General features: G+C 40.5%; 1 long non-coding RNA gene and 1 other non-coding gene across 2 annotated transcripts; one reads left to right on the top strand and one right to left on the bottom strand.

Annotated features, from left to right (window-relative positions):
* Positions 1-12,426: 12,426 nt before the first annotated feature.
* LOC131478024 (uncharacterized) lies at positions 12,427-59,247 on the bottom strand. The gene is made up of 3 exons (XR_009244250.1): positions 59,148-59,247; positions 57,095-57,173; positions 12,427-12,645 (listed from the first exon to the last, which is right to left on the bottom strand). It is a non-coding gene; the product is annotated as an uncharacterized LOC131478024 (long non-coding RNA).
* LOC118759829 (U6 spliceosomal RNA) lies at positions 51,810-51,916 on the top strand. Its single transcript, XR_004996413.1, has one exon. It is a non-coding gene; the product is annotated as a U6 spliceosomal RNA (small nuclear RNA).
* Positions 59,248-72,089: the final 12,842 nt, after the last annotated feature.

Here is a 72,089-nt window from a genome sequence, read left to right as displayed (position 1 = left end):
AGATTACTCCTGTTCTGTGACAGGCCCAGAGTATTCACCAACCAGCTTAGATGGAACAATTCATTAGCAGATGCTCTTGACCTCATACTATCAAATGGGAAGTTTTTGCTCAGTCTAAGTTGGTAGTGTGAATGTTCTCTTTTCCTGTTTTATTTTAAATGAACACGAAGTAGAATAACCTGTCTTTTTACTGTTCCATCAGCCCCTCTTCAGGATAAAAATAAGAACCCAAGGTCCGGCATTTCCCCTCACCTTCAGCAAATGCCACCATTAGAGACATGGCTGTGGCTGTGCAAAGTATATTTTCACATAAAATTCAGTATAAACATAAAAATTCAGTGTGAAATCACAGTGGAAGGAAACTGACAAGTATTAACGTAAGGATGCTAGAATCAAGAATGAAAAACATGTTCTTAAGTCTTACTGCTTTGAGTGAACTTAGAAAGGGCTTGTTCTTGCATTTCATATACGGTAGCTGCATCTGGACGATTAGCGAACCATGGATATTGAGTTGCAGCCGTTGAGATGAAGTCTTTGGGGGCATGGCTCACTCTTGCTTTTCTCTTGTCACCCTTTCTTCCTTTCCTCTTTTTTTTTTTCTTTTTGATTTCTGCTTTTAGCAAGGCACAGACAGAAAGCATAAGATTGCCCATCCACAGGTTTACTCATTAGATTTCCATAATGGCTAGAGCTGTGTTGGGTCAAACGTAGGGACAAGGACGTCAATCCAGATCTTCTATATGGAGGACAGAAGGATCACTTGATCTGTCATTTATGCTTCCCAGGGTCTGCATTAACAAGAACTTGAAGTTAGGAACGAGGAAATGGGACACAGGCACTCCTATGTGGATTGTGGATATCCTACTTGTCAGGGTAAATGCCCACAGCCTATTATTTTTCTTTTGACATTATCTTGGTGAAAAATTTCTATGATGCTCATCAGGTTGGAAATCCAACTTTTAACTGGATCATTAATATTTGTTTACCTAAAAGTTGTATTTGAAGTGTAGAAGTATCTAATGAAACAAAATGTAAAATAAAGCTAAATGGGCTCTAGATCTCTCTTAAAATTTTAAAGATGCATTTTAGAGATCTATTTATTTTTATTTAAAAGGTGGATTCAAAAAAAGGTTTTTATTTTTATTGGAAAGTCAAATTTACAGAGAGAAGGAGAAGCAGAAAGAAAGATCTTTTCTCCACTGGTTCACTCCCCTAGGGGCCACAACGGCTGGAGCTGAGTCTGTCTGAAGTCAGGAGCCAGGAGCTTCCTCTGAGTCTCCCACATGGGTGCAGGGTCCCAAGGCTTTGGGCAGTCGTCCAGGCCACAATCAGGGAGCTGGATGGGAAATGGATCAGTCAGGATATGAACCAACACTCATATGGGACTCCAGCATGTGCAAGGTGAGGTCTTTAGTCACTAGGCTATTGCACCGGCCCTAAACAGTAGATTTTACAGAGAGAGAAAATACAGATAGGTCCTCCATCCACTGGTTTACTCTCCAAATGGCGAGAGCTGAGCTGATGCAAACCTGGGAGCCAGTGGCTTATTCCTAGTCTCCCATATGGATGCAGGGGCCAAAGGATTCGAGTAATCCTCTATTGCTTTCCCAAGCCATAAACAGAGAGCTGGATTGAAAGTGGAGCGGCCAGGACACAAAGTGGCACCCATATTGAATGTCACCATTAACAGATCAAAGTTTAGCCTGCTATTACCACCATACTGACCTTTGAAAAAGTTATGTTACAACTTGGGCTTTTACAAAGAATGCACCAGTGCTGACTGAGGTTCAAAGAATTACTTATACTCGTTTTCCTTGACAGGTTTACCACACCCACAAGACACACTGAAGACATTACACAGTTAGACACGCAAAGAGATCCTTTCTCCCAATGTCTGGGAGGGATGTCGCACCCATGTTTGTGTGCCCCATCCTTTGTCATGGCCTGCCACTGCTCCTCCTGCTCCCCCAGGGAGTGGGGGAGTTGCCTGCCAGTCTGAGACAGATCCAGTTCCACAGGTCTCTTGCTGCTTCAGGGCAGACATCCCAGTTCTCGAGCTTTCTCTACCTCCTAGTCTGCAGTTGAACAGGATTTGAACTTTAAATCCAATTTAAGCAACCATAATTCTCCGCATATGATGAAAGCCTGGGGATTTCTTTGGCTCTATAAGATGTGTACTGTATCTGTTATCTGCAAGCTTTACATACTGTAGGGATGCCTTTATAAGCTGGCATTGCTTCTGAAGGAAGGAGAGGGTGCCTCTTCACCAGAGTACGCTTAAAGCAAACTCTCCCACTGGTGAAAGTCATCATGACACCATAGTTCTTCTCTGTTACACCCCAACTGTTTCTGTCAAGGACATCAGCAGTTAAAATAGCCATTTGTTCCTTCAGAGAGTTTGTTCCTTCTCCCGTTCATATAGCCCGTGTTTGTAATTTACACGTTCTCATGGAAGAGATCTGCTAGGAGGCAAACGGTAAGCAGTGGTACAGAGTTTACTCTTGACTAGAGATTATGATGCTGTCAACTATAGCAGGTACCAAGGAACCACTTGGGCATTGCACTGAATTCTGAATACTCGTTCAAGGTTTCAGTTTCGTCTATACTATCACAGACCCCGGGCAGAGGAGCACGATGGGCGCACACATATTTGTTGAGTGCTTACTGCATGCCAAATTATTCTTCTGCTGTACATATTTTAATTCTTAAAGTTTTCTGATTATTTTCATTGGGATAATAAAGGAATATTCGTTGTAGTGCTGCCTTAAAGAGCCTCGCTTCTGAGATTATTGTATCATCGCTTTACAAGTGAGGTAATAGTAAGGACTATATAGTTACTGAATGGTGAATTTAGAATTGGGGATCCTGGGCAGTCAAACCCAAGCATCAGGCCTTCATGAAGAGCCAGATTTAGCCCAATTTGGAAAACTCTGTAGTGGAGGCATCAGTACCCTTCTTCAACATCAGCAACATCAGGCAAAAAATTCACCCATTTTCTACTTCATGACATTTTGCTTATTAACCAGTTCATAAGCATGAAGCTACTTCAAAGAATCTCACAGAAAAAACAGAATGAAAAGAAACTTTTCAGGTGCGGGACAACTGCTCAATTGGCTAATTCCCTGCAAGCTCTGGAGCCTAAATGGGTTCCAGTTCCTGTTCTAGCTGTTCTATTTTCCACACATCTCCCTGCTTATGGCTGGGGAAAGCAGTAGAGGATGGCCCAAAGCCTTGGGACTTTGCACCCTTGTCAGACTCCTGGAAGAAGCTCCTGGATTAGAAAGCAGAAGGCTCATGGTGAATACTTGCTTGGAGTTCTTGTCCCTTATTTCAGGGCTAGCATGTGGAGAGTGAGTCTGAGCTCCTGGTAACATCCTGAAACCCTAAATGCTTGAGCCACCTGCATTTCTCCTGTTAGCAAGGACTTGTGTGCACCAGCAGGGGGTAGCAAACCTTTGCTTTTGTCCCTCTCTTGAATAAAAGGATCTCAGGAAATTGCGATGCTCATAAGTGCTCAGCTTTCTCCAAGCCAGGTTTTTTGGATCTACGTTGCTAAGAAATTCACTGCCATCAAAAAACACCCTCAATTAGCACTGCTTTCAGAGGAAACTAGGTTTTGGTAGAAATAATTTGATGTGAATTAAAGTGAGCCCATCTGCTTTACTGACTGTTTTCCTTTTAAGTTCTGCAGGCCAATAAATGTGGTCACCTGAGGAGATGACCTTGAGGAGAAGCAGTTCTGGGGACAGCACCCTGGAAAGTACTGCTTCTGAAAAAGTGCCCCATCCCTACCCCTACTCCGGAGCTGGTTTTGCAGTGAAGGTAACTTGGGGATAGAGAGGGACTGTACATCAAAGTGGTCTAGGACAGCCTACAGTCTTACAGCCCAACATGTTTCTAGCATCCAAGCTACCTTCTGAGTGCTCTAAGGATGCTAGGGACCATAGAGTGCCTGTGAAAAGGGGCTCCTAAGGGACTTTTGAAGCAATTGCCTTGGTGGGTGCTGAGCACTTGAGAGGTGAATAGGAAGAGGTCCTAATACATCAGGGGAGATTCCTCAACAGAAAGCTGGATGGTTTGATGGCAAATTCCTGAAGGAAATGGTACCTGTGCCCAGTCTTTCCACAAGCTTCATGGGTTCCATTTTCCCTTCTCCTGAAGAAACATGAGTCCTGTGGTCCAAGTGTAAATGGATGAGCTCTCTCATGGGGGAGTTAGCCATCAAGTGGGTTTTAGGCAAGGATTCTGGGGAGCCTGCTTAGACCCACAAGGAACATTCCTGAAGTAAGATGCCAGAGGACGCCAGCAGTGGGTAGAGATGTGAATGTCCCTGTGTGTGTGTGTGTCCAGGGCAGATGGCAGATGAGAAGGATCATGGGGGCAGGGACCTATTTTTGCAGGAACTTGAGCTTAGGTGCAAGAACCTGAGATGCATGGTCATATCTGCAGGCTGGTTTCACTCTGCTACCTATCCTTTGCATGAGAGTGAACAGATAACTTCTCAGTGTCCTGGTTTCCAAAATGGGTTTCTGTCCCCTTTTTTACTGTACATTCTCGTGCAGCAAATATTGCATAAACTCTACTTATCATTGTAAGTGCTGACTCCAAAGGAAACGGAAATGAATGGTGTTGAACGCGATTTTCTTCTGTGTATGTGAAATCGAAAGGTCTTTATATCATTTATAATAATTTAGGTGAAGGCATATTATCATCCTTAATGATTTCCATAATTAGTATTAAGGAGAAAGAGTTCTTAAGCTAGGAATCGGAGCCAGGGCTCCGGCGCTGCCATTGGCTGATATCGTACCTTCCCGAAGCTCCCAGGCTTCCTCAGACTTTGCTCTTTTTCCTGCAGCTGACTGCCTGTGTTCCTGTTGTCACGAACGCCTGTGGTTGCTCCTGCCCGGCCTCTTCTCTGTGCAGTGAGGTGTTGCGTTTCTTCCATCAGTTGCTTGAGTATATTAGTGCCTGGGCCTTGAGAGGCTAAAACAAGAGGAGGCTCAATTCCTCCACGGTCCAATTAATTTCTTGGTGTTCCAGAACTGTCTGCTGACCTCAGCCATGAAGGTACTGCAAGTGCAAGCAAAGGCTACTCCACAAACAAGACATCTTCAGTCATGTCGTCATGAGTACTGGAGGTACACAGAATGACAAAACAAAGGGAGTGCCCTGATCCTGAAGAGGGACCAAGCCAGTGGTCCATGTGGGAAAGCCGGGTTCCCTCTCCCACGGACCACCTTCTTTGTGGCCTCCACCTCCTGCTCCTCTCTGTCTCCTGCCTAGTAATCTGCTAAACTAACTGATGTGGAAAGATGATGAAATGTTACCATCTAGAACTGGCTCAAAATAATTCTGCCTTAAATGGCAAGGCACTGCCCAATACGAAACAGAACACCTCAGAGATAAAGCTGGCAACCATGTAAGAAGTCTCTGCTTTAAAACTGGGCAGGCGGGGAAAGGATGAGGCCTGGGTTGATTGGCCAGTTGCTGGAAAACAGGTTATAAATCAGGGTCTGAATCTGAGCTGCCGGCGGTTCCCGGTGGTGGCCTTGAAGCAGCACCAGAACTTTCTATGTACACTATTTCAACATGGCCAGAGGTTATTGATCCCTGTAGTTCAGCGCTGCGGGTTGAGCTGGGCTCCTCAAGAAGTCCCTGTACCATGATGCTTTCTGACAAATGCTGTTTTGTCCTAAAAGATATAGCTCCCTCTGAATATAGCATTATTTCCCTCATTAATGAGGAAGGTTAAAACAACACCAATCTAACAAAATAGTAAATCCAAACCAACCGGAGAGACTTCCTTCCTCCAGTGTTAATAAAGTCAAACACCTGTGTGTGTTTACAGATACTTCGGACCCCAGATGCTGATGGAAGAAAGTGGAGCAACCTTCACCACTGAGGTAATATTTGATTCTTATTTGGGTCAGGATGGGACCTTTATAAGTCCTCAGCTGTGACAGGACTGCAGTGATGGCTTGACTCACTGAGTCGCAAAACTGGTCCCTCCATCGCGATTTTGTTCTGAACCACATAGTAATGACAGAAAGAAAGGCGGCAGTGCTGTAGTCTAAAGGCTGAAGTCCTTGTCTTACACGTGTCGGGATCCCCTATGGGTGCTGCTTCTAATCCCGGCAGCTCCACTTCCATCCAGCTCACTGCTTGTGGCCTGGGAAAGCAGTCGAGGACGGCCCAAAACCTTGGGACCCTGCACCCGCATGGGAGACTGGGAAAAAGCTCCTGGCTTCTTGCTTCAGATCTGTTCAGCTCTGGCCATTGTGGCCACTTGGGGTGAACAAGCAAATGGAAGATCTTTCTGTCTCTTCATCCCTCCTTCTCTCTGTAAATGTGCCTTTCCGATGAAAACAAATGTTAAAAAAATAATAGGTCATTTCATGGAAATATACTACTAGTCATATCTGCATTTTAAGCTTTTCAAATAACCACTTAATAAAAAGCAAATTAAGTTTATTGTAGTTTGCTTTAATTCATCATATCCAAAATAATAACATTTCAATATATAAAACTTTGAGGTAATTGGTAGCCTTCTTTTCCATACTATGCCTTTGAAATCTAAGTTTCATATTAGCAGAGCATCCCAGACCAGCCTACAGAGCTGAGCAAGTGTTCAGTAATCTTTACTGTAGGTAGTTCTTGTATTGTGTAAACTGAGAACACTTTCAGAATTCACTAGAAAAAGAAAAGTAAAGCTAAGTGTACTTGGTGCAATTTTTAAAAACCCATGCATGGCTTTTCCTGCTGCACATTTTCCATGAGCATGGAGACGAGCCCTTGGGCGGCTCTGGACAGTCTCTCCCTCGATTTGAAAGAGCTAGAACCAGTATATTTTTCAAACAAATCAGTAGCCTCTTATCTTACAATCGACTAAACATCTCTCTCTCTTACAAGATTCTTCCCTTTGCGAATTCTTTTGTCTTTAAATTGTTATCTCTTGACTTTCCCATTGCCCTGTCTTAGTGCTGAGTCTCTAAGTACCTTCTCCACCTTTCTTTTTTACGCTAATATGAAACTTCTTCCTACCTCTACCTTCTCTGTTATCTACCTTGTCTGAACCAGCGATTCATTATTCTTACGGCATATATTTCATCATGACACACTCTTCTTGGCCTTAATACTTGCAGGATATAAATGCAGAAATGAAAGTTGAAAAAGAGTTTGTTTAGCATTCATTAATATGAATGAGTATTGATATAATGTGTCATGGTTTGACAAAGTAGATTCCTATAGTGCATGTGAAATCACACTGCAGTGAAGTGCCTATAAGGCTCCTTTTACAGATAACAAAAAACAGTCTGTGAGTATTCTAAGATGGCTAAGGCAGCCGGAGCAGAGCTACTGTCCATCCAGGTGTTATTCCAAGCTGCTCCCCAACACAGTCCTGGCATCACTGAGTGCTGCCCTCAGTGCCACAGAGTAGCAAGCTTCTCATTGCTCACCTCTAGGCAGAACTGCTGTAAGAACAGTTTATTTTACACTGGGAGTGGATTTTTAGAGTTCTGTGTCACTCAGAGTTCAAACTTCACAGCCTGGTTCTCAATGTCTCCCACGTGCTGGCTCCAACTTCCACTCCTTCTCCAGCTACATTGCATCATCTGTGCTCTGATCCACACCCTGTTATTTAATAGCTGGCTATCCCCTTCACACTGACTTACTTTGATTTTCTTTACATTAGCCTTCCTTGTCTAAATAAGGTACTACTCAGGCTCCTCTAATCTTCGGTCAAATACCACCAATTGTGTTTTTCTTCCGTGTTCACAGCAGCCCACAGTATGAATGGTAGGAATCTCTTCCAAATCCTTCTAGTGACAGAAGCCTTGAGTAGAGTCTTGAGAAGCTAGTAATATTCCTTGCCACGAGATACTTTCTTTGAAAAGATTTCCATATGTAGTTTTTAAAGACAGTTACACACAGACACACACACACACAAACACACACACACATCATCTTCTATTCCTTGCTTCTCCCTCCAAATGGCTGCAATGACTACGGCTGGGCCAGGTGAAAAATCAGGAGCTGGAGACCAGCGACCCAAGCGCTTGGGTCATCTTACAGTGCTTTTCCAGGTACAATATCAGGGACTTGCATGGGAAGTAGAACAGTTGGAGCTCGAACCCGTGGAGCTGTGGGATGCCTGTGACATCGACAGCAGCTTAATCCACTGCACCACAAAGCTGGCCCCACCACTAGATACTCCTGTTAAAGTTTCCATATTTGTTCTCTAAAGAACATCACTTGCAATGACTTGGACTGCTGTTTTGCTGTGGAGCAGAGCAGGTCACTTCCATGAACTGCAAGCACTGGCAAACAGGATATGAGATATAATTTAAATCCTGAGGGGCCTGGCATGATAGCCTAGTAGCTAAACTCCTGGCCTTACACGTGCCAGAATCTCACATTGGTGCTGGTTCTAATCCCAGTGGCCCTGTTTCCCATCCAGCTCCTTGCTTGTGGCCTGGGAAAGCAGTGGAGGACGGCCCAAATCCTTGGGACCCCTGTCCATGTGAGAGACCCAGAAGAGGCTCCTGGCTCCTGGCTTTGGATGAGCTCAGTTCCGGCCGTTGCAGCCACTTGGGGAGTGAACCAGTGGACTGAGGATCTTCCTCTCTGTCTCTCTTCCTCTCTGCATATCTGACTTTGTAATAAAAATAAAATACATCTTTTAAAAAAATAATTAAAATCTTGAGAAGCCAGACACCTCAGTAAGAAAGGAAATGTGCGTTTGTTGGAAAATCTCAGCAGGTGGCCAGGAAATTAGCAGTTTGCAACAGGTAACACAGCAACTGCTCAGCCATGTAATAATTAGTTAGAAACCTCCAATGGGACAATCTTTCTTTCACAGGGCTGCCCAGATGAGCATCCAACAGAGGGTCCTAGTCCATTTCAGTGACCTTTAAAAACCAAAGACACTTCCTGGAACCACTTCTTTAGTGAGGCACCCCACCTCCCAGATACCTCCCAGGAAGTGTTTTTATTTTCCTTGTTTCTTACACTTTGCAAATAGAAACTTCTAATTCCTTGCTTTTTATTTCCATATGAAGCTGAGAAAGGAGCCCCCCGCCTCCCCACCCCGAGTTTTGCAGCTAACAAGCAGGACAGTTAGAAATGGTTTGCCCTGTGTTTCAGAGAAAGTGCATCAATGGTGGAGTCCGTTATACCTGAGCACACAACTGGTTCACTCAACACCCAGTGCCTCTGAAAATAGCCAAGTCTTCGTTTTTTTCTTTTTTCCTTCTTTTCAGAGGGAAATGTGAACCACTGACACAGGAAAGTCAAAGAAAAGTAAACCCACTGAGCAGCTAATTTTACAAGCGTTCTCTTTGCCCTTCTCTTTCAGACAATCAAATTCTGTTAACTTGGTAAACTTTTAGTGTGCACTGAGTGGGAGGATGGCTTGTGAATATAAGAAAAGGAAAAACCACACATTTGGCCTTTAGCGGCTTATGGAATAATTGTTCCTATAGACACTGGAGAAGTCCGGAGGCCACTGGAGGCAAGTGAATGGCCGGTGGTGTTTTTAGAAGAGCTCAGACTGAAGTGGTCAGGAATGTGAAAACTGGATTGTAAGAGAATTGTAGAAGTAACTCATTTATCTTCTGGGTGACTCATTTGGGCTTCGAAGGAGGATCTTGATGGCAGAGAGAAGGGGTCCCAGTCTGGAAGCAGAAAAAAAAAAAGCAGAGCTACTTAATGCTCAGTTTGTCCACCTTGAGGAGTAAGAGCCAAAGGGGGATGTGTGCTCCTCTTGGGGTCTTTCACAAATCTGAAACCCATTTTCCCATGATGTAGAAGTCTCCTCTTGGGGTCTTTCACAAATCTGAAACCCATTTTCCCATGATGTAGAAGCTAGAGAGTTATTATATTTCTTTCTACCTTGGAGCACAAAAACCAACAGTTCACCCGGGGAGGTGTTAGGTGCAATGCACTAACTCTCTGTAATCACTTTCCCTAGTCACAGCCCCATAGTTTGCATTATTTGTAACCTTTATTCCACCTGCTGTGTAATCCTATAGGAAAGATTACTTGGATGAGGGCATCCATGTGGATGGCTGGCATGCAGAATCTTGAATGGTAGGGTGAATGAAGTTAGGATTTTTTTTTTTTTTATCACCAACAGATCCCCTATTCCACCAGCTCAGAAACTCAAAGTTACCCTGGTTTCTAGATGGTGGCAATTTTGCCTCTAACTGGACATATCCCTTGTGGTCCTACAGATATTTTATCCATAGATAAACTCTATGGAACAGAGATTCCACATTTGAATAGAATTGAATCACGTGTTCTGAAAATCCTGAATCAGGGTTATCTCCATGACTCAACCCAATCCAATGTCCCTCAGTTCTCTGCAACACTTCACAGCAAACCACAATTGGGGTCAGATGGCTGAGATTCTAAAGATGGCAAGTAGCTCATTTTCCCCTCAGTCTGTGTGAAAGGCAGGATGCTGTCTAACATCTTTTTGGAAGTTTGTTGTGCCTGGTGCACTGTCTTCTCATACAGGGGAGTTGCAGTGAGCTATGGCCAAGCATTGAGAACGTGAGTTTTAATCCAGATTCTGATAGCACAAAACATGTCCCCTGAGGCAAAACACTCCATATACCTCTCTGCCACTGTGTCCATATGTACTTCCCTCTCAATAAAATGAATTCCTGCCTGTTCATCACAGCTCTGGAATTCTGTAACGCTGAGTAGCTATTTTCACACCTGTTCCAATATTATTCTGGATGCAGCTAATATGAAAATAATGGATATGTGGTACAGCTGTATTAAAAATAAGTGTTTGAAAGATGCAGCTGTATGTAGGACTTCAGTGTATGGGCTTTGGGTCAGCCTGGCTGCCTGGGTTCAGAAGCTGGTGTTGGGACATAGTCTCATCACTGACTAGGTATACAACTACTTCATTTCTTAATCATTGGATTTGCTCATTCAGAAATAAGGACTATAAATGCTATTGGTTTTGCAGAATTTTTGGAGAATAAGTGAATTACTTTGGCACTGTGTCTTGAATAGTCTGGCAGCTAGCGTGTCTAATGATTATTGGCTGTGACAATTGGGATTATGATGATTTTTCCCAGAATTTGAGTCTGTGCAAAGCCTAAGACTGAGAGAGGAGAATCCATTCTTTTAAGGTGTGTTCTGGCATTCATTTCTCAGGTGTACATGCAAGTTCCCTTTCTTTGTGGCAATTAATTTTCTGCTCATAAGTGTTCTCCAATTGATTTGTGCATCTCTCCTCTTTAACAACAAGATGCATATTTCAAACTTCCAGACTTGTGTTAGCACTTATGAGAAGCATCTGAGCCTGGGGGGGTGCTGGCCCATTTCCAGGTCTACTAGTGGAAGACCCTGAATGCTCGATTTTCTCTGTCTATATGTCCAAATTTGCCTTTACCGTTATTCAGCTTAGTTTGTCTTTCTAATGGTTGCTCTTTCTCCACCTATTTATTGATGGGAAGAAACTGGAACATTTACCCTGATCCTACCGTGTCAAGGCACATATTCAGAGCTTTCAAAGTATAGATCCATAGGATTTTTAAGCACTACTTAAAGAGCAGTATTTTACCAGATGTCTCAATAAATCTTCTGCATGGTAAAAACCAGAAAGAGACGGACTGGGGTGAACAAAGGTTTCATTACAGCTCGAAGAACACTTGGGTTATAAAGGAACTTCTCAACATTAATTTTCTTATTTTGACAACAACTATTCAGCCACATTGGATCAGTATTTGGGTTGGGCTATTGGTGGTAAACTGGTGCTGCTGGTGAAATCATTGAGCTCATGGCCAGGAGGTAGGTTGGAGAGAGGCACAGCAATGATCGTATACTGCGAAACAGTTATCCAAGTTTTCAAACCTCAATGTTTTGATATGTTCTGTGGAGAAGACTTCAGCTGGTGACTAGGCAATTTTTAAAGACTGGAGAGTTCTAATTATATAAGATTTAGCAAAAAAAAAAAAAAGAATAATATTACATACATAAAAATGGCAATGTTTTATAGGAATTTAACTCTAGCTCACGTTTCAGACACGAAAACATAAATCCTTCAGTCAGATACATTAATGGGAACCAGGTCCCTTGTTGGGCTAGTTTCTATAACTAAAAACCCTTCATAAAGACTTACACAGAAAACTGTAGCTAGGCTTCATGATTTTGCTATTAGAATTTAATTACATAGTTCATGACGGAATAAACTATTCTGTGTAGGATATATATGTGAAGTTCAAGGCACGTGTGGTTTATTTAACTGCTGCAGCTTTCCTGTTTGGGCTCTGTGTATCAAATCCTGAGATTAAATCTCTTTTCCTTTGTGTGTGTGTGTGTGTGTCTCTGGACTCCATCCTTAGAATTAGCTTCATGGTTCCCATGACAACTAATGTACCTGGAAGCCAGGAGGAAAGAGACTAAACAATGTACTGCTGCCTCTGAAAATCAGGGATTCAGTATGAACCTGAACACAGAGTCATAAAGCGAGAGGGGCAGGAGAGGAACATTAGGCATACAAAGTTGTTATTTAAGACTTCTGTGACCTACCTGCTTCTCTATCACTTCCTGTTTACACAGTTGCTCCAAGATCACAGCTGCTCATCTTCATTCTTCTTACCATCCAGTTTCAACAGGAAGAGCTTTCTTCAATAGGGTGCAATATGTAAGATTTCTCCAATGGCACAGACCTTTGATTACTGTCTTTGTCTGTCAGAACAACTAGAATAGCACAGTGAACACTGGGTATCTTAACAAGTTGGTGAGAAAGGGTTGCAAGATCAAAGTGCCAGGTGATTTGGTTTCTGGCGAGGGCTTTCTTAGGTGCTTTTGATGGCTGTCTTCTTGCTGCGTCTTCACATGGTTGGGCAAGAATCTGTCTTCTTATTTTATGCTGACATTAATCCAATCATAACATGTCTACCCTCCTAATTTCATGTAACCCCAATTACCTTGTACATGTCGCATTTCCAAAGGCCGTAGCTTTGAGCAACAGGGTTTTAACCTATGTATTATGGAAGGAAGGTCACAAACATTTGGTTTACTTCATTCTGTTCCTGGCCTTCCTTTCACCTCACTACATTCATGACCTTCTCACTCCTCATGTGTTCTGTCCCCAAAGCCCTACAACTCTTATTCTGGTATCAATAATGTCTCATCTAAATATTCTCTAAATCAGAGATGGGAGAATATGGGAGAGACTTGAAACAGGATTCATCTTGAGACAAAAAAAATTTTTTTTCTCCAACTATGAAACTTACAGGAGCAGACAAGTATTGTACTTCAGAGAAAATCCTTACCCTTTGCTTCTGATCACCACCTTGTCAGATTCTTCATCCCATCCTTGATACCCTGGCCTGCTTTTTCTAAGAATTCTGTAAATCTTGACATTCTCTCTTAATTAATCTCATGATCTTCCTGCTTCTTGGCTGTCAATCTACACTTGTCCTACTTGTAGTCAGAATGGATCCTGAATACTCTCCCCACTGCCAATTCCCCAGTAGTTGAAGTATCTTCTGTTAAAACTTCTTAGAGTCTACTTTTTCGTTTTTTTCTTTAACAGGTGCATTGCCTGTGACTCAGAAAGGACTGGGTTTCTCTTAGACCACAGTTTTGTACCTTAAAAGCCTCTGTTTTCACTCCTGGTTGATTGAACAGGGATTGATGGGTAAATCCAACTCCTGAGTGGGAGCTCTGGGTGACAGGCAGTCCAGTTAAGCTCTGAAGGAACAGGTATTGATTCTGCCAGAGAAACTTCCTGGGCTAGACGTTTTCTGTGGCTCCTTGTTTTGTTGGTACTCATTCCTTGGCACCTGACTTGGAAAGCTTTATTCTTGATTTCTTGTGAGACGTTTGTGTTCTATTTGATCCTGATGTTTTCACAGGGTTCTAAGGCATCCCAACCTCCTCAATCTCCTCTCTCCTCCACCCTCTGTTCATACCATCAGACCTTTCCTCTTTCACTCTCGCCCTCAGCTCCTGTGACCTAGGAGTTTTCAGCCTCCTGTTCCATGAGGGGCTTTTAAGCAACTCCCTGAGACTGAAAAGGAAAATAGATAACTGGAATGGACTGGATATTTTATCTGCTTAGAGAAGACTTTGATAAGTGTTGGCCTTCCTATTGAGTAGGTCAGCTTAGCTTGTTCTACTTGTCAGAAACACAATGTGGAAAAAGTAGAAAATGGAACAAAGAATGAGAACCATTTCTTACATAAATTGGTAAGCTTTGTATTATTGCTTTAATGCTTGACTCAAGTCTAAATTTCAGACCAATCCTTCAGATGCCTATAGGCCCACACCACCAAGTGGCCCAAGGGCTTTTCCCAGTGCCATTGGTGCCCTGGGTACCTGACCTAAAATCCTGCTGGCCTCAGCTGGGCAGCTGGTGGCGTGGAAACCCTAGGTCATATGCCTAGGTTTCTTTCCATCCTGCCGCCTGCAACTACGCAGAAAGCCAGGTGGCCATTTTGTTGTAAATAGTACAAGTTCATTCTTTTCAATGACTGAGTAGTATCTATTTTCTTCTTTGATAAAGTGTCTAGTAACGACTTGTGGACTATTTGAATATGTTACTGTTGTATTTTAAGAGTATTTATATATGTATTTTTGGCAAATTTTCTTTATTAGATATGTCTTTTGCAAATATTTTCCTCCAGTCTATTGTTCATCTTCTTATTATCTTCACTTCATAATTTCAATGAAGTCATACTGGGCCCAGCACAAGAGCGTAGCAGTTTAAGTCCTCGCCTTGAATGCACTGGGATTCAAGTGTGCCAGTTCCCATCCAGCTAGCTCCCTGCTTGTGGCCTACAAAAGCAGTCGAGTACGGCCCAAAGCTTTGTGACCCTGCACCTATTTGGGAGACCCGGAAAGAGGCTCCTGGCTTCGGATTGGCTCAGCTCCAGCTGTTGCGGCCACTTGGGGAGTGAACCATCAGATGGAAGATCTTCCTCTCTCTCTCTGCTCTCTATACATCTGCCTTTCCAATAAAAATAAATAAATCTTAAAAAAATGAAGTCATATTATCAAATCTGTCTTTCCTGAATCAAGTCTTCTACGTTCTTTAGGAAGGCATCATCCTACACAAAATAATCTAAATTTTGGCTTATGTTATTCTGTAGACATTTTATGGCTTTGCATTTGACAAGTATGTCTTTAACTTGTTCTCAGTTCATATTTGTGGTGGCTCTAGTTCTTTGGTCAGGATTAATTTTTAGGTAAATATAGACGTCCAGTTATTCTAGCGTGATTTTTTAAAAAGACTGTTTTTGCTCCATTGGGATGCCTTTTATCCATTGTCAACGGTTAGTTGATTCTGTGAGTATTTTTGGATCTGTTTCTGGGCTCTTTATTCTGTTCCACTGATCCATTTGTCTGTTGTTTGACGAATACCACATTATCTTGATTACTGTAATTTTGTAATAGGTCTTCAGGTTGAAATGTGAGTCTTTCAACTTTGTTGTTCTGTTTCAATGCTGCTTGCTACTCTTGGTCTTTTTCTTCCCCATATAATCCTCAAGGTTATTTTATAAGTATCTATCACATGATTTTTGAACATTTTTTGATTGCCATTTCATTGATCAAGTTGTAAAGAATTGCTATTTTGGCAATATAAAGTCTTCTTACCAATGAACATGGAATATATCTTTACTTTAACATTTGCTCCTAAATTTTCTTCGTTGTAATTTTGCTCAAATAAAGCCTATGCCTATTTTGTTAGATTTATTGCCAAGTATTTCAGGTTTTGGGTGATAGTGTAAGTGGCATTGTGAATTTAAATCATACATTTATTTATTATCTATAAGGTATTACAATTGCAGATCAGTTACTGGAGTTTTTTTGCTGCCTATTTTGGATTTTCTACAAAGACATTCAGTTCCTCTGCATAAGCAGATATACTGTTGCTGTTATTATTTTGAACAAATTTATCTGTCAGATTAATTCAGGTATAAATTTGACCTTTAGTGTATTGCTTTTCTCTAAAGAACTTTTGAAAATTGTCTTGAAAGGCAAGCACACCACCAACACTTTTCCTTAATTTGTCTAAGAAAGCCTTTATTTTTCTTTTGGGTTTGAAGGCTGGTTTTGTAGAATTCTACACTGGTTTTCCACCACCCCGCCCCCCAGCATTTTTGGTGTTTGCATAATTTCCGAGGGGAAAAAATTGTTATTTTTGTTTCTATCTATAAGTAATCTGCTTCTTCCCTTTGTATTATTGCAGGACTTCTTTGCTTTGTTTTTGACCTTCTGTAGTTTGACCATGATACTCGTAGGTGTGGGTTTTTTTTATAATTTTTTAAAAAAGATTTATTATTTTTAATGGAAAGGCAGATTTTACTGAGAAGAGAGAGAAAGACCTTTTGTCTGCTGACTCACTCCCTAAGTGGCTGCAACTGTTGGAGCTGAGCCAGTTCCAAGCCAGGGACCAGGAACTTCCTCCAGGTCTCCCACGAGGGTGCAGGGTCCTGAGGCTTTGGGCCGTCCCCTGCTGCTTTCCCAAGCCACAATCAGGGAGCAGGTTGGGAAGTAAAGCAGCAGGGATATGAATTGGCACCCGTGTGGGATCCGATGCATGCAAGGCTAGGACTTCAGCTGCTAGGCTGCCGCACCAGGCCCTTTATAATTATTTTTTAAATTGTTCCTGCTTGGCATTCTTGGAGCTTACCCTGGAGAAATTCCCAGTCACCGTTGTTTTGATCATGTCTTCTCTTCCTTCCTTTCTTTCCTTGGTGTTCCTATTGCACATATTCACAAATTACATGGTTGTTTTAATCTGTTCTCTTGGCTTTTCATTCTGGAGGTTTCTACTGATTGTTTTATGTTCCAGGATTATTTTCTCAGCTTTTCACATTATACTAACCCATCAAAGTTATTCTTGGTAGTTTTTGCGGTGTTCTCTTAATTTCTGCCATTAATTTCTGCTTCATTCACTGCTTTGTTTCTGACTACATTGCCAACCTGTTCTGGCATGCTGTCTGCTTTGTTCTTTTTAACTTTAAGCTGGTTTCATAATTCTTACATTGCTGACATCTTAAGGCTTGATCTGTCTGTAACTTGTATGTTTTGCTTGTTAGTTATGTTTTATAATTTTTTTTCTTGATAGCTGGACATGATGTAAGAGGATCTGTCATAGATGGACTTCTGTAATGTGGCAGTCAGGTGTGGGGAGAGGAGGAGTGTTCAGAGCCCAAAGAGTAGAGCTCAGTCTTTAGTGTAACCGTGATTCTTACTGGGAACTTTGTAACTGATTCTCAGACCCTTTCTCCTTGAGGTGGGACAGGATGGTTCTCTTGTTCTATTTCCCTTTCACGTGGTGGAAGACTGGAGATGGCAAAGGGGTCTTTTGGTAGCTTTTTCTGAATATGTTCCTGCTCTTGAATGTTTGATTTCCTAATTATATAGGACCCTTTCCTTGTTTTCTTTTGCTATAATGCAGAACAATTTACCTTTATAGTTTCTGCAAGTGCATTTCTATATGCGTGTCTTTAGAAATCTAGAAAGATGCATAAAAACACAACCAATGATTATCCCCAATGGAAGAAGTTATTCATTTCCTTTATTTGGTTCATGCTGATTCATTTTCTATTTTTTCCATTATATATACAGTGCTTCCCTAAAATGCCAAATAATTAACTTGCTTTAAGTGTTTGCTACTTAATATTTGGGGACCTGGCATGGTAGCCTAGCTGCTGAAGTCCTCTCCTTGAATGCACAGGGATCCCATATGGTTGCCGGTTCTAACCCCAGCTGCCCCGCTTCGCATCTAGTTCCCTGCTTGTTACCTGGGAAAGTAGTCAAGGATGGCCCAAAGCCTTGGAATCTTGCATTTATGTGGGAGATCCAGAAGAGGCTCCTGGCTCCTGGCTCCTGGCTCCTGGCTTCGGAGTGGTGCTGCTCCAGCCGTTGCAGCTGTTTGGAGAGTGAATCTGTGGACTGAGGATCATTGATTGTGTTTTTATGTATCTTTCTAGATTTCTAAAGACACGCATATATGAAAGATCTTCAGAAAACCGATGGAAAATGGAATTCTAAGGTGTGATTTGCTGCAAAGACATTTTTAAAATCCATGCATCATTTTTTCCTAACACACATTTTCTCTGCCATTTTTGAAGTTCCTCATGCACACTCATTATGTAAAGGTGTCACTCCATGCAAACGTTCGTAAAGTGGTTTTTCTATGACCTAATTTTAATACTGATCCTGGTAGAAAACCTCAAGCACATTTCTGTGTATCAGATACAGCTGCAGGAAGGCAGCAGAGACTTAATGTGTCCTGAAAAGAGGCTCAGCCTCTGGTGTTTAACGAAGCCCGCTTGCAGCATTCAGTGACAAAGGAGTTAAGCCTCAGGATGAAAATCGCCGAAGCAAATACCAATTTGGACATGATAGATAAAGGGATGTTACTAGAGGGTCTGCCCTCTCAAAGCTAATTAAATCTTTCCAGAGGTTAATCTGACCAACCAGCCATGATACCTGGAGATGGGAATTTTTCTTTTTCATTGTCTCCAAGCAGCTCTCAAAGGCATGTAATAAGAAAGTGGAGAAAATGAATGATAATTAGAGCTGGGAGAAAGCTGTGTGGTAAGTTTTGTGACAGTGGTGCTATCCCTCTGGAACTTTCTTATCAACTAATAGGCTGTTGCAGTACACACATCAATGAGTCGCATCCTGCAGCCCAAATCCAACTGTGGATGTGGGTTGAAGAGCAAGCACACCGCTCTGGGTGTTTTAGGATCCTAAGTTACACTTACACTTGATGAAAAATAGAAAGAGGGCCTGGCGTGATAGCCTAGCAGCTAAAGCCCTTACCTTGAACATACCAAGATCCCATATGGGCCCAGGTTCCAATGCCGGTGGCCCCGGCTCCCATCCAGCTCTCTATTTGTGGCCTGGGAAAGCAGTCAAGGATGGCCCAAAGCCTTGGGACCTTGCATTCCCCACATGGGAGATCTGGAAGAGGCTCCTGGCTCCTGGATTCAGATCGGCTTAGCTCTGGCCATGCGGCTGCTTGGGGAGTGAATCAGCGGATCTTCCTCTCTCTCTCTCTCCTTCTTTCTGCATACTTGACTTTTCAATAAAAAATAAATACATCTTAAGAAAATAGAAAAGGATTTCCAAAAATTTGTGGAAGTTGCAATTCAAAGGTATCTCTTTCATTGACCTTCTGGTTCACTCTCCAAGTCCTAAGTCAGGCTGAAGCCAGAAATAAGGAGCTCTGTTTTACTCCCTACATAGGTTTCAGGGGGCACCATAAGTTGAGCCATCACCCACTGTCCTCCCACACGCATCAACAGGAAGCTGGGTTGAAAATGCAGTAGCCTTCTGATATGGGATGCTAGCATTGCATCTTAACACTAGCCTCTACATACATGGTTTTTCATTTTTTTTTAAAGATATAGTTCTTTTCATTGGGAAGACAGATATACACATAGAGAAGGAGAAACAGAAAGATCTTCTGTCCACTGCTCTCCAGTGGGTGCGATGGCCAAGCTGAGGTGATCTGAAGTCAGGAGCCAGGAGTTTCTTTCAGTATGTTTCAGTGCGTTTCAGGAGTTTCTTCTGAGTATCCTCGGAATCACAGGATCTTTGTAATAGAGAAGGGATTCTGTTAGAAGCAAAGATCACAACAAAGAAGATACTATCCTGGAGAAAAACATATTAACTAAACCTATTTGTAAGGTGGTCTCTGGTAGTCAGAATGGTACTCAGAGGGCATGGCAGCCTTGTTAGTCTTAGATTTCTAACCGTCACAACTATGTCAGTAAATTTAAATGATGTAAGTCCCCAAGTTTGTGGTAGCTTGATATAAAGGCAACAGGAAAAAAATATTCCTATTATATTTTGCATAGAAATCCTAATTCTTGCCAGAAATAATTTTATTAGATACTTATTTGGGACCAGAAGCATTGTATATAGAAACTTTTAAAAATTCATGAAAAATGAAATTGCATGATAAAAATTAAAATGCTAACTTTATTTTTCAGCATAAGTTCCACCACATTTAAGATATCTTGGTAAACAATACCAGCTATTTAATCTGCCTCTAAAGAGTTGAGGACTCTGAGAATTTAACCATGTCAGTTTTTTTTTTACGTTATTAAGAAAAATAGATGCCTTGAAAACTTTGACTCTCACTCTTTCTCTGTATATATCTGTGTTTTAAAGATTGAAAAGCAAAAAAGCATTAGGAGAAGCCAAATCAGGGCAAGAAGGCAGATGCCCAGTGATCTACATTCCAAACTCTCATTACCTTCTTGAGGTGAAACTTTCTCAGGCATTATTCTGCTAAGGTTTTCTCTAACTTTCTCCAAAATCATCTCACAATAAGCAATTTGGCTGTCCAAAGAGTCAGCCGTTAACCTTCCCCAAGGAAGCGTGTCCCTTACCCTTGATTGGTCTGTTTCATCTTTCAGAGGATGACTGTCACGTCTTAGTCGCCCATTGGGCGGTTGTGCTTTTTCTTCAGCATAACACGAGTGAAGCCCTGTTTTCCTTCTTGTTACGATTCTTCAGAGAAATGTTTGAGGATCTCCATAATGCTTGATTTAAAATTTCCATTGGGGTGCAGCAAGTTTGGCAACCAAAAGGCAAAACATTTGGTCCATTTTAGCTTTCCCATCAGAATTTGGTAGACTGAACCAGTTATATTGCTGCTTATTATTCAGTACCCTTTAAAGAGAACACAGATACGATTAAACTCACAAGTTGATGCTGTCTTCAGCTTCCATTTTGCCTCATCCTTTCTCAAAACAAGTTATCCATTTGTAAACTGCTGAGTTCTCTAGGGTTTACCTAGAAACCCCAGTTCTAGCAAAAAGTTTGCTTAATGGGCATTGTCCTCATAAACTTTTTATAATGTCTTAATGATTTTACCATCCTTCCCCGCAAGCTTCATCATTAATTTGATGTTAATTCATCCCTCAGTTTTAAAAGAATCCTTGCTGTTTCATAGATGCTCTTTTCAAACTAATGTTTTTTTCATTAGTGCCTCAAATTAGATCCTGTTCAGAAATACTATAATAAGTCATAATGAAGTTATTTTGATATAAGAATGTTTGAAGTTCCTGAATAATTTTTCCATACATTTTCACACATTTTCCATGAACCTATGAAAACTCCTGATATCTTTTAATTTCATTTGTCCACAGACTTTATGAAGTCATCTTATATTAATGCATTTAATTATTTCAACAGAAACGAAACAAAACAAATTTCTGAGCTAACAGTAGTAGAAATGAAATTGAACCCAGGTGTCAGGGATTGGAAATTTCCTTCCTTCCTTTTTCTTTCTTTTCATCCTTTCTTCTTTCCTCCCCCCACCTCCTTCATTGGCTGTGATTAATCTTTTTCCCAGATAGTGTAGCTTTCTGTTCCAATGAATTGGATGACTCATTAATGCACGTACAGAAATACGTTGTTTATTCTCATCCAAAAAACTATTCCAATATAAATTAATTAGCTTCCAAGTAAGTAAAATTTCCATTACAATCAAAATGCAAATTAAAAAGTGTACTTCATATATCAACTACACATTGTTTAACATCGAAATATTCTAATCCAATCTGTGGATAAAAAGGGTCTAAGAGTTATAAATTTCAACAAGTAGGTTAAACTAATGTGTTTCCTTGACAATTTGATGAAATAATAAGCCAAAGATATTCCACCATCAGGCTGGTAGAAAAGCAAATTTACTCTGTTTATTATAAGCTTTCTAGCAGGCATTTATTTGAACTAATGAACATCTTAACAGCCAGGACAGAAAACACTTCAAATGCTATGGTCTCAGACCACTGCCAACCAAGGAGCTGATGTTTAACTGGGTATGACTGGCTGTGTGTATTGTTCCTCTTCATTTTCAGTTTCATGTTAAGTCCAGCATTATTTTCCTACACTTTAACCTCTAACTAAAATTCTGTAAGTGCTGTGTTGGGAGAGCATTCCATCTAGAATTTCCAGCAAGCTGAAGATATTATCCATTCATGTATCTGTCAGGAACCAGCAAAGAACAGCTGTCAGGGCAGCTGGAGGGGGCCTGAAACAGCTTACCTTACACCGAGGGTAAGGGCCATGGCAGCTGCTAAATTGCATGCTAGACTTTTTACCAGAGCCGATTTGCTGTGAACGCATTATTATTTTTCAAAGGCAAGCAGGTTTTCCCTCTTCCTGCTTCCTTTTGCTGTATCAGTTACTTATGAAAAACAGCAAGTACAATGCTTGGGAATTAAGTGCTTGGGGAATGATCGTTGTTATTACTTTTTGCTGTGCTATTACAATGAGACTGTTCATGCAGCTTGTAGTCACCAAACGTCCCAGCGACCAGTCGGTTGCATGGCTGGATTGTGAGATTTGTGGGAGGTTATGAGACTAGACAGTTCATGGGTCCGTTAGTGTCTGGCTTTTTGAGTAGTTTAGACAACACATTTTCACGTAGAAATCCTGAAAACGCTCTCGGTGGCAGCATTTCAATGAAGGAGAGATTTGTTATTGGTGGCTACATTACCTTTGTGAACAACTGACCTCAATTAAAAAACCCTGTTATGGGTTTGACCTTTCTTCTCTCTAGTCACTGTTAGTGGGATTGAAAGGGTTAGCGTTTTAATCGAAAGAAGTGATTAAAAGATCCGCTGCAGCCCTGGAGATATGGGAATAATTAAGCAGTTAATGTGTTCTTTCCTATCAGAAACAAATATATAAATGATAGCAAAGGGATTTCCCTGAACCAGCACTTCCTGTAGCTGCAATGCCTTCCTGAGAGGCTGCCCTATGTGTAGAAGAGAAGCGATGGGCTGTTTGTTTGTTTCTTGAAGGAAAGTGCTTTTGAGTTTGATGTTCTGCACGCTCTTGGGAACATTCTAGTGAGCTATTAGGGGTATGGACAAAGACAAACAGAATTGGGGAAATAGCATCCATAGCCATAATTTCAAACTTTGGGATGTGTGAGAAGCACAATGGGAATGAAGGTGTGCTTGTTAAGAAATACATACTCCTGGACGCTACTCCACAAAGTCTGACTTTGTGGATTTTAGTTAATTGTGCCTTAATGTGCAGATACTTCAGGAGCCTACTGGCCAAGCAACTGTTTATCTGTGAAATTGGCTGGGTTGACATGGGTAGAGTTTGAAGCTAGAAAATCAAAGCATAAGGTGTGGTTCCTGAAGAGATGTCATTTATGTAAGATGACACTGAATAAGAACTTCCTTTCCTAGTTGTAAAATGTAGCACTTAAGTAGAATTATGCCTCAGGGATCATCACAGGTCCTGTGTTCAGTTTCTGTCCCCTCTAGTTACATGCTGTATGAAACTGAGCTCAGGGATTCCACCTCTGTAAAGTGGGACTAATCATGCCTTCTGCTTCATAGTGTTACTGTGAATTGAAGCTGGCTGTTCATCTTAGAGAAAACTTGTGGTTGCTGTGTTTTTAATCATGTTACATTTGTTAACTCACCTAGTACTTATAAAACCTTACCCGGTAGACAGTGATACTACTCTGCCCAGATACAGGAGGTTAGTAATTTACTTCAAGTGATACAATGAGAGGATGACACGTGTGGGGTTCAGATTAAGTGGGAAGATTTCAGCACCCACCTTCCTCATCCCCTGCGCCAACCAGCAATAAAATGCTAGCTCTTCTTCCTCTTTCTCCCACTCTCCTTCTATCTTTGGTTCAAGGTAAACCAGACTTAGTTCTGGTTCAGTGAAATATTGTTTTCATAACTGAAATCTGTGTATTACGGATGCACGCTCAATCCAGGGTAAGAGAAAACGATGTTTGTGGCTCTTGGGAGGTGGTGTTCAGCCTGGTCCTTGCCTAGGTTCTCCACAGCATCAGGGCTGTTGCTCTGCATAAACATTTCCATCAGAGAGAGCAGCTTTGCTAGAGGGAGTGGGCATGGGTCTTTGCTTCTCTCCTCTCTAGTCCACTAGCAAGGAGGAAGCCAAAGCTCTTCCAAATCTACCTAGAGAGTGTCTTGGTGCTGTTGGAGTCCCTGGAGCTGAGTGGGGTGAGGCATCATAACAAAATGAGGAGTCCCCCGCTCTATGTGTTCCAAGAACCGAGTGGATAATTAAAACCATGGTTAACACCCACCCCTAAATTGACAAGGGGATTTTGCTAAATTTATGGAGGGACACGTGTTAGGCTTCATTGAATCCTGGCACTGGTTCCAACTCCTCCTTATTGTTATTAAGTGCTGGGAAACAGGACTGATGACTGCTGGCCCCTACCACCTGTACGGACTGAGCCATTCCTGGCTTTGCTATAATCTAGTTTTTGCTGCTGCGAGCATTTGAAAGTAAATCAGAAGAATAAAAATCTCTTTGTGGGTCTGTGTTTTTCTGTTCTTCTCTGCCTTTCAAACAAATAAACATACATTTCATTTTTTTGTTAATTTGTGCAAAATTTGCATTGTCTGCTAATTCTACTTTCCATGAACTTTTAAAGATGTACTCCTACTATATTTTTCACATACATACATGTGAAAGTTTCAATTATACATTCGACTCAAAAAGAGATGAACAAGGGATGGGAGGGGGAGGGGGAGGGGGATTCCCAAAGCCTATGAAACTGTCATATAATGCTAAATATTAATTAAAAATAAAATAAAATTAAAAAAAAAAAAAAGAAATTGCAAGACCACAATACCACATCAGTGTAAGTAAGGACTGAAAATAAGAATAAATCATACAATGTCACTTTAAAAAAAAAAAAAAAAAGAGATGAACAACAAATAACACAATGCAATAATTATATTAACATACCATCATAAAATTGGGTCTTCATTAAATAAAATGAGGGTTACTTGAATACCAGCACTGTTGATATTGCTACTACCATCCATGTTATAACCAAGACAGCCACTGATGGACTACTGAGTGGGCACACAGAAAGGATATATATGGTGAAGGGATGACTCATGTCTTGAAGAGACAGAGCAGGATGGGAATTCTCATCATGAGAAATTTAAATATGAATTGTTTATTTATGGAGTTTTCCCTTTACTGATTTTTCTACTGTGGATAATTGGGTAACCAAAATCACATAAGTTAAATTTCAGGTTTAGGCACCTCCCGTGACACCTCGAAATCACACCATAGTGCTGGTGTCTGGGAAGATAGTCTTACTACCTGCACGAGAGACCTGGATAGCATTCCAAGTTCCTGGCTTTAGTATCACTTAGTCCTAGGTTTTGCTGGACTTTGGGGAGAGAACCAATGGATGGAAGATCTCTCCTTCTCTCACTCTATCAAATAAATTAATTTATGAAACTGTCCACAGTGGGGAGATTCTGTATCATAAATGGGGTGGCCCACACAATGGAAATTCATTTTCTCACAGTTTTTGAGGTTAGAAGTTGAAGAGTCCAGTGTGGACAGGGTCGATTCCTTCCTAGGCCTCTCTCCTTGACAATGTACGTGGTCTGCATCCAGCCCCACCTCCTGCCATCCTAGTTATTTCCTCTGTGGGACTCTGTTTAAGTCTCTTCTTACAACAACAGTCAGGTCACAGATCAGCCATCAGACCTCTCTTCACTTTCTTCGCACTTTGAAAGGTCTTAACTCCAGATAGAGTAACATCTTAAGGCTGCACAGTGTATGACGGCAATCATGGATTTGGGGGGAGACACGGTCTGTTCTTAATAGCTGTATACAACAACTGTGGCAGTACTTTTTATCTGTTGTCCCATTTAATTCTCAAAATAACCCTGTGCCAATTGTCAGGACCAGCTCTCCTGCCAGGCCCCACTGGGCGGAGTCATTCTCACTACGGAGTGTCCCTCCGTGCTTGTGAAAAGACTGGCCAATGCACACATGACCCGTTTTCAGTCAGTTGAAGTCTGGCTGTTCGTGTCTTTCTTGCCTCTGTGATTTCTGGGATCCTGGCTCCTTTGCTTGTCCTGTGTCCTTTCCCCCAGTAGTGATTGTGCCCTTTTGGTAACAACAGTTACTCTTTAAAATGCTTTGCTGAAGGGATGGAACTGAGCTTGCTGAGCTGCATTTTTTGCCCCCCACTCCTGCTTTTCTGTCATCGGAATCGCACTGGGAGCAAGAGCAGTGATGCTCTTAATTAAGCTGAGATCTGAGGTGCTTAAAATGCAAAACTCACAGGAAGCTGCTTGGCACCTGGGGCTGGCAAAGGATACTGTTAACTTTCAGAGCCCTAGATGTGTCACAGCACACCAGCTCCTTCGTTCTGATGGAGTGGCTGCCAGGACTGCAACAGGAGATCCATTTGAGGTGAAGGAGATGCATATGGAATTTGACTGAGAGTTCATAAGAGAGGAATGGTCAGGAGAGGCTGTCTTGTGTGCCTGACCGTACCCTTAGTCGGATCCCAAAGAATGTGTGAAAGAAATTCCCGAACAAGAACATTCTGGTTCTTAGAAATCAGAGAAGAAAAATAAAAGGACCCACCTTAACATTTGGTGAATACAGATACAGTAAAGAAAGTTTTGTCTGGGCAAGACAGACTTGATAATCAGGCACAAATTATCTTTTGTACTTACCTTCCGTCAGTTGACATGCCAATTCTTACAAATTCCCTTTAGCCATCTAGGTATGAGGTAAAGAATATAGACAGCTTGGATGTGGTCCTGTGATGCAGCCGTCTCATACAAGCCCACAACCAGTCCCAGGAGTTCACATCATCTGTGTACTCTTTCATAGGCTGCTCCTTGCCCTGTGTGTTTGCTCATCCATCTGTGTCTAGACTCTCCGGGGCTACTTAAACAACCATCCATGGTCTGGCAGCATTGATAAAACTCCGGGCACCTCTTCTGTCTTCTAGAGACAAAGACCTGTTAGCTGGGAATCCAAAGCAGAGTTTTCAAGTGAGTGAGGTCTTGAGGAAGGAAGGGCAGGATTTGCAGCTGCGACAGCTGTGGAGCTCTGGTCCTCCCTCAGCTCTTGATTTTGATTTTTTTCAAATCCAGGTGAACTGGATATGGCACAACTTCTCACATAAAAATGCTTGTGCTAATAATTTTAAAAAAGGGCACTCAGATGGGACTGACTGGAAAATGATACCCTATATAGTGTATTAGTGAAGTGCTATCCAGGCAGTTGCTTAGCTTGAAGAGTGTACATAAACTGAGTGAGCTTATGCAGGATACAGGATTCACAACAGTTTAGGGCAGCCTTGGCTCTTGGCTTGAGTGAGGCGACAGGAGTTACAGATCATGTGCCCCTTTTCTGGGCCACCCGTGTTCTGGATACCCAAATAGTGCTTGCTTGCCTTATTTTATTGTCAGTTCAAGCAAAAGTCTTTGACAGTTCTCATGTGCAAAAACCAAAACCCACACTCAGTCACTTTGAAGCGTCTGCTTTCTGAATGACTTTGGTTTACTAGTTGGATGACCAGACTGTGTCCTTGTGTCATAGATGCCCAAAACTTCAAGTGTTCATTTCTAGGAGTTTCTGTGGCTTTGGCGTGTATCTGTCATGTCATGAGAAAGCTCGGGAGCCAGCAGGAGGAGATTTCACAAGCACTAGAATGCTCTGTGCATTGGCTGGCAAATACCAGGCTAATATTGTGATTCAGGTTCTGCTTAGGGAGGGAGTATCCATGACAAAGCCCTGCTGGGAGCTTCTTTCCCTGACAGTCAAAGTGTTCTTCAGTTAGAATGTACAGTGCTCTCAAAATGCTTTTTTGGGAAACAGGAACATCCTCTTCCCGCTTAACAGGATCCCGATACAGATTTGTTCATTCATCTGATAGTCCTTAGGGTCAAGCATGGTGCTAATCATGGGTGAAAAAGTAGTAATAATTCCTGTCCTCAGAGTCCTTGTGGCTTAGCAGGGAGACAAGTCAGCAGCTGGAGAATGGTGGGAATTTACTAAGAAACATTTCAGGGGAGATTACCAAAGAAGAGGCTGCTGCAACAACTGGATTCAGAGCTCCGTGGCCTGTTACACAAAGCAAATAGGAAATTCTTGGCACAGGTAATGGCTCTTGCAAAATCATGGGGGTTCAAAAGAGCGTGCCAACTAAAAAGTATGGATGAATTCCAGAATCAAAAGCTAGGGGACCCTAGGCAAACAGTGGGATAGAGCAAGTTTATGAAGAGTCTTGGTGGCACTCAACTAGAAAAATGGAAAGAATTTAGGGGTGGCAAGAGTGGTGATCACATGTCACATGATCAGATTATGTTTCCCACAGAGCTCAGGACTGTCTCATTTCTGGCTGTAGGTGTGCAGTGGTGTGGAAGGCAGGTGGAAGCTGCCAGACACCGCAGGCAAGAGGACTGGCTAGGAGAGAATTACAATAATCAGCTAGGGGAGTTGGAAGGGTGTGCCTAGAGGCAATGTCAGAAAAGACAGAGAGAGGAAGGGCGTAGGTGATACTTTCTTGCCTGATGGAACTGGCAGAACTCCATGGCAGAGTGTGAAGAAGGGTCTCTGAGAACTCCCAGATTTAGACATTTCAGGTTTGAAGGAAGAATGATGGGGGTATTTGAGGACAGGATGTAGATAGAGGATGCTTCAACAAGACTTTTTATGCAGTCATAAGATCATTACAGATACATTGGCAAATAAGGAGAAAAGCAATTTGTTAGGCTGCTTGTTTTGAGTTTTGATTTAGAACATGTGGGCTGAAGTGGCAAATATCATGTCAAGGTCCCTTTCCACACCAGATTTCCCCACGTCTAGATGAACAAAGGAAGGTATTTTTAAGTGAAACCCTATTTTATAATTACAACTGTAGGGCAGCAGAGAAATCAGACTTTGAGCTGAGATGGCATTTTTCCCCTCCTCTCTGATGAAAGCTTTCATTGAATTTGGAAATCATATCTTTCTTTATCTGGGTCAAGGACTTGAGAAGAAAGGCTGAGTGAGCTCAGTGAGAAGCAGCATGCTCAGATACATTAATGTCTGTAAACCACTCACCCAAAGAAAGAAGGAGGGAGAAAAGACAGAGAATAAAGAAGAGAAACCTCAAAGTGTCGGGATTTTCTTTTTAACTTAGGGTATTTACTTAAGTGAAGTTACTATAATCATTTTGAAATCAAACCATGCCAATGTAGAGAGTGGGTAACTGGTATTCACTACTTCTGTGATTGTAGCTATGACATATTCTAGGCCCCCAGATCCTAAACCGTTAGGGAAAGCACTGAATATTGTTGGAATTTTAGATTTTGTTTTCAGTTGTTACAGCATAACAAATGTAACATAGAATAACCTTTCAACTATGTACAAAAAGCAAGAATTGCTTGATTAATAATATTCTATGTTTAAGTCCACAAGAAAATTGTAGGACTCCAAGAGATAAATTAACATGGGGCAAATATTCATTTATAGGGGAAGCAGTAGTTACAAATATTGAATAACTTCTTTCACATCAGGGATTTAAACAAATTATGATGAATCTGAAATCACATTCAATTACAAAAACACTTTTATATGTAATAAAACTTTGTGTTGCTAATATTTAATTAACTTTTCCTAATGTCCTAGTGATATTAGACACTGCAGAGTGATTTTGTAAGTAACAAAGTAGTGTGTTTGAAAAGCCAATAAAGTGTTCACACAGTAGGATGCAGAAGTCCAATTATCTGAAGTCAATTTTCAGGAAAAAGTTGGAAAGAAACATAACATTCAAATACTTGAAATTTGGACAGCAGTTTGGTCTATCAGTAGAAAAAAAACATTGAAAGTTCCTAAAGCAATCTAAATTTGATTTGGTAGGTTGTGAGGCTTGACAGTGTAACAATAAGCAATATGGACATTTTTCTTTGTTAATATTTTTTGCTGTACAAATTTATGTCATGCACTGTGATCATTTGGTTTCTGTATTCATGTGTGATGATTTAAGTAGGTTAGTTAGCATTGGTAGCCTCTTCAATGTTATAAAAGTTTAACATTTAATAATTGTATATATTTTGTATTGCAGTCTGAGTGTTTGTGGAATTGAAGCTCCTCTCTTCTCTTTATTCACAAAATGTGTGCTAGATTTTTATGAAATCTAACTACCTTGACCTTCTGTGGAACACTAGAACCTAATCCTGCCAACTGTGATTTGGTATTCTTATCCAACTTCCCTGGTTCCCCTTACCTTACTTCTCCTGCCTTATAGCCGTTACTGTTCTATGTTCCTGTTATTATTATTATTATTATTATTATTATTGCCTCCAATGTGACATTTGTCTTTGGGTGGGCATATAAAGAAACAGAACGTAAATTAATGCAATCAATATGGGAAAAGTGTGGAGAGTCCATTAAAGCAATGCATGTTCTAATATAAAAGAATTCCATTATTGTGAATATATCGAAAATAAATTAAATCACAACAAAGAGATGGCTGTGCTGCCGTGTTCATCACAGCACTATTCTAAGTTGCAGCATCAACTAAGGTGTCCACCAACACAAGGACATGAATAACAGAAGTGAAGGAAGAAAATGTGGTCTACATAAACGATCTCATATTTTTTAAATGCAAAGAAAAATAAAAATAAAATCATGTCATTTGCAACAAAATAACTATAATTGGAAGATTTCACATTAAGTGAAAAAGCAGTAATTTTTGTAATTGTGAAGAATATATGGAACTAGGAAAATGACTGATAAATATTTAAGGAGGAAAAAAAAATAAATACGGATATTCCTCCTCTTAACAATGATCTTACACCCTAATGTTAGACCAGTCATCAAAACTGGAAATCAAAAATGCCTGTAAGGCGCCAGTGCTGTGGCACAATGGATCAAGCTGCTGCCTGTGATACTATATGAATGTCAGTTAAAATGTTAGCTAATCTGTTTTCAATCCGGCTCCTGGCTGATGGACCTGGGAGAGCAGTGGAAAATGGCTCTAGTGTTTGGGCAGCTCTCACTCATGTGGAGGACCCAAACGATGTTCTGGCTTCTGGCTTCAGACTTCAGACTTCAGCTTAGCATAACTCCAGTGTCACTGAGGCCACTTGGGAAGTGAACCAGTAGGTGGAAGTTCTCTGTCTCTTCCTCTTCCTCTTCCTCTGTAATTCTGCTCTTTTAAGCAAATGCATGCATCATTAAAAGATGCTTTTAATGTACCTTCCCTATTGTCAGTATCCTGATTTAGACATACTTTGCACGGTCAAGTGTCATTTGTCACCTCAATGAGAGCTGTACTTGCTGCAGCTACCCAGCATTGCAACAGAGGATGGTTGCCAGCCTGGGAAAGGAGCAAAATTCAAAAATCTAAAAATCTGGTTTCTGTTGAATGCCTATTGTTTTTGTACCATTATAAAGTAAAAAAAAAAAAAAAACATAAATGGAACCATTGTGAGTTGGGTACCATTTGTATAAATAAACTATGTTATGTCTTATAATTTCAATCACAAAGGAAAATGTTTTGCTGTTCCTGTCTTTCTTAGTCTAGGATGTAATCTCCTTACAGTTAACAACTCTGGTTATCATTGTTTTAATATGCTCAGTAACTTTGTTGAACTGAGTTTAATCTCTGTAAATCTCATATGCACAAACAAAATGGGTAAGGAATTTAAGTGAACTCTTAACTGGAACATTCAATAATGCCATTTCTTTTAGTATAGGGGTATTTTCCATCACAGAGGACACAAAAATATAGCATATTTTTCTAAAGGATCTATTCAAGGATAGATAATTTTGGAAAAATAAAGTATATTCCATGATACAAAAGTGTAAAAATATAATTTGCTGATATATCACAGTGGGAGATGGTAGTTCTGCCTGTGGTTTGGGGAGGGGTGGGGAGAACCCAAGTATCTATGTAACTGTGTCACATAATACAATGTAATTAATGAAGTTAAATAATAAATAATTAAAAAAAATATCATGTATATGTCTCTGAATTATAATTTCAAAAATGTATAAGTTAAACACTTAAGCAATGACCAATAGATCTCAGTGTATGTGTTGATAAATGAGGTTGCTTATTATGTGATTCCATAAAAACAAATATTGGCATGATTTAAATAAATGCAGTTAGCTTAAAAAATGTAAGGCAAATTTTATGAATGCATTTAATGAATTCATTACATACATTAAGTAGAGTCCAAATTAACTTATCACAATACTTACACGGTATAATGCCTTTGCAAGAACCTATGTAGGTTTTTGAGTGTCAGTATTGTTGACATTTTGGGCAAGATAACTCTGTTTTAGGCTAGAGGCACTGTCACTTCTAATTGAGCTCCCTGTTAAAGTACTTTGGAAAGCAGAAGAGGTTGGCTCAAGTGATTGGACCCCTAAGCCAACTTAGAGTAGTCTCATGGCTACTGGATTCAACTTGTACTAGCCCCATCCATTGTGGAAATTTGGGTAGTGAACTGGTAAAAAGAAGACCTCTCTCTCAAAAGAGATTAATATCTAAAAAATGCTATGAATATATAACAAATAACAGAATGAATTGATGACTTTGAATAGAGATATTATAGTGTCACCATTGCTTTGGACCCATTGGTTATACTAGGAACCTGTGTAGATCGTGTAGATCAAGCGTATTGCACATATATTTTAATCTCCACCTCCAGGCAGATGGTTGACTCTATTTTCTGTTAAGAAAATTACTGCTATAGTAGGGGAGATGCTTTGTGTCTTGCTTTTCGTTTATTCTAGTTCTAGCCTTAAATGCTTGGATGCAAGATAACTTTCGGATACTTCTCTCTTCCTCTCTTCTCTGCTTCCCTATTTTTTCTCCTCCTCCTCATCCTTCCTTTTTAAAAATTCATTCCTTTCCATCTCTTTCCTTCCCTTCCCCTTTATTTCTTTATCCTTTCTTCCCTCCATCAGTTAGTTCTCTCCTCCCTCATCCCTTCCTTATATTTAGAAAAAATATTGTAAATTAGAAAATATGGTCAAATTAATGAATGTTTAGATCCCAAAGGCTGTGCAGAGAAGTTCTTACATGTAACCGGGGGAATGGCTTTCCTTCAGACTTTCAGCCTTAGAGAACTTGGCCCATGAAGATCAGAATACCATGAAGAAACAGAGACTTTGAGCTTTCTGGGCTTATCTGGAAGCTCTGTTTTTGAAATACATCAACTAAATATCCAGAGGGAGCATTTTAATCTCTGAGTCTCAAAGATTTCAACAATTGGGTTAACGATGATGCTTTGTGGAATATTAGATGGTGAATCCTTCGAAAGATGTAGCACTTTACAAGGGTATATAAAAAAACAACAAAACAAAACAATGAGATAGTCTTCTTGCATGGAATATGGAAAGCCAGTGTTTTCTAATGTTGCTCATACCCTGTTGCATGAGTTTGCTGGGGCTGCAATAGTAATACATCACACTGGGCCCTTAAACAGCAGAAATTCCTTTACTCCCCGTGGGGGAGCAGGGCATCTGAAAGGCAGGCATTGGAAAGGATGGCACTGTTTGAGGCTTCCTTTCCTATACTGTAGGTGGCTGTTGCTCACATCTATGAATTGTTTCCCTCTGCCTGTGTCCTGATCTCTTTCTGTAGGAGCACAAGTCATCTTGGACTATGGTCTCTCTTCAGCACCGCATTTTAATTTAATCATCTTGTTGCCACGAAGACCCTATCTCCAAATATGGTCACATGAGATGAGAGTGAAACTCAAGAATTTGGGCGTTGGGGACACAAATATCCCCATGTCCTGACATGAGCTTCATGTTGAATTTCAGAAAAGTGCTCCATGGAGAGGTTTTGCTGGGAATCCTGCTAAATGCACACCAACAACACCTCATGGGTCACTATTACCCATGTTGGTGACTTTTCCTCTGTGTTCTGAGTCTAGGTGCAATCATTGCAAAAATCGCACAAACAGAAGAATACTGTAGAAATGTTTATCCAGCTAAGCCTACCAACCCTTCTTTAGTATTATTTATTCAAAAGGCAACAAGAGAAAGAGAGACTCACAAAAACTTTCATCTGTTGATTGATTCTCAAATATCCACAATAGTTTAGGCTAGGGTGAGCCCAGAGCCACAATCTGGGAATCCAGTTGTGACCTCCCACATGTGTGGCATGGACCTATCTATGTAAGTCATCACCACTGCCTGCTTTACAGCTTGGATATTATCAGGAACCTGGGATTGGAAATGGAGCCAGGATTGGAACACAGGTACAGAGATATAGAATACAAGTGTTCAAACTTGTATTTTGGCTATCAGGAAACATGCCCAACTCTATTCATTCATTTACTCTTTACCTCACAGTTAATGAGTCTGTTCATAACATCTATGGGTCAGGCATTACGTAGAGATGTTTCTCTAAGCCCCTGTGGATAGCACACAGTACTCACATTTACCCTGGGGAGTTCATAGTCAAGTAAAAGGGAATGAAAGAGAAAGAGAACCCAATAAATAGACAACTTTGAATCAGTGTAACTGTGCAACAGAGAAATAGTAAAAAGACATGACACTGAAATTAAACAATGATAATGCTATTGTAACATCAGACAGTCCAGTTGGAAAATGTCCCTGTAGAATGAGGCTAAAGATAAACGTTGGGTTTGGGAAGCTACATTTGAAAAAATACCCCACGAAGACCACCTGCTTGCTTATTAAACTTATGCAGTTTAGATAACCTGGATGCTAGATTCATTTTCATACTTAATGAATAGACTGATCCTTTGTGCTTATAATGGAGTGATTTAAACTTAAGACTTATTTTTTGCTTTACAAATGGCAAAAGTTTATGTGCAAGATCTTGTAATCTTGTAGTTATACATAAAATATATAATTGCTGCAATAGAAAAAGATAATAAAAAATAGTTAAATACAAACATAAAGGGAGTACCAAAAATATCTGCTTGTATGGAATAGGAGGATTGCTGAGAGGCAGTAATAATAAACTCAGCATTGAGTCTTATACCCCCTAATTAAGCCAAATTGCATAGGCAGCTTCAATACTGTGGGATTTAGGTAGGTGGGATTTTGATGTGAGGAGTTAGATGGGCTAATAGGCAGTTAGGTCAAATTCCTGCCATAATGAAAAAGGGGGCAGAGTCATTTTAAGAGTGAGCAGGGTGGTTGCCATCTCTCAGAGGCTGCCTGTGGCAACATGTAGGTTATTTAAATATATATATTAAAAGTATATAAAGAAATATAAATATTTATGAATATATAAATATTTTAAAATATATATATTTGAAAGGTAGCATTAAATAGAAAGGAGTTACAGAGAGAAAGCTCTTTCATCTGCTGATTCACTCCTCACATGGCCACAGAGGCTGGTGTTGAGGCAATGTCAAACCAAGAACTAAGAGCCAGGAAACTACTTGGGCCTCTCATGTGGGTGCTGGGGCCCAGACACTTTAACTGCTTTCTGTTTCTTTCCCAGGCCATAAGCAGGGAACTGGATTAGAAGTGAAACAACCAGGATATGAACCAGCACCCATAGCTATGCTGATGCCTCAGATGGAAGCTTAGCCTACTGTGACACAGTACCAGCCTGTAGGTTATTTCTTTTTAAAGATGTCATCGTTTATGTGAAAGTCAAAGTTACAAGAAGAGATAAAGAGGGAGAAAGAGAGGAAGAGACCTTCCACCTCTTAGCTCGTTTCCCAAATGGCAAGAATGGCCAAGATAAATCCATGATCCAGGGATTTCTTCCAGGTCTCCCAGGTGGGAGCCAGTGCCCGAGGAACTGGCCTTCTTGCACTGCATTTCCAGGCACAGTAGCAGGGAGCTGGACAGTAACAAGATCATATTGGGCTTGAATTGGTGCCCATATGGTATGCCAGTACCACAGGTAGCAGTTTAAGTTGGCATACCATAATGCCACGCCCATATTTAATTTTTGGTTGTTTTTTGTTATTATTCCGTTTTTCTGATTGGTTGTTATCATAGCCTTCTGATTGATTGTTAACTGCTATTCCACTTCCCTTCTGATTGGCTAAATCTAGATAGACACTTTGTGTATAAAAGACCTAGCACTGGTAAGTTTTCTAGGCAGTTCCTCCTTTGGATTCCCCTCCTGACTGATGCTTCAGGAAGTTTCTCACTGAAACAGATCTTGCTTTGCTTAATGTCCTTGTCCAGCTGGAAATTTCTCTTCCACGTGAGACACAAACTAAGATGTCTTCATCATCCCACGATATTGAGCGAGTGTGGTTCAGAATTATCATGTGTTACCCATCACTGGGTAAAGTACAACCCATTTGGGGGGAAGGCACAACCCTTAACAGTGACTTGAAAAGGGCAAGCCACTTCGAGTTCTCATAAAATCAGAAGGAAGAGTACTGAAATAATCAGAGTAAAGATCTTTGGGGGTGTTGATAGGATGAGATGAAATGGATGTCTCTCCACACCACCAGCTTCAGTGGCGTCTGTGAAGTTGCTGAGTTTCGGTGAAGGCTCGATTATGAACGAGCATTTAGGAGCTCTGTGTTAACACAAGATTGAAATAGACCTATCCACTATTTCCTCTGAAACCTAGACACTTCTGAGGAGTTGTGAATGTCCCTGGACACAGCCGCTAGTTGTGAAGCCTGCAATTATCAGGAAGTAATTGTTATTTAGAAAGCCGCTGTAGTGTGTTGCAGCTGGCAGTGTCCTGAAGCTTACCTTTCCGATCGATCTGTTCCTGAGTGGCAGCCAGAAATGTCACGTTTGTTCTTCTACCTTTCATGAGACACCCCAGGTAGGAAAATAAATTTCTGCGTTAAGTTCAGCATGTGGGAAAAAGCAGAACTATGAAGATACTACCAGAATTCATGGAAGATTGAATGATGTTTATGTTGATACCAAATTTTTAAAATACATGCCTGATTTCTTCATCATGTGCATTTTCCATGAATCTTTAGAGAGTTGTTGAATATCTGGTTTTCAAAATTTATTTCAATGAAATAAATTTACTTTCTAGCTTAATTTTCCATGGAATTTTTTGAGTGCCCTTGTATGTATAGGATGGTGTAGGAGAGGTCAGAGTGAGAAGGGTTCTGGCCTGGCTTGTTTCCTAACTTCTGGGCATTAGATTTTATTTCTGTGAAATGGTTCTAACGCTGTGTTTGTTTAGTCAGGATCTCTGAAGCTGATGAAATGTTTGCAAAATGTTTCGAGCACCTTGGAAAAGCGAAATTATTTGTGTATAGAAATATTGCTAAGTGTGCTGTTTGCCAAATAATTCAGAGAAAGGCTCAGCTGATTTTCTTTAGGTTGCCTATTTAGATGCTTCTTCAAAGTAGAAACAATGGTTCTTTTGCTTAAATGTAGCTCTGGGCACAGTTACAAATTTTCAGCATGGTTTTGGCTTCTACTAGTCAACATTAGCTATTCAGCAATTTGGCGTTTTTGTTTTTGATTTTTTTTTGGTAATGAAAAAGGTACCCTAATATACTTTCGGTGGGAATGTAAGCCAGTTCAAAGTGTTATTTGTTAAATATTATTCTTGCCTGTAAAATGTGGTGACTTATAATAATGTTTCTGCCACCAGGATTAGAAAGGAAATGGTTTTGCTGATATCAGCATAAATGGAGGGGGTACATTATATGTTTTGGTCAATATTAATTAGAGGAAGGACAGAAAGCAAACACGTGTGAGGATTTTGTCCCTTTACTTGAGAGATGTTATGTAATCCTTTTGCAGCAGTGCATCAAGATATATTGTTTATTCCTTAACAGCATTAGTGCACGATTTGCATTCTGTGTTGAATCTGTAGGGCATGGCACCATCTTCTTCCCTTCTTTTGCTTCCTTGTTTCCATCAACATATACTTTTTAAAACCTAATTAATTAATTAGTTTGTGAGGCAAAGATAAACAGAACCTTCATTCATGGGTTCACTCTTCAAATGCCTCTAAATACTGGGGCTCTGCCTGGCCTGGCCCTCACCACTGCTGTCCATGTCCACAATAGCCAAGACTCAGACTCAGGCACTCTGATATGAATGTGGACATCTCAAGTGGTGTTTTAACTGCTAGACCGAAAGCTCACATACAAAGTATGTTTTAAGTGCTCGTTTTATGCCAAGCATTTATTGATACCATTCAGATAATACTAGCTGTTTTTATGTGAAGCAGATGATCATTTATTTTGAAAATAAGGAAACTCAATTTTATGGTTGACTAGAATCAGTAGTTACTGATTATTTACTGTGTATGATTCTATTAACATTCTGGAGAAATGGATTTCAGCTATTGATTAAGGAAAGTTGTAACAGTAATAAAGAACTGTAAAAACGTATGACTATGTTAGTAAAGCAGTCAGGTGTTGCGTAAACAGAAGTGTGGAATAGAGGCAACATTCTAGAGAACGTAGAAATGACCACTTTTTAATGACTCTTCAAACAACGAAAATGTCTGATCTTCAGAATCCAACTGATAGCTTTTGCTTAATCTTCAGAAAATTATTTTTCAATGTCTTTATACTCACATAAATTTTCTGTATATTTCTCTCATTAAATGTCCTTACATAATATATGTAGCCTTAAATATTAATTCGTTAATGATTACTAATCTGTAAATAGACAATTCAAAATAATGCTAAATAGACAACCTGGTGTCATCTAAATGTTCATGTTTCTTTCATAATTGATATTGTAAAATTTTGTTTTGGAAAACTCACACAGCAATGTGTAGAATATGAAAATGTGGTACTTTCTACATTACAATATTATCAATATTACAATGAATGCATTTAAAAGTAAGTGGCAAGTAGCTACAAGCTTGCAATTTTCTGAAGCTGAGAATAACATGTGTTCGATTTTAAAGAATTTTGGGCCAACCTAGAGATCCAGGACCTACACATTGTAATGTTTAACATTCAAGAGCAAAAATGAACACATATCACAGGAAGGATGAAAAGCTTGCCAAAAGTCAATTTGACAGTGAAGAAGAGCAAGCAGTCAGAGATGAACTCACGAAGAGCCATCACTCAGCAGCCTATGTTCTGAAGCACAGATAACCATGCCCACCATGATCAGCCCAGGAACGGGTGTAGAAGGGAGAGGTTCTTCCAGGGCAAGTGACCAGGCTGAGTAGAAAACAGAATTATACATCTTTGGAGAAGTTCTAGCTATTTGATTCTAGTATAAGGATGTACAGCTGTGCAGGCACAGTTGAAATGATGTGGTTCCATACATCCCATGGTAGCAGCAGTGGTCAGCGTGGATGCAAACCAATGGTAGCAACAGTGGAAAGCATGGATGCAGTGATCAGTGTGACCGCAGAGGATGTGGAGACACGAATCCCGAGTGCAGTCGTCTTCAAGGGTGAATTGACCATAACTGGGCTGTTACCATGGGAGAGGATGGGCACAGTGTATTTGTGCTGCAACCAGATGCCAAAAGCAGGCGAGCAGCACTTTTATGTGAGTGCTGACCGGGAGTGCTCTTCTCTGCGATTTCTACAACTGATTTTGTCATCTTGACTTTAATTTTGGGCTCTATGAAGTTTTGGTTACCTTTTCCCCAAGGAAGTCCACTTTAATGTTCCCTTCTTATCAAAATCTGTAAGGAAGACACCATTTTTAGGTAGAGGCAAGGAGGGAGGAGGTAAATCGTAGGGGTAATAATAATTGCCTTTTCACTTTTTTGATTTAAAAGATACCAGCATTTGTGTTTTCTAAACTGTGACTAGTGTAGGCCACATATAATTTTCATTGGTTGAATTTGGGATAGTTGATACTTTTCTATGCCCTTTGTTAGGGTAGCATGATTAGAAAGCAAGCTTTCATTGGCTCCAAGAAGAGTGGGCTACTCATTGGCTTCTCTCAGTGTAGGACAAGGCCACAGGGTCACTCTCTGGTACCAACATAAGTGAGGACAAAGTCAACAAGAAGAGCCCCACAGAAGATTAGGGTGCCTTGTGGAAAAAACCTTGAGGAAGGTTTGCTGGGGAGTGATACTTGCTGAATGTGGTTCCAGTGGTGGTGTGCTGTCTGACTGCAGAATGTTGTGTTAATCTGTGAATCCTTAGAACAAAACTGAAGCATATGGTAGAGAAATAATGACTGGGCACTTAATGAAAGAACTGTATGAACTGGCAAGCAAGACTGAAAATTCTTACTCAGGAGCCCCTGTGTTCATACGAAGCAAGATGAATAACACACATATAAAAGAGAAAAGGTTAAAATCTAGCTGTGACTGAGAGACATATGTAGTACTGTAGGAACTGGAATTGCTTTGAATCTTTGCTTAACTTTGATCTGAAAGCTACAAAAGATAGCACATTTCCTAAAAGAGTAAAATTACAAGCAAATAAAAAGCTACTTACCTCTAATGTACTGATCTTGTATCCTGAATTGACTCATTTTATTTCATCCCGCTTCATGCATTTCTTTAATTAAAAATGATTAGTTTATTTGAAAGGCAGTGAGACAAAGGCCAGTAGAATGCTAGAGTTCCTGTAATGACCACATGGCTGGGACTAGACTGAAGCTTGGTCAAACCTGAGATCCAGGAACTTAATCCAGGTCTCCCACATGACTTGAGGCTTCATTGCTGCTTTCAGGGAGGCATTAGCAGGAAGCTGGAGGCAGTAGTTGGAGCTCTGTACCTAACCCAAGCATTGAAATTTGAAATGAAGGTGTCCTAACTAATGTCTCAATTACTACAGCAAGTGCACACCCCCTGCCTCATGTCTCTCACAGATGATAGCTGTGGCAACAATTGACTGGTGTATATTTGGAGCCTGTGGGGGTTAAGCCACCCACTCCCCCATAGCCATGAGTACTATTGCTTTTGGAAGAGGGAATAATTCTAGAGCTGATTAGTTCTTATGGTCTCAGGTGTTTTCTACCACTTTGGAAGGTGGTTTGAATCTATGCTACATTAATACTTGAAGACCTTGACTTGAGTTTTAGGTGAAGGATAGGAGGAGAAATTTAGAAAAAAAAATCTGATCTTATAACTGTGGAGATTGAGCTAATAGAAATCTTGGGGGATTGGATGTATCTGAGCACCATTATGGTTTATTGATAACACGTAAATGCTATCTTGAACTAAAATTTCCCAGCTGGACAGAGTGCCTCTTGTGCTCAAACTAGCTGATGTAAAATACAATATGGGTAGCTTTTAAGTTGTTTATCTCCACAAGTTATTTCTATTTGGGTATTTAGCACAAAAATAATATGCCAGTATTTCTCATGGAAGAAATGAGTTTCTCCTTTCTTGTTTGATTTGTATTTCTGTCTTCTCTTTTTGCATTCTTCTGACCTAGAGACCTCATGTGAGTATGATGGGCATCCTATCCATTCACATCCCCAGAATATTTGCAAAATGATATAGTTCCTCATATGGCTATGAGGAATCTCTAGTTTAAACATGTTGTTTAGTGCATTAGCAGAGTGTTTCAGAACTTTCCCAAATTGGTTGCAGGAATTGTCATAGAAGTCCCAAAACTGAATCTCTTGTGTGTATGAGTATATTCTAATGTTTTTTCCAGACCCTTTTCTCACACACAGACACGAATTCTAAGTGTGGACATTTACAAAGGTGTACAAATGAAAACAGGATCTGTTTAACAGTTAGAGGGAAAACACTCATTCACGTGAAACTTCGCCCATGAAAATACATCTATCATGAGTGGGTCAGAGGATTTCCTACACAGAGAGGGAGTGAAGACAGGTGGGTGACAGAAAACCTACTTAACACATCCAGAGTGGTTCATGTTGAAGCAGAGAGAGCAAGACAAAGAAGCAAAGGGAGATGAAAGAGAGATGAGAGGGAGCTTTCCCCAGTTACTGGCTTCTTCTATGAAATAGGGAGTGGTGCCTCTCTATGCGTAAAGCCCCTGGCTTTGTGATATCATGATACTTCCTTAAATTCCAGGTGGAACTTTGTATCCGTGTTTTCATTAATAATCACTCCTCCCCTTTTAAGTCCTGGATGAGGCAGGTGTGTCCTAGGAGGAGTTATGTTTTGACTGCTAGGCAGAGGGAAAGCATTGCACCGGGAATTTGAGGGAACTTCCAGCTCTCTGAGACAAAAACTAGTTACCTAGTTGCACTGCATCATGTCCACCTGACCGATGTACAGCAAGCCAATTACTGACACTGGTGGTGGTGAAAGAAAGTTGTTTAAAAGCGATCAACAGAGCAAAGAGTCAGGCAGTTATGGCTCAAGTCATAGATTCTGAGAGATTAAAGGCAAACGCTTATAAAGTGCATGAGCAGTTCATGTGTGGGCCCTGATTGGTCCACAGTGTGCATAGCTCTGCATTGGTTGATCAGTAATAAGGGCTAGTATAATTTGGAATGGCAAAGATTGGCTCAGGTTTGTCTCTGCCAGGAGATTCCTGTGTTTGTTTGATTAGGCCCCAAAGATTCCTGAAAAGTTCTCAGAGTAGAGGCTAGCATCAAGTTGTTAAGAGGGACAGTTTGAGTCTTTGCTATTCAAGAGCTCAGCTCCGACTTCAGCTTCTGGTCAATCCTTTAACTAAATGAGTTAGCCTGCAGAGAAACAGTGAAGTGAGATATACTGGGGTCTGATAAAGTCTACATCAAAGATATTAAAAATAGGGGCTTGGTTTCAAGAGTAATGTCTTTTGGTACCATCTCCTGCCCCATCTCCTTTTTCTAAAGTATAAAGGATTTACCTAGCTTAAGATAATAACAAAACTTCATGCTTTATAAAGTGACTTCCAAAACTCAGGTTGTTTAAGCATGACGATTCTTTGGTTCCAACCATGGAATACAAAGGAGAAAGGAAACAAACACATTTAATTCTTAGCCTTTGAGAAAGAGAAATCCAGTCAGCTGTCTTTCACGATGGTTCCCTTCTGATCCAGCTCCTGGTAATGGTTCTGAGAAGGCAGAAGATGATCTAAGTGCATGGGTCCCACCACTCCTGTGGGAGACTGAGATGGGTTCCTAGCTTCAGGCTGGCTCAGCCCTGGCTGATGATGTGGCCATTTATGGAGTGAACGAGTGAGTGGAAGATCTGTTTCTATTTCAGCTTCCCCATCTCTGTCTTTCAAATAAATAAGCAATTAAATCTATAAAAAGAATATAGTAAGAAATATTAGTTACTAATGAAATCTCTAGTTTGTGGATGAAAAAACACATTTTTCGATGAGCAAATTTGTTTTGTATAAACTGCTCCTAACTCCACCAGAGGCGGCCTTCATTATCCTTAATAGTTATGCATTTATGCTTCAATGTATTTATTTAATTGCAACCTATTTTTTATTCCCCAATGCATTTACCACTGATTTCTCCATATTTGTATTGTGTATTTTTCATGCAATATTTGAATACTGCACTAGATTCAATAAGATGTCAAAATGCTGAGCTGTGACACCTGCTTATTGAGCTCCTGTTTGCTAAAATGCAACTGGTGTTGAAAGTGACAATTCATTGTTTTGCAGAGAGCAGAGTCCCTGATCTTTTTCCTTCACATGATGTGACATTCACTATAAAAGCACAAGGGAGAGGATGCTAAATTTACTTCAGGAATTGTATGAATACAGTCCTTTTGAATTCTAGAGAGTCTCTTGCATGGACACTTATGTATAATAAGATAATTCAAGCCATCAAATCTAATTTTAACTTTGTATTCGGGATTTGATATTCATGAAATACAAAAAAATCAATGAATTTGATCATATCTTTGTACCTCATTTTGTTCTTGCTAGAGTTGTCATGGCAACCATGAAAGCAGGGTGCTATGGGGACTATGATTTTAGACTTCTGTGGCAGTTATTACTGTGTCCAGACAGAGAAAATTATGTGATGGTGCTTGATTCAGAATTTTGCATTTGATATGCATTGTGCTAGGCTAGCAGTCATGGAGGACTCCGATTCTGTAACGTAGCCAACGCTATCTCCTTACCGGGTGAGGTGGGTTCACATTTACTTTATCCTGTGTAAGTTCCATTTGATGATGAGTTATTTCTTGGATCATGTAAGATTTGAACAACCGAATTTGCCAAAGTGGCTATGTTAAGCATTTGAGTTAATTGGAAATGCTTCGCAGAAACCTGAGGTTGCCTTTGATTGTATTCCTGCTGTACCAATGGCCGGGGCAGCTCACTGTCTGTCTGTACTGTAGGGACCCCTGAGCCAGCCTGTGAGGAGCTGCTGTGTACTGTAGGGACCCCTGAGCCGGCCTGTGAGGAGCTGCTGTGTACTGTAGGGACCCCTGAGCCAGCTGTGAGGAGCCGCTGTGTACTGTAGGGACCCCTGAGCCGGCCTGTGAGGAGCCGCTGTGTACTGTAGGGACCCCTGAGCCGGCCTGTGAGGAGCTGCTGTGTACTGTAGGGACCCCTGAGCCAGCTGTGAGGAGCTGCTGTGTACTGTAGGGACCCCTGAGCCAGCTGTGAGGAGCCGCTGTGTACTGTAGGGACCCCTGAGCCAGCTGTGAGGAGCCGCTGTGTACTGTAGGGACCCCTGAGCCAGCTGTGAGGAGCCGCTGTGTACTGTAGGGACCCCTGAGCCGGCCTGTGAGGAGCTGCTGCAGTGACACGATCTGATGGTGCTCCGCGTTTGCATGCAAGTCCTGGCAGTTCCTCTTGCTTGCCTCTCTTATTGGTTCTTTCCTTCTTCATCTCTTTATCCTGCCACTTGTTCCCCCCCCCCCCCCCGCCCACCAAACCTCCTCCAGTTTCTTGCCTTTTTCTCCCTTCTGTCCATTCCTTTATTTTCCTCACATTTTTTATTTTGCATATTCATTGCCACAAATTTATGTCGATATATACTGTCCTGAATTCCAGGTTACTTCCACCCTTTTCAATACGCTCAAATTCTTTGCCCCCATTTTTTTTTCTCCTCTCCAGGTGACACACCATACCTTCTATGGTCACTTGAATCCTATTCCTGAGCCTCTGCTTAAAATAAATGAACTCTTTGGAAACTTGGCGAGGAGGCTAAATACATGCAGTGATGTTATATGCAAAAGCTGGAGGCAGAGAGGAATAGAATGAACAGACTTCATGAAGAAGGTTTTAATCATTATGAAGTGGAAACTAGGCAGTAGTATGAGCAATTATATCTGGATTCTAAAGGACAAGAGAGCCCTAATGAGCATTCCAGTTCTGTGACTCTTGACTTTCAAATTAAGAAAAAAGAATCAGGGCTGGTGTTGTGAAACAAGTGGGTTAACCCCAATGCCAACTGAAACCTGGTTGCTCCACTTCCAGTCCAGCTCCTGTAGATGTGCCTGGGAAGGCAGCAGACGACGGCTCAGGTGCCTGGGCCCCGCACCTACGTGGCAGCTCTGGCAGAAGCTCCTGGCTTCTGGTTTCAATGTGTCCCAGCTCTGCCTTATGAGGTCATTTATGGAATGAATCGGAGGATGGAGGATCGCTCCCATCATCTATCCTTTTCTCTCTGTAATGTTACCTTTCAAATAAATAACAGAAAATGATCTTCACCCAGCTTGCCCCTATATAAACATTTTAAATCTTTGCTACTTTTATTGGGCCCAGCGCGATAGCGTAGTGGTTAAAGTCCTTGCCTTGCATGCACCAGGATTCCATATGGGCGCTGGTTCTAATCCCGGCATCCCCGCTTCCCATCCAGCTCCCTGCTTGTGGTCTGGGAAAGCAGTCGAGGACGGCCCAATGCATTGGGACACTGCACCCACGTAGGAGACCTGGAGGAGCTCCTGGCTCCTGGCTTTGGATTGGCTCAGCTCCAGCTGTTGCGGCCGTTTGGGGAGTGAACCATCAGACGAAAGATCTTTCTCCCTGTCTCTCGTCCTCTCTGTATATCCACCTTTCCAATAAAAAAGTAAATAAATCTTTAAAAAAAATCTTTACTACTTTTATTCAATATTGTCACATATTATAGAGTTGTATCATTCTGCATAATTATTCACAATGTACAGTAGGGTCTGCTTTCCTTGCAAACAGTGTTGTGTTATATTTTCATCTATCTGCTTAGTGAAAAACATTATTAGAATCATTGTAATTTGCATTTCTATTATGAGTAGAGTTTATATTTTTATATGCCTTAAAGACATTTTAAAATAACTTTTTGGATTGTCTGCTGATAATTTTAACCCATATTGTATAGATTTTGATATTTTCCCTCCAGAATCTTGGGCTCCATATATGAGAGTATTTCCAGAAGTTCCTGGACACAGAATTAGAAAATATTTATTTTGCTGCAAACATTTTTGAAATCCACGTGTAATTTTTCCAAAATAGTTTTCATGAATTTTTGAAAACCACTTAGAGGCATGGATTGAAAATCTTTATGAACTGCACAAGAACAGTAGGATTGAATTTAGTTTTAACTTATCCCTAATTTTAATTGAAGTTAAAAAGGCTTTTCCTGCTTCTAGATTTTATGAGAATTAATCCATATTTTTTCTGGCTATCTTTTCTGCTTATGAATAATATTACTTTGTGTTCATTTTTTTTAATTCTGCTAATTTACTGAGTCTTTTTATTGGGTTGGTTTTCTTATTGCCTATCGGGGAAATGACCAGATTTTTTTTGAAACAGTTAATGGTTTTTCTTTTGTTTTCCAATTCTTGTGCCTGTCCATCATTTTTCTTATTTGATTGCGTTGGATTCTAGTAGATATGAAAATAGTAGAGTTAGTGTACATCCCATAGTATTTTCGAGATCCCACTCAAAGGAAGTATACAGTGGTATCTATTTTCTTGTATACTTTTTCCAAGAAAGGATGTTTGTATTTTCGAAAAAAAAAATCAGGTATCTAGGGAGAAATGAGTTTATACATTTTAGGTGTATTTTCTTACATACAATTTATTTCTTTGTTTTTAAACTATTCATCTTTTTGAAAGGCAGAGTTATAAAGAGGGAGAGAGATAAGAGAACATGTTCCATTTATTGATTCACTCTCCAAATGGTTGCAACTGCCAGAGTGTGGCTAGGATGAAGCCAGAAGCCAGAAGTTTCATCTAGGTCTGCAATGTGGATGCAAGGGTACGAGCACTTGGGGCATCGCTCATTGCTATTCAGGCACATTCGCAGCAAGCTGGATCAGAAGGGCAGCAGCCAGGGCATGTTCTGGCACCCACATGGGCTGCTGACACTGCATATTGGCCTTTACAACATCTGCCCAAACAATTTACTTCTCAAAATTTAGCCAGTTTTACATTCCTGAAAATGATCATGAGGTATTGTTTTCATAGTTGTGTTGGATTCTGTTTGCTAATAACTTCACCCAGAACTTCTGTTGTTGTAGTATTAGTCTATCTTAGTGATCAATGTTTTGCTTGCTCACAAAGAGAATCAAAAACTTTTGTTTTAAATTTTCATTTATTTATGTGTCCTATAAACAACAGAACTATCTGCCATTATATATTTATTAGAACTCTGTGAAACCGTTGGTGCCTAATGATTTTCAGATAACTGTTCTTTATTTGCTTGTATTTTTTCTATAGAAACTTGAATATTCTCTCATTAACAAATTTACTTTCATAAGCTGTATTTTTCTGGTGGAAATGTATATCCAATTCAACTAAGTTGCCAAATTTATTTGCCTAGGGATTTCTAGGAAACGTTTTTTAATTTTAAAACAATTCCTCTGTTTCAGTGTTCTTTCTCTCTTGTGGTTTGCATATTTGTATCTTCTTCCAGCTTTTTCCAAATTAACTAGTATTTTGTATATTTTTCACATTAAATGTTTAAGGTTTATTTATTTGGGAGACACAGCACACACACACACACACAGAGAGAGAGAGAGAGAGAGAGAGATCTCCTATCTTGGTGCAGTCAGTAATGCTTGCTATAGCCAGGGCAACACCAGGCTGAAGGCCAGAATTCACAGTTGTGAACTGTGCAATGGGAAGAAGTTGGGAGCAGAGCATTGGGGCTCAAACCAGTATTCAGATATGGGATTTGGATATCCCAAGAAGCAGTTTTATTTGTTATACCACAATGTCCACCCTTATTTTGTTACTTTTAAAATAAAAAAAAAATTGATACTATAATTCTGATATTTTTCTGTTCTCTATTCATGGTTATCTTTGCTTTTAAATCCTTTAAAATCTTTAAAAAAGATTTATATGTTTATTTCAAAGGCTGGCTTGTATTGAGAGAGAAGAAGAGACAGAGAGGTGTTTCACCAGCTGGTTCACTCCCTAAATGGACCCATCATCAAGAGCTGGGCTATTCCAAAATGAAGATTCAAGAGTTTGTTCCTGGTCTCCCTCATGGGTGCCTCTCCCTCAGGATACCTTTCACTATTTTCCTAGTTCATAAGCAGGGAGCTACATTGGAGTTGGAGTAGTCGCGACACAAAGTTGTGCCCATATGGGATGCCCATATTTACAGAGAGAGGATTATCCTGTTGAGCCATTATGCTAGGTCTGTTGAGTCTTTTGGTTCTTTTCCTACATTTTGAGAAAAGAATTAAGTTAAAGAGTTAAGATTGTAAATTTTCCACTGTTCACTGTTTTATAGGTATTCTATAAATGTTGTGAAGTGGCATTTTCTTTGTTAAAAATTCTATAGTTTTGGTTTGTAGTTTTCAATCAATAGCTATTTAATTGGTTTTTAGCTTCAATGTCCAGAAGAAGGAACATTTTGATTGTTCATGATCTCTAACGTTAGTGAAATGTGATCAGGAAATATTATGGTCGGTATTTCTACTTTTGGTAAAGTTTTTTATTTATGATCTAATAAATAATTGACTAGCATATGCTATGTGCATTTAGTGAGATGATGAATATACTATTATCAGGGTATGAACTTTACACGTATCCGTAAGAGCCTTTCTGTTCATCTTTCTTTGTCAAATTTGTTTTGGTTTAATTTATCTTGTAGTAAGAGTGAGATGTTAAATGATTTTTACTGTGCTTTTGTGTCCTCTTGAATATCCTATTTTAATTGTATAAACATGATTTCAGTTCCTTCGTGCATATAGAGATAATAAACATCTTTTTATTATAAATCAGTCTGTGCACTGAAAATTCCCTTTTTATGAAAATGCTGTGATTTTTGCTTTTTTATTTTGTCTAATAATCAACTTTTCTCTTTCTTAAAGAAAAGGTTTTATCTATTGACTTATTTAAAAGGTAGACTAACAAAGGGATGAGGAGAAGCAAAGGAAGAAGAGAGAACAGTTATGGAGATCTTCCATCCATTAGTTTACTCCACCAAGGGCGCAGTAAACAGGTCCAGGACAGGACCACACCAGAAGCCAAGACCTCCATCCTGGTCTCCCCTGTGAGTGGCAGGGTCTCAAGTTCTTGGTTCAACTTCTGCTACCTTCCCAGGACAGCTTAGTAGGGAATTGGATTGCACGCAGAGCAGGCAGGACTCCAAATGATGCTTTGATACAGGATGCTGGCATTGCAAGTGGTGGTATAACCTGCCATGGTACTATGCCAGCATTGAATAACAGAATTTATATCTCTCCTTTCTTATCATGTATACATTAGAGCTTTGCCCATTTCCAAATGTAGCCTTTTTAGATAATTTTATTTGGGCTGTTTTATCGACAGCATAGAATTTAGACTTGCTTTTGAATTTCAAAATCATTTTTCTTTCACTAAGTGTCTGAAGTATTTGCTTTTTTCTGTTAAGAAGCTTTTCTAAAAGAAAGCATTTAGGATAGTTTTACATTTATAGAAATACTGCAAAGACAGAGTGTTCCCATATGGCCGACATCATGTTCTTTATTACATATTTCATTAGCGTGGTCCGTCTGCCACTAACTCTTGCTTACAAAAAAATGAGCTATTACGAGAGAAGGGCCATGCTTTATCCAGATTTCTTTAGTTTTTACCAAAGCTCATTTTCTTCCCAGAATGCTACCTAACATGCCACACATAATTAATTCTTTGTTTCTCTCTAGGTACCTCCTGAGTGTGACAGGTTTTTAGGCTTAGTTTTTTCATGAATCTTTATCGCTCTGAGGAATTTTTAGAATTTCTCTCAATGTATTTTTTTGAAAAATTATTTTTAATATTGTTTGCATAACTGAGAGGGATGCATGTCCTTATGGGCCCTTAATTAGGATGGAGAGGGTTAGGCGTGGAGCAAGGTGGGTGGGCTTTTGGCTTTGGCCTGAGTCAGTTCTTGCTGTCATTTGAGGAATGAGCCAGCAGGTCAAAGATAAAGGGTCTCTCTCCCTCTCTGTCTTTCTCTCCCCTCTTCTTTCTACCTCTCTGACACTCTTTTTTTCTTTCAAATATGTAAAAATAAATCTTTACAAACCTAAGAGATTACTGAAGGCATGGATGCTTGGTGTGCTCAATGTTATAAGAGTTCTTGGGTCCAGTTCTTTCAGCTGGACACAGCAGAGTGACACTGACTTGTACATGTCCAGTTGTGCATTGCTGGATCTGTACTTAACCATATGAATAGCTGACAGCTTGAACATAAGTTCATACTGCTGCCTGGGTCTCAGTTGGCCCATTCCCCACTTTCATGTATAACCTTCCTCTCCAGCAGTGAGAAATCTGGTTCCCACCTCCATATCCTTAATTGTTCCATTCCAGCAAACATGAATAACAGCTGCAGATTTATTCATCTGAACTCCCATAGAGATCGACTTTATTAACTAGGGTATAGCACCTATGTAAATATCTCTTTGGGGCATAGTTGTATGAATTTAATCTCTTTTCCGAAGTTTCTTATGTCAAAGCCTGCTCCCAGGCCTCCTATATTCTGTTCGGTGAAGATGTTTCAAGTACTTGCATGCAGTTAGATTGTTCTGTTTTATCCTGTGCTCCGTTTAGGGATTCCCAATCCATAACCTGATTTATTTTAAAATTATTTACATATGTTAAAATTTGCTTTTTACATATGTATGGTAAATGGTCATAGAGAGTTATGTCTTACCTAACTCATAGTACCATATAGATACTATTACATTATCATATACATTTTTTTATTTTTTAAAAAAGATTTATTTATTTTTATTGCAAAGTCAGATATACAAAAAGGAAGAGAGATAGAGAGGAAGATCTTCCAGCTGATGATTCACTCCCCATGTGGCCACAACGGCTGGAGCTGCACAGATCTGAAGCAAGGAACCCAGATCCTCTTCTAGGTCTCCCATGCAGGTGCAGAGTTCCAAGGCTTTGGGCTGTCTTCGACTGTTTTCTCAGGCCAGAAGCAGGGAGCTGGATGGGAAGTGGGGTTGCTGGAATTAGAACTGGCACCCATATGGAATCCTGGCGTGTTCAAGGCGAGGATTTTAGTCACTAGGCCACTGCGCTGGGCCCGTATCATATAAAATTTACCACCCTAAAGCACTCCTTATTTTTCAGCTATTTAATTTACTCTATTTGCCTCAACTACACAAAACCACTGGTTTTTTTAACCACTTCTGTTGTTTTGCTGTTTCCATTGTGTGTGCAATTGCAATCTTGTATTGTCTGGCTGTCTTCTTCCACAGTTTACTTTGTATTTGCATTTAAGGCTCATTCTGCATCTGTGATTTGGTATCCCATTCTCTTTAATTGATGGAAAATATTCTATTGTGTGGTATTCTACAGTTTTTCCATTCATCTGCTGAAAGGACAGCCTGGTGGTTCTGTGTTTTGATAGTTATGACTAACTGTTGTATAAACATTCAGGTGCAGGCTGTTGTGTGCCATACAGTTTCAAAGCAGTTGGGTAATACATGTTAGTGTAACTGCAGAGTCATTCCCCAGATGACAACCACCACCAGGAATGGGCCAGGCAGAAGCCAGAAATAAGGGGCCTCACCCTGATCTCCCAAATATTTGGGCCTTCTTGTCTTTTTTCCCATGCATTTTAGCAGGAGCTAGATCAGTAGTGGAGCAGCCAAGACTCAAATTGATCATATTATCCAAGCGAAAGAATAAGGGGGGAGGTTGATTAAACCCAAGATGAATTTGAACTGAAATATTCAAACCTATGACCTTCTGAGAACCAGTATCTGGGGTCATGACCACCACAGTGACCCAAAGAGCTCCCATTGGCCCTGAGTCTTAGATCCCACAAATAGGTCAAGTCTTCACCCTTTAGTCTTTAACCATTAGCATTGAAGTGTCAGGATTTAGTGCTTGCTTTGGCAGCACATATACTAAAATTGTAATGATACAGAGAAGATTAGCATGGTCCTTACATAAGGAAGACATGCAAATTCATAAAGTGTTATATATATGTATATATATACAAATTAAGACAACAAATATATATTTTATTCACATGAATATATATATATATATATATATATATATATATATATATATATATATAATAAACACACACACACAAATAAAAACTAAAGCCAGAGGAATCACTATTCCAGATCTTAAGACATATTACAAGGCAGTAATGTACAAAACAGTCTAGCACTGGTACAGAAACAGAAAAGAAGTTCAAGGAAACAAAATAGAAACCCCAGAAGAGAATCCACACATATACAGCCAACTAATCTTCAATAAGAGAACTGAAATTAACCCAGGGAGGAAAGTTCGTCTATTCAACACATGTTGTTGGGATAATTGGGCAGCAGCATGTGGCAGTAAGAAACAAGAGCCCCACCTTTCACCCTATGCAAAAATGACATCTAAACGAATCAAGGAAATTTAAACCAAGAAACCATCAGACTATTAGAAAACCAAGGGAGCCCTATAAAAGATATAGGCATAGGCGGAGACTGCCCAGACAGTCAAAGTCAAAATAAACAAATGGGACCACATCAAACTAAGAAGATTCTATACATGAAATGAAATTATCAACAAAGCAAAGATGCAACCAATAGAATGGGAGAAAATCTTTGCATACTATCCAACAGATAGGGAACTAATATCCAGGATTTACAGAGAGTTCTGGAGAAACAGCAGTAAAACAAATGAACCAGTTAAGAAGTGGTTGAAGAAGATGAGCAGGCATTTTTCAAAAGAACAAATTCAAGTGGCTAACAAACATATAAAAAAATGCTCAAGCTTCCTAGCAATAAAGGAAAAAATATATATATAAACACATTGAGATTCTACTTAACTCTAATGAACAGGGCCCGCATACAAAGATCTTCTAATATAACACATGCTGGCAAGGAGATGAGGAAGTCAGTATGAAGAGTGTTCAGACAGCTGAAAAATAACATGACAATCCCACTTTTGGTAATAGAGCCAAAAATGAAACATATGAGAAAGAAACTTATATCCCTATATTCATAGCAGCACTATCAACAATAGCAAAGACATAGAAATAACCTAGATGGCTGTCAAAAGAGGATTGGATGAAGAAACTGTGGTACATTTACTCAATGTAATAGTACTCAGCCATTAGAAAGAATGAAATTCTACTATTAGCAACAAAGTGGTGCCAACTGGAGAGCATTATGCTCAGTGAAAGAAACCAATTCCCAAAGGAAACAACATACAGTCTCCTAATCTAAGGCAATCTTCATTCAAAATACAAAACAGAAAAATATAAATGTAAAAGAGTATACACTTATAGTTTCACAAAGACTAGAATCCTGAGAAACAAAGGACCACAATATGTATCTCTACTCCCAAAGGAAAGATGGACTCCCAATGGAACTGTTAAATATGCCCTGACAACAAGTTAGTCGATTCTCTACCACTGCTTACACGACACTAGATGTACAATGTCACGATACAGTAAACAGCAGAATGTTGCAATTGTGACTACAACAGAAGGACTATAATTATTGAAAAAATGGCGGCAGGGAGAAGCAGCAGGGAGGAGAGTGAGAGGAAGGAGGGGAACAAAAATATTATGGGAAATAATAATAACTTTTAAAAGGTGGAAAAATAAATACACATTTACATGAAGAATAAAGCATGACCAATTAATACAACATTGCCAAAAATAGTGTCAGAGTTTAAATAAAACAAGAATTTTAGGGACAGAAATTCTGCCACAACATAGTGCTTATTAATTTTTGTCTGGCTTGATTTTCCTTCTCCATTGCAGCTTTATTATAAATTATTTTAGAGCCTCCTGAATTTTTTTGTTAATTCATGTACAAACAAGATTATGAATTGACAGCTTTGGACTTTTTAAGATACTATTCTTGTTACGTTTAAACAAACCAACCTTGAATTAAGCTGAATTTTGTTTTTTGCAAGGCATACCTTCTCTCTAAATACATGTGAAGTGTCTTGGTTTTAAGTTCAGCCACTTGTTAATAGGATTATTCTTTGTTTATTTGTTATTATTCATATTCCTTGGAGGTTTAAGACCTTCTTAAATATATCAAAACATTTCTGGCTTTAATTTTGAAAAATTCTAATCTACAATTTGCTTGAATATTCCTTTTCTTCCTATAATTTAAAGTTTATGTTTCTGAAGCTCCTATTACTTATTATTTCCTTCTCCACACCTTTTACCCTCTTACACATATTCATAAATATTTGTGTTCACGTTGTCACTATAAATTTGATTGAATTATATTTTGCAAACAAATACTTTCTCCTAGTATTTCTGAGTGACATGCTTACAGACTTTAATTTTCTTATCATGTTCTATGCAGAAGTATGCAAAGGCCACCACAGCAAAATACCATATACTTGCAGGTTTAAAACAGAAGTGAATATTTTACAGTTGTAGAGGCTGGAAATTGAAGATCAAAATCTGGTGGGGTTGTCATCCAGTGAGAATTCTCTTCCTGTCTGTAGATGGCCACCTTCTCACTGTGTCCTCACATGGCCCTTTCTTGGTGAGTGTTGTTGGGTGCTTCTACCTTTTACAAGGTCATACCACTTTTGGAATAGGACCCTGCCCTCCCATTTAACTCTAATTATTTCTTGAAAATCTTAAGACAGTCTCTAATGGAGGTTAAGTGTTCAACATATGAGTTGGGGGAAATTGAGGGGCAATACTAGGAGGCAACAGCTGGAGCTCGACAGATGTGAAGTCAGAATCTTCCTGGTCTCCCATGTGGGCACAATGACCCAAGGACTTGAGCCATCTTCAGCTGCTTTCCTAGGCCATAACCAGGGAACTGGATCAGAAGTGGAGCTGCTGGCATACAAACCAAACCCCACATGAGTTTCCAGTGCCAAAGACAAGAGGTTCAGTGTGTTATGCCGTGGGGCCAGCTTCCAAAGCATGCTTTCTGCCCACAGTGGTGGCAGTCAAATGCTATCTGTAGAGGTAGCCATACTAGGTATTCCAGCAGCATTTTCCAAGATTAGGTGAAAGATTATGATGGGTATGTCCGTCAGAGGTCATATCCACAGAAACCCTAGCAGGCCAAATTTGAGGTATGATTAGCTGCATTATTATTGGCTTTGTAACTTCTAAACCTAATCATCTAGTCCATCTTGATATTTTGAGCTCTAGTTAATATTTAACAATAATTTCCTCTTCAGCTTAAATGAGATGCCATTTGTACTGTTTGCAGTTAAGAAACTCGACTGGCAGTTTCCCTTTTCCTAAATTGTTACTTTCCATTCACTCTTCTTTTAAATAATGTTTTTGGAAGCTTGCTATGTGTTAGTCAATGTGCTAAGCATTACCTACTTGCTATTTCTGTTCATTCCTGTAAGACAGATGCAGAATTCCTCTCTCAACCACTCACTAAACGTGGCTAATGGTTGTGCTCTTTGCATGTTACCCAGGAAATTTCACTGATTACAGTATCTGTCACTGACTAGGCCTTGATAGATGCGTATGAAATAGTGAAAAGCTTCAAGAGACTCCATAAAAACCACCACAGACTGGGTGTTTACACTACATAAATCAATTTTCTCACTGTTGATAAGGCTGGACGGATGTCCGCGACAAGAGTGTCAGGATCCCATATGGGTACCCCAGCTGCTTGACTTCCCACCCAGCTCCCTGCCTGTGGCCTGGGAAAGTTGTAAAGGATGGCCCAAAGTCTTGGAAACCTGCACTCACGTGGGAGGCCCTGCACCCAGAAGAAGCTGCTGGCTTCTGGCTTCAGATTGGCTCAGCCCTGGCCATTGTGACCACTTTGGGAGTGAACAAACAGGTGAGAGATTTTGCTCTGTGTCTCTTCTCTGTGTAAATCTGACTTTCCAATGATAATAAATAAATCTTTTAAAAAAGAAAAATGCATAGATTGAATATGTCTTCTGATAACTGAAGATCATTTTCAGTGAAACTATAAATGATGTATTTGCAAATAAATGTAAAACATTTAACTAGAGGGGAAAATTAGACTCCTTACTTGCAAAGTGTGAAGGGGATTTCATGCTTTTGATCTCCCACTGTCATTGCTATTTCCCTGTGGCATTATTGCATTCTATGTCATGGAATTTCTCATTAGTCAATGGGAGAAGATGGCAGTGGGTCTCCCATAAAACCATGAAGAAATTGTCATTTCATTTTATGTGTGAGTCTTAAGTCTGAATACTTAAATACAAATTTAACCTGGTGAAGGGACATTTGCACATGTGGTCACAGGAAACAAGTCCACCCGTATGTAAGGATGGCCTGTAGAAAGGTCATGAGAAGGAAATGGGTACAACTTAACACCTAGGGTTAGTGTAGGCTTTTTTCAAAGGTGTTACTTCAACCGAGCCTTGGAGGAGGTGTGGAGCTGTCCCTGTGTACCTCTTGAGGACAAGCATTTTGAACAGAGGACGTATTTAATGAATGTGAAGCAGCTGTGTGCTCAGGATGAGCCAAGTACAAGAAGAAGGTCATGGTAACCAGGGCAGAAGTGAATGAAATGGGGAGTAGAGGAGAAAGTGACGGGAAAAGTGAACAGTGTCAGCTGCTAGCTCCCACCAACCAGCTTTCCCAAGATCCCAGCTCAGTGATGTGTGCCACTTTGAGCCACTGATTTTGGGCGGACAGCTGTTGGACTGGTCTACTGTCTTCCCCTTAGAAAGTACAGTGAACTCTGAGGCCATCGGGACAGAGGAAACCCAGGAAGGAAATGGTTCCATTCTCTGAATTAGAATGTGATTCACATGCAGTTGGTCTGTGAATGAGAAATTCAAGTGTTCATGACACCAAAAGTTTGAGATAGAGTTTGTATCAGCGGCTAGCACCTCCCCAGTGCAAGGATTCCTCTACTTCAGGGTATACCACATCATAAAGCACTTAGCTTTGGAGTTTTGGAAGCTGAAGTTCTGGAATGGAACCTGGACCTTTGCATTCCTGGCAGGCTGGGAAGTAGGCTTGGAAAAACCACTGGCTTGATTCGTACCATTGCCATGGGAATGTAAAAAAGGTTATGAACCCAAAGAATGCATCAGTGACTCCAAACAAAAATTAAGCCAATTTAGCCCAAACAGGCACCATTTAGCGTGACTGCCTTGGCTGCTTTTACCTAATGCTGCCATGCTCAACACAAAAATAGATATGGAAAATAGAATGAAAATTCATTAAGCTTACCTTTAGCGGAACAATTTTACTGACATTAACAGCTCTGCTTCTCTAGCTATTCTGCTCTTCATTCTGTTCTTCCAGCTCCCTAAAAGAGAGAAGGGTTAATTTATGGCTCTCATAAAGCTCTTAGCCTAAGGTGGCCTTGTTTACAGGAGTGGGGACACTTCCCAGCCTCTGGTTCTCATATTAGCGAGGGACCCATGTCCTCCTTTTAGCTCAGCTTTCAACAAACCATCCTGATGTCTCACTGCCATTGAATGCCATATTATAAATTAAAAAAAAATTATTTTTATGAGGGGTGCTGTTATCTCCATTTGAGTTTTCTGGGCTAGATTGCAATGAATTAACTTTCCTCCCCTGGGGAAAAAAAAACTTGTTTGGGCTTTGGAAAGAGTTAGTGCATATCTTTCCAAATTAGACTTAGTATTTTTAAGGCACCTCATATGCATGAAGCCTTGGAATTCTCCAGAGGGCTTTGTGATTTTGTAGCTGTTGTCAGGCAAATTGCTGTTGTTAAATTATCATGCTGCCTCACTGACAGTCCCATTTCCTAGAATAGAGATCCACTATATTCCTGGACACTTGGAATCCGATGCCAACTTTAAAATTCCGATTTCCAAATGGCTGTTTGTTTCTAGCTACTGTGTTTTTACTTTCTGAGTTCTCTTGATTTATCTGAGAAGACACGGCACATGTCCTTTCTCCAAATATCTTTTGTTCTCAGTTCCTACATGGAAGAGGCACCATTTTTGTATGCTTCTCGGTGGCTTCTCGGTGCTGAGACAGTTTCTTCACTGGGATGCTTTAGTGGTTCAGATTCTCACTTCTGATCATATTAAAATCAGTACATGTAGGAACAGGTTTGTTTTGACAATGACAGTGCCCTCAGAAGTCCTCAGACGTAACCTCAGGACCCAAAAGAGATGGGTCTCTTCTCTCATTGCCCTTTTGCCATCCTCAAGCATCCATGGTCTAGAAAAGTGTTCCAGATAGAAGGAAAGGCAGGTGCGAAGGCTACAAAGTGGGAGACATTTTGGTATACATGGAGAACAATAAGGAAGCGATGGTGTTTGGAGTCTGACCAACAAGTGTAGGGTGGGGCAGAGGGCCCTTGTGCGCTAACCTCGGGTCTGAAAGAGGCACTATTAATGGATCTTACAGGTTGGTACATTTCTTTAAAAAGGTAGCTGCAGTTAGCACGTTGAGAGCTGAGAGGATTGAATCCTTTCTCATCAGTTTTGTTTGTGCAACCTGCTTAATTAGCTGTTTACTTTCTTCAATAGTGCTTTGTCTTTGTCAGTGTGTGTTTGGAGAGTCATTTTGTGCCAGCGTTGAAGTGCTCCTGCCTGCCTCTCCTATATGTCTTGGAAGCCAGGCGGGAGGGCATCTTGGCAGCAGCACGTTGAAGAATGCAATGCTGGGCCGTTGTATTTGTGGAGGATTTGGAGGAGTTTTCTGATTGAGGTGAGTTTCGCAGGGACATTCTAGGTGCAGTAAGATGAGGAAGGGTTTCCTAGGGTGATATTTCTATTCATCAGATGCAAAATATTTGTGTTTCTGGTGGCTCTAGCAAATGTTTCCATAGAAAAATACATTCTAATTGCATTTACAGCTTGTCTCTAGGGCTCATTTGGAAATTAGAGTATTCTAGGAAGTAGAATATATTGGAAAGAACATGAAGAGTTAATATCAGAAGCCTCTACTGACTTACTGCATAGGAAATATTTCAGCCCTAATTTGTCGACACGCATTCCTATAGCGCAGTGTAACCTGAAGATTAGGAAACAGTTTTAACAAAGCAAAAGAAGCAGAAATTACAAAAAAAAAAAAAAAAGACTAAAATCTGGTCTCTCCTGTGTCATTTCAGTTCAATAATAAAATCTATTCATGTTTTTACCTGTAAAATGGAAAGTTATTGAAAAGATTAAAGAAATCACATAATAATGTAGCAATTAGCTCAGAGTGAGCGTTAGGTTTCATCATCATTATTGGCGATTACTTGTGTAGTGTAATTTTCTAAGCATTTAATTTTATTTTTATTTTCTAATTAAAAATTTACCAGGCAGAATCATTTGGCATAGCAGTTAAGATGCTGCTTGGGATGCCCGACTCTCCTATCAGAGTGTGCAGGTTGAAGTCCTGGCTGGGCTCTGGATTTCTGCCTTCTGCAAGTCCGCGCCCTAGGAGGCAGAGGGTAACGGAGCAGATAAGTGAGTCCCGGTCACCCGTGTGGGAGACCCAGGTTAGGTTTCTGACTGCTGACTGTCGTGGACATTTGGTGACCGAACTAGTGAAATAACAGGCCTGATGCGAGGCCTGGGCTCCGTCTTAGGTGAGGTACTACTCCCCCACACACACACAACCACACCTGTGAGACTGTAATCTAGCTGAGAAAACCATATCCTGCGTGGCAAGAGTGCTCAAACTCCTGGCGAGGCTGTTGAAGCATAACTAGGAGAAAGCATAACAAAGACTTTAAGTGAGTGGTTGTTTTATCCTTAAGGTAATTTCACATGCGCTCAGTCCCCCTGAACCTCTTCTGGTTTGTGGTTTTTGCCCTTATAGACCCTACTGTTGTGTAGTTCAGGATCAAGAGGTTGTTAGGGGCACAGATCTCCATAGTCCTCACTGGCAATAAAGGACTTTCGAATCAGTTTGTGGAGTTCCTCTGTATTGGATACAGCACTAGCATGTAGAAGCCTTTTTCTGTCTCTCTGACTTTAACAAAACAAAATAATACAAAATAAGATGAGTTTACTGGAGAAGCCCACGCGTGGGATTTGACATCAGGGCACTCTCAGCCCTGTCATGGCAATGTGAAAGCACCTGACCTTGACCCCTGGGCTCCTGCTCCTTTAGCGACTCCTTTAGAGGCAACTGCTCACAACAGTTTAGCTTTTGGTTTTTGTTTTAATGTATCTCAACAGCACACCATTTTTAATTTAGGCATTTTATACATTGTCTATCACTTCTAATTCGATAGATCTTTCTTTGATGCTTCCTACCTTAAATCATTTGAATATATTCCAATATACACGTAAATGTGATTACCACGTACAGGTCCCCTCCCGGGCAGTACTGCGACCTTTCCTCTAGCTATCAGCCATTGTGATGTCATCCACCAATCACTGTCGTGCCATAAACAAGTCTGATATTATTCGTCAAAGATCGTGATGTCACAAACACTTGGGTTGCCACTCACCATTTATTGCCATCCACCATTATGAGCTAACAACTATGGTGTCGCCATTATGACATCATAAACCAATCACTGTGATGTTGTTTACTCTTGTGATGTCCTCCATCCTTTGTTTCTTTTAAAACAGTGACCTCAACTTCTATTGCTTTGCTTCAGTTGTGGCTGGAAAATACTCACTGCGTATGTCTGCTTCATTTTGCTTATCAATCAACAATGGAACTTTAGGTCCATATCTTGATTCCTGGAATTGTGTTGCAATAAACTTGGGAGTGCTGCTACCTCTTGAGAGACTCATGTCCTTTCCCTGAGACATGTACTTAAAAGTGGGATGGGTGGTTCAAGTGGTAGAATTATTTATAGGCTTTTTGAGACACCTCTATACTGAAACTATGAAACTAAAAGAAAACATAGGATAAATGCTTGAAGACATTTATATAGGCACATATGATTTTTTTTTAGATCAGACTCCAAAAGTACAGGTAACAAAGCATGGACAATGGATATTAGAAATAAGAAAAAAAAGCCAAGAAATAAGTGACAGAAAGGGAGAAAAGAATTGTACACTGTTCATCTGTGGAAGGATTCAATTTCAGAATAAGTAGGTACTCAAAAGGCTCAACTGCAAGAAAATAAACAATCCAGACAGGAGTGGAAAAGGAGGGTCCAGCGCGGTAGCTTAGCAGGCTAATCCTTGTTCTTATCTGTGCCAGCAACTTATATGGGTGCCAGTCTATTTGCTGGTTCAGTCCCCCGATGGCCACAAGGGCTCGACCTCTGGTCCAGGTTCCTGCTTCTGACCTGGAAAAGCAGTGGAGGATGGCCCTAGCCCTTGGACCCTTGTACATAAGGTTTGTTAATTCTTCTCCAAATCTTACCTTTATTCTTGATGTTCTGGAATTCATGGCTTGATGTTGGTTTTGTTTTGTTTTTGCTGCTATGCCGTGCCGCATCTCTTGGTGGGACTCTTCTTTCTGGGAACTGATGGCTTTTTGTTATTGGAGTTGTTTTCCATATCTGGCCTTTGCCCGTTTTTTTCCCAGTTGCCTTCTGTTTAGCTTCGTGTCAGTTTTACTGTGTTTCTGGAACTCCTTAGATTAGCATCTGGTATCCTGGTGATTACTTTCTCATCTTTTGTTTTGTTTGCTTCTTTAGCTCCCTTTTTGTTTTTTCCCTCGTTTCTGGAAATACACTTTACCTTTCAACCCAACCATTAAACGTAAGTGTTTTGTTATTGTGTTTATTTAAAACAAATCTTGCTTATGGAATCCATGACTTTTCATCTGAGGCTAATAAAATGTTTTAAAACTAGGGCCCTGCGTGATAGCATAGTGGTTAAAGTCCTTGCATTGCACGCGCCAAGATCCCATATGGTCGCTGGTTCTAATCCCGGCGGCCCCATTTCCCACCCAGCTCCCTGCCTGTGGCCTGGGAAAGCAGTCGAGGACTTCCCAGGCCACAGGCAGGGAGCTGGATGGCAAGTGGGGTCACTGGGACATGAACTGGCACCCATATGGAATCCCAGTGTGTCCAAGGTGAATACTTTAACCACTAGGCTACTGCACCAGTCTGATACTTCCCACTTCTTAACTCAATTGCTCAAACAAAATATTGGACAAAATAAAAATGTCCAATATGTGAGGTCCAAATCAGACAAAACTAAATCTTGGTGTTAGAAGACAGAATTATATTGAGTGAACAAGAGCATTTGTGGTAAAGCCTCAGTAAATGTTTATTTTATTTTATTTTTTGAAGACTTATTTATTTTAAGGGCAGGGTATAGAGATTATCCATCAACTAGTTCACTCCCCAAATGACCTCAACAGCCAGAAACCAGATTAGGCAGAAACACAATGGCAAATTATTTTCCAGGATTATAGGAGAAAATTAAGCAGAAGCAAAGAAAATTCACGTTTAACAGGACATTCTGCTAGACATTTTACACATGTAGGTGCAATTGTCTTTTTAAATGATAAAGTTTCCTTAAAAGTAGACTAAGAATTAAACAGATTGATGCTGGCTACAAATCTTAAGGGCCTTGATCACCGCCCTGTAGCTGTCAGAACCATGTCCTTGTCTTGGCAGAGAGTTGACATGGACACACACACACACACTCTGAGAGAGAGAGAGAGAATGAATGAATGTATTCTTTCTCCATTTTCCTACAATGGCCAGGGCTGAAGCAGGTTGAAGCCAGGAGCCAGGAATCAGCAACAAGGAGCTTCATCTGGGTCTCCGTGTTGGGTTTGGGGTCCAAGCACTTGAACAGTTTTCCACTGCTTTTTTGACTGGCACATTTAACAGGGAGCTGGATCAGGAAGGAAGCAGCTGGGACATGAAAAGGTATCCCATATGTGACAGCTTTATCTGTTATGTTGCAACACCAGCCCTGCCTTAAGTAATTTGAAAGAACAAAGCCAAAGCATCTCTGAAAATGTTTTACCCACTGCCAACCATATCCTTGTTAATAACACTTATGTTATATGGGAGGGGCTGGCACTGAGGCATAGCACATAAAACCATCATCTGCAGTACACTGACATCCTATACGGGCACCTGTTTAGGTTGCTGTTGATCTGCTTCCAATCCAATCCAATCCAATCCAATCCAATCCAAAAAAAAAAAAAAAAAAAAACCAATCCAATCCAATCCAATCCAATCCAATCCAATCCAATCCAGTCGGCCTCCAATCCAATCCAATCTGACTCTTTGCTAATGTGTCTAGAGGTCTGGGAGTATCTGGCAGCAGAAGTTAGCTCAAATTTGGAGGGCCCTGAAAACACCTGGGAGACCGAGAAGAAGCTCCTGACTCCTGGTTGTGGAATGATCCAGCTCCAGTGGTTTGGACCACTTCAGGAGTGGATGGAAGATTTCTCTGTTTCTCCTCCTCTTGGTAACTGTGATTTTCACAAAAATAAAATAAATCTCCAAAAAACTAATATAGGAGAAAATGAAGGAGCACTGATATTTACTGTCCTATTCCATGTCTTTTTACATAGTCTATTTTTGATCTGAAAATGTCTTATTTTTAAATTTACTTTTTAAATTAAAAGAGAAGTTCATTATAATGCACAAAAATTTTTGAAGGTCATGTGGAGGCTTCCTTTCTTTCTTTTTCTTTTTTTTGTTAAGACATGCATTATTTATTTGAAAGGTAGTGTGCCGGAGAGGAAGAGACCAAGTTCTTTTTATGTACTTAATAACTCCCCAAATGTTTACATGCCCAGTGCTAGTCCAGGCTGAATCCAAGAACCTGGATCTCCATCAGAGTCTCCCACATGGGTGACAGGGGCTCAAGAATTTGGGTCATCTTGTACTGCCTTCCTGGGTGCATTATCAGGGAGTTGGATTAAAAGTGGAGTAGTAGGGACTTGAATTGGTACTCACTTGGGATGCTGACTTTGCGAGCAACAGTTTAACTCTAGGACAGTGTGCAGTATGACTCCTTATGAACTTTTTAAAGATCCCTTATCTTATGAGTTGGGATGGTGTGTTCTTCAGTTTTGACTTCTTGCTGAACATTTTCTGATGGAGTGACACTGAACAGCTTCCTATGTTCACACATGTACAAGAGTCCTTCAAAAACTTGGCGGAAAAATGAGATGAAGGGATAACTTGGATGCAAAAAAAATTTGAAACCCATGCCTACTTTTTAAAAACTATGCGTTGTCATGAAGGTTTTGAGGATCCTTTCAATGTTCTGCTTCTCCCAGCAGTGTCAGGAGCCTCACGGAATTGCCTCCTCGAGGTGTCAGAGCACCTTGCGCAGAGTGGGTGAAGGAGGGCATTTGAACATGTTTCAGGAGCCCAGTTTCTTTGTATCAGAGATAGTGACAGAAGAAGTTATATTTAGCGTGGGTTCCCAGTTAGATTTGTTTCCTCGGGACTGTTGCACATAAAAACTGAATGCTGGGCCTCAAACTTTTGAGTGTCCTAGTGTTAAATAGATTTCATACCATTTTCTCTGTTTGAACAATGAAAGAGACAATACTTGTCAGATTAGGAAGCAAATGAATGAACATGCAAAGTATTATCAGGAATAGCAGAAGGTACATGCTTTTGAATAAAGAAATGACTTTTAATACCTTATTAATAGTCTGCAGACCACATCAATGCCTTGTTAATGAGATTAAAAGAATATGTTTCACGTGCGCATATTTAAACTCATGTATTTAATGTATCATTCTAAAGTACAGGTTCTTTGTCTTTTGTAGAAATAAACTTCAGAAAGTTCTTGGAAAATGCAATTAAAAGATGTTTAGATTGGTGCAAAAATGTTTAAATACAAGCACGCAGGGAATTTTAAGATTCATTTTTTATTTGAAAGGGTGACTTACAGAGGAAGAAAGATAGAGAAAGAGATCTTCATATCTCTGGGTTTCTTCCCAAATGGCCACTATGGCCATATTTGGGCTGGGCAGAAGCCAGGAGCCTAAAACGTTATCAGGGTTTCTCTTAAGGCAACAGGGACCCAAGCACTTGGGCCATTTTCTGGTGTTTTCTCAGGCACACTAAACAGGAGCTGAATAGGTAGTAGAATAGCAGGGACCTGAACCTGTGTTCCATGGGTTGCCCTCATGCAGGTGGTGGTTTAACTCACTGTACCATGACTATGGACCTCACACAGAGGATTGTCAAGAAGCGCATGAAAACATGTATCATGAAAAAAATTATACACGGATTTAAAATTGATTTTGCAATGAAAGGAATTGTTTAAAATTTTATTTTCTAACAAGTTTTCGATGTTTCCTCACTTTTTTTTAACGCTTTATTTATTTAATTTTAATTGGAAAGTCAGATATACAGAGAGAAAGAGAGGCAAAAAGGAAGATCTTTTGTCCATTGATTCACTCCCCAAGCTCTGCATTGGCCGGAGCTGTTCTGACGCAAAGTCAGGAGCATGGACTCTCGTTAGGGTCTCCCACATGTGGGCAGGGTCCCAAGGCTTTGGGCTGTCCTCCACTGCTTTCCCAGGTCACAGCTGGATGAGAAGGTAGGATGGTGGGGATTACAATGGGCGCCCATATGGGATCTTGGCACATGCAAGGCAAGGACCTTAGCCGCTAGACTACTGCACCAAACCCAGAAATTCTCTCATTTAATGAGTGGTTGAGAATTATAAATGTCCCACAGAATAAAGTTGAAGATCCATGAAGCCTTAGACTCCTTTGAAAAGAGGATCACTGGGGCCCAGTGCAGTAGCCTAGCAGCTAATGTCCTCGCCTCATACGTGTCAGGATCTCACGTGGGCACCGGATTTAACCCTGGCAGTCCAACTTCTTATCCAGGTCCCTGCCTGAGCCTGAGAAAGCAGTTGAGGATGGACCAAAACCTTTGGACCTTGCACCCACTTGGGAATTCTGTAAGAAGCTCCTGGCTCCTGGCTTCGGATAGGCACAACTCCAGTCCAGCCATTGCTGCCACTTGGGAATAGATGGAAGATCTTTCTGTGTCTCTTCTCTCTATAAATCTGCCATTCCCATAAAAATAAAATAAATCTTAAAAAAAGAAATAGGGAATCACATGTTTGTGTAACATCTCCGACTTTTATGTTCTTCTCCAAAATATAATTTCAGGAAAACACTTCCTGAAAACGCAGTCTCAACACTGAAGCACATTCCTCTCTCCTTGTAACTGCATAATAAAACCTGTCTCAGTTTTCAACCAAGGAAAATATCAGAGGCAGGAAAACAAAGAAGGCACTGGGTGTTGAGTGGAAGCAAAGTTCATTGAAAGAAGTGCTGGTCTTTGGGCCTTTGTGAAGAGGATTCGCTGCTTCTGTTTCTTAAACAAAATACAAAACCTTCCTTGCATGCACCCAGCAAACCCATCACCCATCCTTTCCTGTTTGATCTTTCTCAGGACCTTTTCTTCCTCTCCAGCTTTCTGACCTCAATGCTTTGGCCCCCTCTTTGCTGCTTACTCCACTTTGCTGCTTACTCCACTTTGCTGTGGCTTGAGCTCAACCCAAATCTTGGTAAGATACTCAGTTTAGACTTTTTGCAAAAACACACCCAGATTTTTTTGTGAGCTAAACTTTCACATTTCCAACTGGCAATGTAGCTTCTATGAGAAAAACTCTGACACTTTTGCCTCTGGTGGAATTATGAAATTCTGGGAACTGCCCCAGGCAAAGCTTGCTTTTTCTACAGAGCCCAAACATCTCTATTTTTTTCCCCCCAAAGACTAATGTTCATGCTAGTTTTTTACACACAACTTCTGTTCATTAGGCATTGGATTTTTTCCTTCAAACAGCAGAACTTTTGGGAAGGACCCTTTCTGATTCCCTTTTGTCCCCTGCTAATTCAGTGGATAGAGCATACTCCGTAGTATCAGTAGAAGTAGTTCTTTAAATTTCCTTTAATTCTGTGAACTGCTCTCTTTGGAAGAACATTTCATGTTATTTGTCTACCTAGCTGGTAGTCTTTTTCTTTTTAGGATAATGAGAATTGTGTCACATCAACCTAATCAGCTTAGATCCAACTGAAGAGTGGTCCAATGTTTTGGGTGTTAGTTTAAGGACACATTGGCCTTCCTGGCACCATCTTGTGCTGTGCAACATTCTGGGAATCTAAAAGAAGAAAGGAGATGTGTGCCTCTTGAAACTTGCCCTTCGCAGACACACTCATCACAAACTCGTTTCGTGTGGACTCTGGTTGACTCTAAAGAGCCAAACAGCTTGGCCCACTTTTCTGCTCCTCCCAATAGTTCTTTGCCCAATCTTTCGTTTATTCTTATCTTAACTAAGATTTACAATGCAGATGTCGCTGGGAGAGGTGCCCCAATATTAATTGCTATCATTTATTGGGATAACTCTAAAGAAAACTATTCTTAGTCATTCATTTCTTCCACATAGCAACACTCTGCAAGTAGATAGGTTTATCTTTCTTCACCATGTCAGATTTGTCCACCGAGCTTAAAGCAGGTAACTTGCTCTCAATCATCTATGGAAACATCGTGGAACTTCAATTCACACGCAGGCCTGTTGCTGCTCCAACCAGCCAATACCAGTGCTTCTAAATGGTGGCCAGATTTTCTCTATGGGGTAACTAACTTGTACTCCGGGTATTTCTGAAACACAATTTTGTAGGATATTTGATAAGAAGGAAGGCCACAGAGTGAGACAACCTCAATGCGAAAGGATGGGAAAGGGACAATCCTAGAGAATGGCTCACTAGGCTTGGACCCTGGGAATGAGGCCACGCGACGATTCTGCCTTGCTAAGAACAGTTACAGATGATTCATGTGAATGGGCAGATGACATAGCAGATTGGAGAAAATGATGATGTGCTCCTAGAGTATTCCCTTCTCTCAGATGTTCTGTCTTCTAGAAAAACCAGAGATGACAAAAAGCAAAGCATTTCTGTTAAGAAGTTGTCAGTCATGACCATGCCATGTCTGAATCTGTGACAAGAAAAGAATGGGCAATGCCAGTGCTGTTGCTGCTTCCAAGACTGATTTATCATGCCAGGTTCAACTGACATGCTCGTGCACCTGATGTTTTAAAAGGACTTTCAGTGGAATCATAGCTGATTGGTGGGAAATCTCCCTAGCATAAATCCACATGCTTTACATTATATATAGTGGAGATCCAGAGGTGAGTCTATTTGTGTTTCATCCCTGGAATGCAGAATATCCATGACAAGCTTTGTTTTTATTCTTTATTATTGACTTGTATGCAGTTTCCAACTCCCCATGTACAAGTTTCCTATCTCTGAACAGCAGTGCTCTCGTTAGAGCTGCTGTTTGACATCACTATTCTCTGCTGATATTCTTGGAGGCTGAACAATATTTGTACAGCCGTACCCTGTGTTTTCCAATCAAGAGAGGCTGAGGAATATATTAACAAGCTTTCCACATAAATCTGAAGAGCATGCCAGGGAAGGATCCTGTGGCTTCAGTTTCTACTTTCCCTTATTTTTGGACACAGTTTTTTCTTAATTCTTAGTCTAGCAAACGTAACAGTTTGGCTACCATCAATGTCAGCAATATATCTCCCTTGCTCTGTGGATTTTATTCTCAAGTATTTCTCCAGAGGCAATTAAGGCAGCTTTGCTTTGAAAAACTGGTTAAAATTCTGCATGACAGAGACTCCCGAGTCTGGTGTTCCCAACAAAATTTATTTCTAATGGAAAGTAACAAACAGGCATACAGAGAGCTCCCGTGAGGAGATTGCACTGTGTAACTCCTGGGCAGAGCACAGCAGTTCTCCTTCAGGGCCCTTGAAGAGCTCCTTCTCCTCAGGTACCTAGGTACACTCACCGGGGCAGGCATGGTCGGGGTGATGGGGGATAGGGAGAACCATGCACCTGTGTGCTGAAGAGTGAGAGATGGCATGGCTGATGGGTTCTGCGGCACAGGGTAGAAAATCGCCAACTGTTGCAGCTAATGGATGAACTTGAGAGCCAGCCATGAAAAGCAATAGAGAGAAGAAGCCTAAAATTTCAGCACCGCTATCAGTAAAACTGGTTTTGAAAACATTGGTTTGAAGGTGAAGTCACAGCAAGCTTCTTAGTGCAGATAGCATTCTTAACCTGAACTTCATAGGGAGTGTGAGCCAGCTTCCAAATGGCAGAACTTTACTCTGCATCATTGTCATATGAGTGCTTAGGGTAAACCAGCAACGGAGAGGCGGATCTGTAGAGCGTGGTGGAGGCTGCAGAAGTGAGGGATGGCTACTGTTAGCATTTCTGGTGCTTTCTCCCAGCCTTACCAACCAAACCTGCTTCTCATTTCTGGAGGGAATAAGGAACAAGGAAGTTATTTCACCAGAGTTGGCAGCATGAAAGACATGAGGCATGGTTACAATATCAGCTACAGTGATTATCATGCTATAATGGGGTCTTTTAACTTCACTGTGACACCAAGGAACAGCCCCCAAAGCTCCTAAAGCTGTTCCAAGGCTCATGTGTGTCTAGTCTTTTCCCAAGACTCTAGTCTCTCATCTCCTCTATAGGAACACTGTGTTCCAAACACACTGAAATATGTGTTCCCTTTGTTTGAAATCCCTTTCCTGCGTCCTATATCCCCAGTGCCTCTATCATCCTGGGTGTGCTGCTTGTTCTTGGGAGCATTTTAGGACTTCTTCTAGTGTCCGATCCTCTGATGTGTGCTGGGTAATCATCTGGTATTCCCATAAATCCAGAGGCAGACCTTGCTAATTGTCTACTGAGTGATTTGTCTCTACCTCTTGCTCATTTATTAGTGGGAACTGTTGAGACACAACAAAAATATGAGGAGATTTCAGAGAGTTCACAGAAAAAAAATGGAATTGCAAAACAAGGTGAGATGATGTGGTATTTTTGCTCACATTGCCCACACCTCATGAAAGTGTCAATTTCAGTCCCAGCTGCTCGGCCTCTGATCTAGATCCCTGCTGATTGATCTGACAGGAAGCAGATACAGCCCAACAACATGTTTCCTGCCACCAGGGCAAATCCAGATGGAGTTCTGGGTTCCTGGCTTCATTATGGTTCAAATCCGTTCACTGCAGGTGTTTGGCAAATGAAACAGTGGATAGAAGATCTCTTTCTTTCTCTCTACCATCATTTTCTTCTCTGCCATTCAAATTAAAAACAGTTTTGTTGTTGTTGTTTGTGCTTTTTTTTTTTGAAGAGGTTTTATGGGTCCACTTCAATAGCCTAGTGGCTAAATCCTCACCTTGAGTCTGCCAGGATCCCATATAGGTGCTGATTCATATCCTTTTTGTTCCACTTCCCATCCAGTTTGCTGCTTGTGGCCTGGGAAGGCAACAGAAGATGGCCCAAGGCCTTGGGACCCTGCACTCACATGGGAGAGTTGGAAGAAGCTACTGGCTCCTGGCTTCAGATCAGTTCAACTCCCACCATTGTGGTCACTTGGGGAGTGAAGCAGCAGATGGAAGATCTTTCTATCTCTCCGTCTCTCCTTCTCTTTGTATAACTGCCTTTCCATAAGCAAGCAAACAAATAAATCTTAAAAAGAGGTTTATTTTGGAGCAAAAAAATATAGTTGGAATTCATGCATATTTTCCATACATCTTGCCGTTCATACAGATTGCCTTTCTATGAGAAATGACTGGCTTTTATCAGGTCACTAAAAATTGGGAATTTCTAGGTAGAACTTCTGGGCAAACTTTGTATCAAGTAGAAGCTGAATGTGAATATATTGTGTGCTACTAAATAGGTCATTCGTGACCACAAGGATGAAAGTCACAACCACAGGCTGCTGGGGTGAAGAAGTGCAAGGGCCTCGGGGGCCCTGATGGTATGATTAAACCATGGAGCCAGCCTCAGGAAGACTTACCACAGATTTCTTGCTAAATCAGGCATGTAAATTCTTTCCTCTTAAAGCCACTGCTAATTGAGGTTTTTGTTACTTGCAGCCAAATCCAGTTCTAACCAACAATCTACCTCTTACTGTGGCTTTAATTGCTACTTATTCTGTGGTCTCCATAAGTAGTTGATGAGCAATTTGGATAAGAGACTGGTTTTCATTCATTTGCTTGCTCAGCACAGAGCATGGTCCTCTTATACAACAGGAGTTTCAAACATCATTTGCAGCCTGTAAGTCGCCCTGTTACTACAAAAGCCAATTTTCTCAATGCTCATAGTCACAACTTTAATGTGCATTCGTATAACCCTGGGTACCAGTTCTTCCCACAATGAAAGAGGGCAGCTTTGCTGGTTGGTGAGAAGATTCGTGCTCAGTGCGTTCATGTCTTCCTGTCAAGTTTGCTCTGAGTACAGACAGAGCTCTCAGAACCCTCAGAGCATCGGGAGGCTCATCCCTTCGGCGGAGAGCAGCTGAGCAGACGGAGTTTGTCTCAGAGGCTTGGCTCAGCACTGCACAGGCATTTTTGGTGTTAACCACTCAATAATCAAGGACTGTATCCTTTTAGGTGTATACTGTAGACTTGGCTGCAGTAGAAGAGATCTCAACAGAAGAAATAGGTATCTCAACAAACATCAAAATTTACTTGGGACAAGAACAATGAGGAGCACATTCTAAGGAGAGGTAGGGCACAAGCTGATGTTTTAATATATTCTGTCCCTTCGTGTATGAAGTACACACACAATCCACCTGATGGTTCTCATTAGAGAATGAGAGATTGCCATTCCCAACAAACCTTTGATTTTATGAGGAAAAACAACCCTGCTACAAGTCATTCTAGGGGTGGCACTGTGGTATAGTGGGTAAAGACATAGCCAGTGGCACTGGAATCCCCTATGGGCACAGATTTGCTACCTGGCCGCTCCATTTCTAATCCAGCTCCTTGTAAATGTGCCTAGGAAAACAGCAGAGGATGGCCCACATGCTTGGTCGCCTGAACCTATCTGGAAGACCTAGAAGAAGCTCCTGGCTCCTGGTCTCTTAACAGCTCAGCTCCAGCTGTTGCAGTCATTTAGGGAGTGTACCGGCAGATGGAAGATCTCTGTAATTCTGCCTTTCAAATAAATATTTTCTAAAAAGTCATTCTATGTTGTTCATATGTCTACATGAACCAAGTAGCTTCTATATAATACATATTTCTAAAATATCAATGCCTAGACTGGGTTAGATTAGGTAAGAAAGCTATCTGGTATAAACAAGTCTAAATGAAGCCCCTTTTCCAGTTTATGCAACAAGTTACTAAAAAAATGCAATGATTAGTTTTCAAACGATTACAGTTGGTGAACTGACCCAAATACATGCTAGAATACATAATAGCTTTGAAATTTTGTAGCAATCTGAAATAGTTCAAAGGTTTCTTGCAGAAGTACTTGAAACACGATGGACTATTCAAGGGAACTAGAATTCTTTATCTTCCAATAGGGTGAAAAGAGG

The sequence above is a fragment of the Ochotona princeps genome, chromosome 26 (assembly GCF_030435755.1).
Source record: "Ochotona princeps isolate mOchPri1 chromosome 26, mOchPri1.hap1, whole genome shotgun sequence".
NCBI lineage: Eukaryota > Metazoa > Chordata > Mammalia > Lagomorpha > Ochotonidae > Ochotona > Ochotona princeps.
Note: the sequence above shows the minus strand (reverse complement) of the source record. Positions and strands in the feature narration are given on the sequence as shown.